We start from the raw sequence: 70,339 nt of genomic DNA on the forward strand, positions 1-70,339 counted from the left end.
TCGTTGCCGACTTAAGCTGATTGCTCCGTTAGCAGGGCATAGTGGTCAACCCGAGTTAAGTAAGAATGCAGGTCGACAATGAATAATTTGAGCGCTCTTGAAGTCTTCCCAGTGATGATATATTTCCCAGTTTACAGAGTACATTGTCGTCCCAATAGCTTTCGAAATACAGCTAGGGGTAAAACTTCCTAAGGTGTTCTATGTTCCATGAGTTCCCAATTTCTGTTCCGTCCATCTGAGTAAGACGATATGATCCCGGCCGAGTGACTTTTGCTACTATGAATGGTCCTTCCCATAGAGGTGACAATTTATGTCGTCCCTCCCCCGCTAGAATTCAGCGGAGGACGAGATCTCCCACTGCGAAGGATCAACGTCGTATGGCCTTATCATGATAGCGCCTCAGAGTTTGTTGGTATCGCGCTGATTGAATCACCATGTTCAGCCGTTCTTCTTCGAGTACATCAACATCTTCTAGCCTAGTAGCCTCAGCTTCTGCTATGTTCTCAAAGATCAACCTTGGCGCCCCAAACTTGAGATCAGCAGGTAGTACTGCCACTGAACCGTAGACCATGAAGAAAGGAGTATTTCCATGCAGGGCTCGACTAGGTTGAGTTCTAAGGCTCCAAACGACGTAGGGCAACTCCCTTATCCATTTTCCTGTGAACTTTTCATTTTTATCGAAGACTTTTTTCCTGAGGGCCTCCAATATCATCCTGTTAGCTCTTTCAACCTGCCCATTGGCTCTTGGGTGCGCCACCGAAGCATATTTGATCTGAATGCTCTTCTGCTCACAGAAATCAAAGAACTCTGAACTTGTGAAGTTGGATCCCAGGTCAGTTATGATGCTATTCGATATTCCAAATCTGAATATTATGTCTTGTATGAATTCCACTGCCTTAGCTGAATTTAAGGAAGCAATGGGTTTGAACTCTATCCATTTAGTGAACTTGTCGATAGCCACCAGTACATGAGTGTATCCTCCTTGAGCTTTCTTGAAAGGCCCAATCATATCCAATCCCCAGCACGCGAACAGCCAAGTTATGGGTATAGTCTTCAGCTGCTGTGCTGGTAGATGTTGCTGTTTTGACAGGTACTGGCAGGCTTCGCACCTCTGGACTAACTCGGCTATGTCACTCTTCGTTGTTGGCCAATAGAAACCTGACCTGAAGACCTTCCCAACCAGGGTCCTAGATGCTGCGTGTACTCCACATTGCCCAGCATGGACCTCATCCAGAAGTTGCTTTCCAGTAGCTGAGAGAATGTATTTCATGAGGACTCCTGATGCACCCCTTCTATATAGTGTTTCCCCAATGAGTGTATAGTGAGCTGATTGTCTTGCGATGCGCTCGGCTGTATTCTTGTTATCTGGCTCCTCCTCATTTTTTATATATTTGATGATCGGCCTCCTCCAGTCATCAGAATCTGACTCTGGTTGGCTCAAAGTATTACATTCTTCTGCCTGATCCGGTGAGATGCTTGGGTGTGATATTTCTTGAACGAAGACTCCAGGTGGGACCTGAGTTCGACTGGATCCTAGCTTGGACAACGCATCAGCTGCCGTGTTTCGATCTCTCTCTACATGGTGAAATTCTAGACCTTCAAATTTATCTTCTAATTTCCAGACGGCAGTGCAGTATTTTCCCATGGAATCGCTTGAACAATCCCATTCTTTGTTTATCTAACTTATGACTACCATAGAATCTCCATATACCATCGGTCTCTTGATGCCCAGTGATATAGCAATGTTCAGTCCGTGAATCAGAGCTTCATATTCTGCTGCATTGTTAGAGGCTGGAAATAACAACTGTAGGGCATATCTGAGGTGTTCGCCTCCAGGTGTAGTAAAGAGGATCCTTGCGCCTGCTCCCTGCAGCTTTAACGAGCCATCAAAATACATTCGCCATACTTCTGCAGTTTCTGGGTTATCTGGTACTTGTTGTTCGGTCCACTCCGATACAAAGTCAACCAGTGTTTGAGTTTTAATGGCAGTGCGAGGTCGAAATTCAATGTCGTGAGATCCCAGCTCGCAGGCCCATTTGGCTATTCTCCCGATGGCTTCTTTGTTGTGAAGAATATCTCCTATCGGAAATCCCGTGACTACTATGACTTTGTGGTCGTCGAAGTAGTGACGGAGCTTGCGTGCAGTTAGAAGTACTGCATATAATAGCTTCTGAACTTGAGGGTATTTTTTCTTCGAGGGACCCAGAACTTCACTGATGAAATAAACAGGATGTTGCACTGGATAGGCATGTCCTTCTTCTGCTCGCTTGACTACCAACGCGGTGCTCACCACGTGAGTCGTGCAAGAGATATATAGCAGCAAATCTTCAGCTGGTTGAGTCGACGTGGCCCGTCGTGGCGGTTTCAGCACCGGCGGTGTCGTCAATAACTTTTTCAATGCGTCTAGGGCTTCCTGTGCTTCTGAAGTCCACTGAAACTTGTCCACCTTATTGAGTAACTTATAAAATGGTAAGCCTTTTTCTCCCAGCCTGGATATGAATCTGCTCAGGGCTGCCATACATCCGGTAAGTCTTTGAACTTTCTTCTGTGATCGTGGTGCCTCCATCCTCATGATAGCTTCGATCTTTTCTGGATTAGCTTCAATTCCCCGGTGGCTGACAATAAACCTGAGTAATTTTCCTGCTGGTACCCCGAAAACACATTTTTCGGGATTAAGCTTCCATCTATATCGTCGTAGACTGTTGAAAACCAGCTGTAAATCTTCAATGAAATTTTCCGAATTTTATGTTTTGATCACCACATCGTCCACATAAGCTTCCACACGCTTGCCCCAGTGATCGGCTAAGCATGTTTGAATAGCTCTCTGATAAGTCGCTCTAGCGTTTTTGAGGCCGAACGGCATGGAGGTATAGCAGAAAGCACCGAATGGAGTGATGAACGCTGTTTTTTCCTCGTCTTCTTTTGCCAGGCTAATCTGATGATACCCAGAGTAGCAATCCAAGAAGGACAGCATAGAACATCCAGCGGTGGAATCTACCACCTGATCTATCCTAGGGAGCCCAAAGGGATCCTTTGGACAGTGTTTGTTGAGATCCATATAGTCGACGCACATGCGCCAATCCACCTTATTCTTTTTGAGTACAAGAGCAGGGTTAGCTAGCCACTCGGGATGTAACACCTCTCTAATAAATCCAGCCGCGACCAAGCGAGCCAGCTCAGCGCGAATGGCCTCTCTCTTGTCGGGCGTGAAACGACGTAATTTTTGCCGAATCGGCCTCACCTGGGGGTAGACCTTCAGTTTGTGCTCGGCCAGTTCTCTCGGGACTCCCGGCATATCCGCAGGTTGCCATGCGAATATGTCTCGGTTATCTTGTAGGAACTGGATGAGCGCTCCTTCCTATTTGTCATCCAGGCTGGAGCTGATGATGGCAGTCTTGCGTTCATCAGCGAACCTGAGGTTGATCCTTTTGGTTTCTTCAATCGGCCGCATAGAGGTCACAACTTGAGCCTCGTTCGCGGGTGCTGCGAGGTCTTCTTCAGGCTTAGAGTTTGCCTGCACAGAAGAAGTCACTGACGGTTTGGTGGTGAGGGCCGCCTGGATGGCCACTCGGAAACATTCTGCGGCGCCTTGAAAGTCAGCGCGCACAGTTATGATCCCTTGTGGTCCTGGCATCTTCAGTATCATGTATGTGTAATGTGGAATGGCCATGAATTTTGCCAGTCCAGGCCTCCCGATGATGGTGTTGTATCCGCAGTCGAAGTTCGCCACCTCGAACCTCAGGTACTTGGTTCTGTAGTTTTCCGGAGTCCCGAAGGTGACCAGCATGTAGATGTGGCCCAGCGGATACTCTCCTTCAGTCGGCACGATGCCGAAGAAGGGTGTGTCCGACTCATGGAGCTCTTTGAGGTGAACTCCCAATCCTTGGAGCGTCCGGGGGAAGGTGACGTTGATGCTGCTCCCCTCGTCCACTAATACCTTCTTCACCCTGCTCTCTCGGATCACCGGATCGACGAGGAGCGGGTATTTGCCTGGGTGATCGAAGTTAAGCCACTGATCTGCCCGAGTGAAGGTGATCGGGTGCTCCAACCATCGGTACGGAGCGGGAGGACCGGTGGTCGCCACCAATATTTGGCGATCGTTGAGCTTTTGTTGTCTTTTGTTCTCCTGCGATCCGTGTTCGCCAAAGATGACGTTGACCTCTCTGTCGACACGTGGGAAGGCTCCTCCTCCTCAATCCTCTTGTTGCTGGGGTTGTCGCGGTTCTCCTGGTCCTCCCCGCGGCGGAGGAGGGGGTAGAGGTTGGAAGGGTCGGCCGTGCCCGACGGAGTGCTTGAAGTCTCTGAAGTTCCGAAGGGTGTGGCGCATGTCTTTGTGGTACGGGCACTGGGCGTCGAGGATGTCGTCCAGCGTGCGTTCGCCTCCCTGGGGTCCTCCTCGGGCGCGAGAGGCGGGCGGTCCGGCGGCATGGACCTCTTCGCGAGGCCTCTTCTCCCAACGCTTGTCGGGCTGTTGGTTCGTGTCGCATCGCGGCGCTGCCGATGCCGGCTTCGTTCCTTCGATGAGGTCCCGAGCTCGCTCGTCGGCAGTGATATAGAGGTAGGCTTCCCGGAACAGCTGTTCGGAGGTAGTCGGTGCCTTCTGTAGTATGGTTCGGACGAAGGCTGAGTCATCGGATCCCCGGTAGAAGTCTTCGATCACCGCCGCTTCCACGACCTCAGGGATACGATTTCTCATGGTCTGGAATCTTTTGAGGTAAGACCGGAGAGTTTCATCCCCCCGGCGCTTGATGGATTTGAGGTCCCATGGTTGCGCTGGCTTGTCGAAGAGGGACTGGAAGTTGGCGATGAAACGTCGACTGAAATCACTCCAGTCGTCGATGCAGTGTCGTGGTAGGTGTCGCAGCCATTGCAGTGCATCTTGCCCGAGGACGATGGGCAAGTACGTGGTCATCATGTCCTCGGTTGCCCCGGTAGCTCGGGCAGCGGTGGTGTAGACGGCCAGCCAGCCTCCCGGATCCTGCTTAGGTTCATATTTGTCAACGTTGGATACCTTGAAGTTAGGGGGCCATTGAATGGCTCTAAGGCACGGAGTAAGTGCCGACACTCCACACGTGTCCTCTTGTCGTCGGGGGTGATGTCTGTCCCGGGGAGGGGAGTGGTTGTCGTGGTGCCTCGACCGTCCCCGGGTGGCGCCGCCAGTCGAAGTCGTTGCTGACTCGGTCCTAGTGGCCTGACTCCGGGATGGGATGTTGTGGTCCCTGTCGTATTCTTCCCGGTGACGGATCTCGCTCTCATGTCGTTGTTCGCGTGAAGCGTTGATGGAGCTCCGTGCGTCCCGCCGACTGTTGATGGCATGTCGTAGATCATTCGGCGGATGTGTGAGAGGTAGAAGATGGTTGGCTGCTCGAGTGAACAGTCGCTGGTAGCCCTCAGCATCGGGAGTCTGAGGGAGACCGTCGGCTATCCGAGCCAGCACTCCGCCGACTTCACTCGGCGTGTTCAAGGCTCGGGCGAAGTCGGGGTTCAGGTTGCGCCCGAAGAGTGGATTTTCCCGACGTTGCTTTGTTTCCTGTTCAGCATGTTCTTGAGCTCGTCGGCGATCGCGTCGTCGGGAATTCCTCCTTTCCCGGAAGACACGCTCTTCCGGGGTTTCTCCCATTTCCGAGACCTCGTCTCGCGACACAGGCGGCGCCGGGTCCCGCTCTCCGGCTTCGTGATGTCGCCGGATATTTCGGCGTCGATTCCTTCGTCGGCGGGATTCCCGCTGAGGAGGTTCCTCTCCGGGTGCAGTCGGCTCGTCGTCGGAGATGGGGGGCGACTCCACTCTCCCGATGAAGAGGACGTCGGGGTAGAATAGTGCAGTTGTCATGACGATCTTCTTTCTGTTCTCCTTTGAGGGCAGAGGCACAGAAAGAACAACTTGCTTCCTTCCGATTTTATTTGTTTCTTTCTTTCTTGTGATTTATGTCCATTCTTTCGTCGGAGAGGTAGGTAGTGGAGTTTTCTGGGTTGACGGACCCTGGGCCTCTGTCCTGCCAGAGGCGATCTTTTTTCGGAGCATTGGAGGTTGCGTCTTTTCCTGTCTTGCCCCAATTTTCCCGGAGATTTTTGAGGAAGATCTTCTCTCCGTCGGATCCACAATGCGATGCAGAGTTCCCTCCTCATCCGCTAAAGATGAGATGGTTCCGAAGCAGAATGTGGACCCAGGGCGGAAGACGGTCTTGTGCAGGAAGGTGACGGCCATTGAGCTAGCTTGGATCGACGACACACCCCCTACCTGGCGCGCCAGCTGTCAGTGTTTTGGGTCCGACCGCACACCCGGGGTTACCCCTCAAGGTGCTTTTAGAAGTAGGACGGTGTTATCGACTGTAGCTCAATGGTTCGTGCCGGTTGCACGAGAAACAGAAGACAATGGTTTACAGGTTCGGGCCGCTTTGAAATGCGTAACACCCTACGTCCTGGCGAGAGTGCTTTATGTGGTGGGTTACAAGGTAGTTCTCTGGTGTGAGGAACGTAGAGAGTTGGGGTGGATGGCTGAGTAGTGAGTTCGATCTGTTCTGAAGGAGTGCCCCCTAGGCCTTATATATTCGACCGTGGGGCAATACATGTAGATATGATAACCACGTGCACCTAAGAAATAGTGAACCGATTGAGTCTATCTTCCTATAGTTCCGCCGACCCATCCTCGCTTGGTTCCGTTGTACGGGGCTCCAGCGCGGGAAGATCGGGTCTCTGTTGTGATTACTTGCTCGAAGTCGTTGGGCCGTCTGGGCTTGCACCGATCCGGCCTTGTGTCGATCCGCTTCACTGGTCGTCTCTCCCATGCCCACCAGGAGATGACCTCACGAATTATGGAGCCCTTGGGCCCTTCGTGAGGTCTTTTATCCTTCTGGTGGACCCGGAGGATATATGTCCCCCACACCATTTCCTCTAATTACTCAGCTAAGGGCGTCCCACTCCACCCTCATGGTTGCACTGTTTTCCCGGGCGGTCATCCAACGAACAGGTCCTTACGGAGAGGCACTCGAGAAACCACTCGAGCCCCCTAGAGTATCACCAGTCCAACACCATAATAATAATGACAACATCGTATCATAAGTGTTCACATCATGTTCATTGATTAAAGTAAAGCAATAGCATGAATCTACCCATAGTAACCCAAAAGGTAATCAAGGACAAGATAAGTAGAAAGCTAGTCAATCCTTAGGTTGTTCATAGTATGCGGGACAGTGAATTATAAAGTAAATGGGACATAATGGGTCAGAGGACACTTGCCTTCACCAAACAGATGCTCAGGGTCTTCAACTTCGTGGAACTCGAAGAGCTAGATCGCTTGGTCGCCGAAGCTTGACCGTCGATTCCTCGAAGCTCGAAAATAGATCGCAGTCTATTCGCGACGCACAACGAATACAAATAGGCACAAATAAACAACCATATATATGCATAAGAACATTACACCATTCAAGATAAAATATTATTAAAACAAGCAGTATAAAAATAGAGAGCGCTTCTACGATTACGCGGGGATAAGAAACGCGACGGTCGAAGCTACGGTCGAGAAGTTATAACGTTTACGCTACGCTAGTAATAGTCAGGACATTTAATTCGACATTATAAAATATAAATTATAACTGCTATATAGTTTGATTCAACCTGCTACACTAACAGCTGTCAAATAAATAACTAATATAATTAGCACGAGAGATCCTAAGCGAGGCAAATTTACAAGAAACGAAACAATACGATATCATGCAGACGACACACGGACACGCGCGACATAGCACGCGAAAGACTCACGAGACAGTGCGTGCGACCGGGGCGAACGACGCGCGAACCAGCACGTTACCACGTGCAGAACAGCACGCGTGACAGGCGAGAAAACTAAATAGGTGACATGCTTACACTAAACAAATATTAAATAAATAAAAAGTATTTAAGTTAACATTAATCATGGTAATGTTTATTATCAATGCGCAAGTTGAAAACTATACATAATCAAATTGGAATATTAATCTAATCAACATTAGTCGAGCAAACATTAAATAAATTATTTAAAATATGTGACCCGACATATTAATGTTGTTAACATGAGTAATTACAAGCAAAAATAATTTATTATCACGAGCAGACGTTGTGCGACCCACGGGATAGACACGCGAACTAGACGCACGACACGAACGCGCGAAGGAATTGACGACGACACGCAAACAGCGCGTGAATGACATGCGAACAGCGTGCGAGTCAGCACTCGCGACACGCGAGAATCCATAACAGAGGTTGCGTTTATATTAAACAAGTGTTAATTTTAAAACATTTGAGTCGACAATAACACATTAATATATATTTATAAAAGCACCAAGTTAAAACCATAAATTAGTTCTAATTAAATTGCTATTTTAATAATCATTGAACAAACCAATAATTAATTAGTTAATTAAAACATGTGTTACAACAAAACAATGTACTAATACTCGGTTAACGTTATTAAGAAATTAACGCGACTGAAACGAAGATAGAATAAATCGGACATCTAACACAAAAGTTAACTTGTATTTGATAAACATTTTTATTGGATGGTTGCATTCATCGACGCTATCGTGCATGTGATGGGAGCTAACCGCATGCAGATTCCTTTTTTTCTCTCTTACACACACTCGCAGTTGCAGGTTCTCGATTTTTGGTGCATGCAACCACGAACGTAGAGGGGCATGGGCGGTTGCCTTCCTAGGCGCATGCACGAAGAAAGCTGGCACGCCGTGAGGGGGAGGGCTCGTCGACGGCCGGGCTGGGCCAGCAAGGATGTGGCGAGCAGCGAACATGCAGAGGCGTGGCACGGCTACGCACAGCAGCCGATGACGCGGGGCAGCACGGCGCGCTCGCAAGCCTTTGCCATGATGCGGTGGGGCGGGAGGCGGAGAGAGGCTTAGAGCGTGGCGCGGATCGGACAGCAGCACACAGCTTGGGGCGCATGGCAGTGCGGCAACGACACAGTGGGCTGGCCGGAGCAGCAGCCATGGCAGCCGGGCAAGGTGGCGATGCACAGCTAGACGGAGCAGGGACGTGCGCACACGGGCTATAGGCTCGCCGGCGCCACGGCGGAGCAGGCGCGCAGGGAGGTAATAGATTGCGAGAGGGAGGGGCAGACGAAGGGGAAGTGCTCACCTCAGGCAGCAGGGTCAGGGACGGTGGGTGTGGAAGGATGTCGGTCGGCGAACGGCGAAGACGGGCGGAGCGACGCCTGCGGACTGCGCGATGTAGGTGTTGCGACATTTGCGCCACTGACATGCATGGCGACCGGAGGAATGAAGTAGGGGAGGGAAGAGGATGCACATGCGCTTGGATTTCTCGACATCATGGGCACTGGCAGTTTTAGCGATGGAGAGGCGGCATGAGCACGACAAGACGAGAAAGAGATGGTTTGGGAAGATGAACATGGCTCTAGCGGCGGCTGGGCAACCTGCCCACGCGGGGACATGCGCGACGTGCTGCTAGCTAGGGCGAGGCAACGTGGGGGCATGGGCTGGGGGCGCTGGGCCGAACTGGCCTGGCGGCCTGGGCGTGTGGCGCTGGGTCGCCAACACTGGCTGAGCGCGCAGGCGCGGGAGTGGGCCGGGAAAGGTGGGCCGCACACGCTGCGAGGTGGGTCGGGGGACGCAGGGAAGCGGAGTTGGGCCGCTCGCGCTCGGTGGGCCGGCCAGGGCAGGCCGCGAAGCCAAGCTAGGCTAAGGGGAGGAGGGGCTGGGTATCTTTCTTTTTCTTTCCTATTTCTCCATGATGTTAAATAGAATTCCTTATTAAACAAATGCGCCACAAAATCACTCATCAAACAAAGTGAAAGTATGCTCCAGCATGATGCGACAATCAAAGCACTTATAGGATTTTAATTTACTAGGTTTACACGTAGATATAAAACAAAATAATTTCCCACTATTTAGGAAAAAGAGAAGGAAAGCAAAGAAATGAGAGAGTAACACCTGAATTTGGTGGATATTAGGAAAGAAAATTTTATACCCACAAATTCATGGTGTTACAAATCTAACCCCCTTAACAGAATCTCGCCCTCGAGATTCAAGAAGAGGCTAGCAAGAACGACTAGGTTGGTTCATAGGTTGTTCATGACTTCCTTAAGCTGACTTTGACTCTGCAAGCTTAACTTGGGGACTGGTTTGCTTTGACTTTCTGTCACACCCGGGTTTCGGAGCACCAAGACCCGGGCGCGAACATAAACACCAGGTGTGCCGGGACCAAGTCTCACACATATGATGCATAGTGGCACAGGATCGAATGTCACATCTTTACTATATATAACAGGAGTTCTGTACAAAAATAATTAAATAATTACATCATATGAGGAAACGATCTAGCAACCCAAAGTTGACTGAGGGACGACGACCTAGACCTCTCACGAACACATCGCAGCATCCTCCACGCGCCTCATCCTGTGGTACCTGTTCTTGACCTGTGGGGGTGTGAGACAGCAAGAGTGAGCTCACATACGTTCATCGCTCAACAAGTTGTGGGGAATAATGTGCATGAACTCGCCAAAGGTGGGAGTTCACGTGAAGTGTAAGGCTTACCAAAGAGGATGGTTAGAGCTGAGCATTGCTTTTAAAGTTGGTCAAAATTTTATTAGCAATTACTAAGTATAAGTAAATACCAACCCAATTAAATAGTAGAACAGAAGTAACAACATCACCTGCGATGCAATGCATATGACAAATTGAGTTTAAGTTCCATAATTTAATCATGTGAGTGTCCGAGCTGCTCATGATCGTGAGCACGGCTAGTATACCAGTTTTACACTCTGCAGAGGTTGCGCATCTTTACCCACAAGTCATGTTACCCATCTGCCAAGGGATCGCGACTTCCCATACACCTCTACCGAGGAGGCGAGGCAGGGTAACACTACGAGGCCTTTACAAAGTTCCACTAGCTTCAGAAAACCCGCTACAGTTTATAGGAAGCTCCAATGCAGGGTTCTTGGCTGACCGCCATCGCAGCAAAATCAACCAAGGACCTCCCTACACTGACCACTCCCCTACTGCCCTTGCCCCTTTCGGGTAAGGTAGTCCTCCACTAGCTTTCCTAATTAGTTAGCCAAGGGCGTCCATAAACCCTTGTGGTAGCACTGTTTTCCCGGGTGGTTCTCCATGTTCCAATTAACATAATGATCTTATCATGAACAGTAAATAACAACTGATAACAAAAGTGTAATCATGAATAATGTATCTCCATACCCAAAACCACATAAAGCACTAGCAAGTACTACCCAAAAAGTTCAGTGGTAAACAAGGTATAAAGATAATCAAACTAGGGTAACCTATTGAGTCCCATCAAAATTAACCTATGCAGATCATTATGATTAATTAGAACATGAGTGGGTAAAAGAAGTGATCAAGGGCACAACTTGCCTGGCACTTGAGATTCCAGTTACCAGGGTGATTCTTCAGATCCTCGTGACCTCACGCTAGTCGTAGCAATACAAACAAATATGGTATAGATAAAATTAACATCACACCAAACATAAGTACAAACTGAATAATAATGATCTACGCGAAGTTACGAGATCGCGGGACCAAGAACTACTAAGATCAGAGTTACGATTAAGGAGTTACGATCTTATAAAAGATCTATATGATTAAAATATTTAAGCTATATTATTATTTGGTTAATATAAATCATATGAGTGGTTATTCAACTTTAATCTAAGTTATAAATTGACCATAGATCATATTCTAGTAATCAATAGTGATAAGCAGTTTAACCAGACTAACTAACATCAGTTAACTACAGATCTAATTATAAAATAATGAGACAAGGCAAAATAAATATTGCTACTGCATGGTAACTATTTGTACGAGACTAACTCAACTTAAACGGATCAAATCGGAATCATAGATTTTAAGTTATGAATTTCTTATGATTTTATGTGTTTTGTACAAGATTAAATAGGATACAATTTTTAATGTGAATTTCATGTGAAAACAGTGGTACTAGATGATAAACCATAATGTTACCAAATTATAGGAGCTGGAATGGACTAAAAAGGATTAAATATGAATTTTCTATGATTTAAACGAGTTCTAGAATTATTTTTAAACCAAAAATCAATTCCTAAATTCATTTTTCCTCTTTTCTTTATTTCCTGGACTGCGCACAAGATTTAATTAAAACCAGGGGGCTCGGCATAAGAATTCCCAGACACCGCGCACAGTTATCGCGGACCGCGGGTTGGTTTATAAAGATTACCGGGTCTCTTTTGCATAACCGCACGGCCAAAAGGGTATCGCAAGATCTAGGCCGCCGGATCGAAAACGTGAGCACCAGATTAGATCGGCTACTATTAAACTCGCACTTTCTCTCTCAATCGTCAGATCCGAGATCCACGATCTACAGCTCCCACACGCTTACACGATAGCCAACGTCAGCCGCAAGATCTGATCGAACGGTCACCATCGCGAATGAGTGAAGCGGCATGCCCTCTAATCTAGATCGCCTGACCAAGTGTTGGCACTTGCTCTCAGTTGCAAGGGGATCCAACAAGGGTGAACAGTGACGTCAACAGGGCACACGCTCTAGATGGCAAAAGCTCTGTTAATCTGCCCTCTCACGGGCACTGTGCAGGGGTATTTATAGGTACCTGAGCACACAGCGCCTTGAGCTAAGGACGCATGTGCCCTCAGCTACCTAGGTTATCCCCAGAATATTCCCATAAAGTGGGGTTACAGACCGTAATTACAGGGATGCCTTTATAGATTAGGCTCGTAACGCACGGCGGCCACGCGGGGCCCGTTACGATGTGCCGGAACGCACGTGGGCCTCTGAGCTGGACGAGGCCGCACTGTGGGAAGCCCTTCGTCGCCAGTCTTCGTCTGGTGCGGTACACGCGAAGGGTGTCCCTGCCTGTTGTCTCTGTTAGCTCAGCTGCTGCAGCGAAGGCTTCGAGCGAAGGGTGGCGCCTTTGCCTTCGCCCCAACATTTGCCCTCCGAGGGACCAGTTCGACAAAGTCACCTGGTGCCAAAGACGTCGCTAGATGGCGGAGACGCTGCCCTCGCTCGAAGTGGTTCCGCGGGGGTTTTTGATATGACCGTTGATTGACGGCGTACTGTTGGATTGCGGGTTTCCCGAAGCGCCGCGCCCTGCCTATAAAAAGGGGGGCGGGGGTCGGCGCTTTTTGAACTTCACCTTCCGCGCTCCGCGAAAACCCTAGCCGCCCTTTCCGCCGTCTTGCTGCTCGTCTGCCCGCCGCGCTCTTGTTCGCCGGAGATCTGGCTCGAGTGAAGCAAACCGCCCGCCGCCGCCGACGGTACGTAGCGATGTCGTCCTCGTCTTCTTCCGCTGCCGCTTCACCGCCGGCCGCTCCCTCGCCGCCGGCCGTCGCCTCGTCTAAGGAGACGCTAAGTAGTTTAATGGCGGAGGAGTTGCGCGCCGGCGATTCTGTTGATTTTGGCGTATCGCGGATGTCGTCGGTCCGCGTGCAAGACATGCAGCGGTTGGGTTACTTCGGCGGCGGAGTTGCTCGAGTCCCGGGGACGGAGGAAGTCCCCGAGCCGGAGGGCGAGTTGGTTGTTTTCGAGGCGTTCTTCGCCGCCGGACTCCGCTTGCCTGCGCACCGATTTGTTGGCGAAGTCCTGCGCAAGTTCAACGTTCAAATACATCAGCTGACACCGAATGCCATAGTGGCTCTGTCGAAGTATGTCTGGGCGACGACTTCGTATGGCGGACAGCCATCGGTTGAAGTTTTTGCGAAGTATTATTGTTTGCACTGGCAGAAGAGGATGATTGGGGACGAAGTCGCTCAGTTTGGGTCCTGCACATTCACGCCGAAGACCGGCAAAACCACGATGCAGGTAGTTGAGTTGGTTCCTTGCGCCCGCAACAAGTGGGGCAACTGGAATGAATTTTGGTTTTACGTTGCTGAGGGCACCGTCGAAGGCCATGAGGGACTCCCCGTGTCCGAGATGTGTTCTCATTTTTACTCAGCGTACCCGCCCTTTGAAGTGGCGGAGGAGGATGTGGACGAAGGGGCCCTTCGGTGCGCCGCCGGCCTGAGCAGTGGGCGCGACTTGGTTGAAGAATTCGTGGCATACGGGGTATGGCCCTTGGCGCATGGCTGGGCGTTGGGCGAAGTGTGCCCTCGCCAGATGCCTTTCCATGGCGGTAGGGTGGTGCGGAGTCCCGCCTTCGCCCTGAATCTGCAAAACCGCGATCCGGCCGCCTTTGTGCGTGAGGCAGAGGATGGGGCGGTGCGGCTCGTTGGACGTTACGTGCCGAGGACAGAGGGCCAGCGCAGCTGGGATATCCGCTGGTCGGATGACCGTTTGAACAGGGTTTTTGAATTAAATCAACTGCCATATGACGGCTACCCTGGTCAAGACGATGTGGACCGCCGTGGGAAGAAACCGGCGGTGGAGACTGGAGACGACCCTGCGCCGGCGGCCGCCCCATCCTCTAAAAAGAGAAAATTAGGTACTGCTATGGGAGGACTTGGGGTTTCTAATGGTTTTGCTAGAGAGTTGATGAGGACGTGCGCGGCCCCGGGGGAAAGGATGTCTTCGCCCGAGCTCCGGGAGTCTTCGGCTCGGATGCTGAGGGTTACCGGGGGTTGTTGGCCTAGGAATGTTCCTATCCCCCGCGCGGCTGGCAGGGACTTTTTTACATCTCGCATGGTTCGTGAATGGAGGGTTTTTCCTTACGAGCGGAATATTGCTGCTGTTGTGTCAGCAGTGATGGACAAGGATCGCTAGGGGGCTGCACAGAAGCGCCAGGCGGCTGTCAGGCTCATTGAAGCCAGGCCGAAGAGGCAGCGGGGGGCTGCGAAGGCTGCGGCCCCCGGCGGAGGCCGGCCGCCGCAGGCGGCGAAGTCGGGCGTCCCTGCATCTAGCAAGGCGCCGGAGGCAACAGCAGGCGCCGGAGGCTCGAAATCGGCGAAGGCGGTGCCGCCGTCCGGCGGAGTGGCGGAGGTCGCGAAGGCGGCCCGAGCGTTGCCATTGTCGGGCAAACGTGTCGCCGACTTCGCCACCGATATTAGTGTGGAGGACTATCTTGGTGGTAAGTCGTTGGCTCTGTTTATTTATTGTTATATATTTTTTTCTTTTTTCTTCCTCTTTTTTTTTAAATTTATTCGTTGGTACGTCGCAGGGTCGGGCGAAGGCCAACTTGCTATGGTTGCGCCTGCCGCGGCGACCACGGCGGCTGCCGCAGCGCCGAAGGCGAAGGGCAGGGCTCTTAGCGCCGGAGGCGAGGTGTCGGCCCTCGCGGTTGTCATGGATGAGGCGGGCGCTGCGTCCCGCCGGCTGAGGGAGGCGACGGAGGCGCTAAGTCAGGTCCGTTGAGCTGGACTTCGTCCTCTTTTTTTATTTTTTTTATCGGTTTGCTGGGGCCGCGGTCTTACGAGTGCTCTGCAGGTGGCTGACTTCGCCAGCCGCACTGCGTCGGGGGCCCTCACGGCAGCTGTGGCTGCCGAAGTCGAGAGACTTCGGACACAACATGCTGACGCCGTCCGTGAGAAATCGGCCACCGACAGCAAGTGTCGCAAGCTGGCGGACAAGGTGGCCACGCTGGAGGGAGAGAAGGCTGACCTCTGGCGCCAGTTGGCGGGGGAGAGGAGGGAGACCAATGAGGCTCTTGTCAAGGCGCAGGCTGCGCAGGCGGAGGCTAACCTGGCACGGGCGGAGGGCAATCTTGCCAGGGAGCGCGCCGAGCAGCTGCAGGAGCGGCTCACCGCCCTGGAGAGCCGCGTGGAGAGGGCCGAGGCCATGTCGCGCGCGGAGGCGGAGCGGACGCGCCAGCTGCTTGTAGATACATACCGTGGGCTGGGCGCGGGGACCGGTGATTTCGAAGTGCCGGACCGAGAGCCCGGACTTTGCTGCCTGGAGTGGGTGCAGGAGGAGTTGCAAGCGCTCCCCACTGTCGTGGAGGGGTTTATGGCGTATGCCTCTCTGGTCACCTGCGAAGGGGCGATGAACGCGCTCTCCCGCGAAGGGTGCCGGCACTTCGAGGTCTTCGACCAAGCTGATGAAGATTTTGAGCGAGATATCTTTAAGGTTGAGGACCCCGTAGTGAAGGAATCCGCCGGAGCCCTCTACGACCGGATGTGGGGTCTGCACGGTCGCGAGGTGGTCAGGGAGCGGGCCGAAACGGCGAGGGTGCAGGTAACGTTTTCGTTTGTTTGGTGTTTGCTGGATGTGGGCTGTGTGTGTGTTTGCTGAATTTTGTGTGTTTTGTCTTAGGCGACGCGTGGCGAGAGGGTGGACGACTTCGGGGCGTTGAACAGCATGCTGTCTGACCCGGTGCCGACCCCGGCGGAGGCCGTTTCTGGGGTCGCCCTGGAGCCGACCCCGGAGACTACGGAAGACGCATCGGGTGCCCTCGCAGCTGCTGCGGCCGGCGAAGACCTGCCCCCGGGGGTCGCCGAAGGTGCGCCTGATGCCCTCGCAGCTGCTGCGCCGAGTGCTGAAGATCCCGCAGTGGTGGTAGCGGCAACGACGGCGGAAGCAACGGCGGAGCCAACGGCGGAGCCAACGACGGAGGTCCCGCAGCGTCAGGGCCGTCGCAGGTGGCGTAGTGGGTGTAGAGGGTTAGGGAAATTTGTATATGTTGTTGAATTTTGGTTGCTGCGCAGGTTCAAGATTTTGGGCCTGCGCACACAACCGCTACTACTAAATTTTTGGCGGCTTCGACCGCGAAAGATGGTAATGAATGTGGTGGATCTGCATCTGAGTTTTTTGATTGTGCTGACTCTGGGAGCTCGGTTGAGTGGACTGAGGAGTCGTCGGAGGAGGACTTGGACTATTTTGCGGCCTTGGATGTGGCTGCGGCGGAGGCTTCGCCGCACGTCGCGGGCGCAGGAGATGTGGCAGGTCCTAGCACCGGGCGACGACGACGAAGGGCGATTGCGAAACGTAGAGTTAGTGGGGCGGAGGGGGCTCGGCTTCGTGTGAGTGGGGCTGGCCGGCAGGAACTGTTGTCTTTGCCGGCCGCCGTGAATACAGGTGAAGGGGAACTGCGAAGTCTTTTTGCGGGTGAGGAGCTTAGGATAATGTTATTTAATTATAGGGAGATGGGAATTATTCCTAAGGTTGAGCCGATGTAGAGTGTGGTGCCCTCGCTTGTATATGTAGGGGCTTGTATGATGAAGTTGTGTGCCCTCGCTTGTGTGCGAAGGCGTTGTTTACTTTGTCTGGTTTGTCTTGTTGTGCTGTTGTGATTATAGTTGGTCTTGTCGCGGACGGTTTGATGTTGTCGTTTCTGCCTTTGTTGTGCTAGTCCGGTTGCACCCTTAGGTGTCTTCTGCGCGGACAGTCTTCGCGGTAGGCTTCGGTTTTTTCGCACTTGTTGTGCTAGTCCGGCTGCACCCTTAGGCGACTTCTGCGCGGATAGTCTTCGCGGTAGACTTTGATTTTTTCGCACTTGTTGTGCTAGTCCGGCTGCACCCTTGGGCGACTTCTGTGCGGATCGTCTTCGCGGTAGACTTTGATTTTTTCGCACTTGTTGTGCTAGTCCGGCTGCACCCTTGGGCGACTTCTGCGTGGATCGTCTTCGCGGTAGACTTTGATTTTTTCGCACTTGTTGTGCTAGTCCGGCTGCACCCTTGGGCGACTTCTGCGCGGATCGTCTTCGCGGTAGACTTTGATTTTTTTCGCACTTGTTGTGCTGGTCCGGCTGCACCCTTAGGCGACTTCTGCGCGGATTTGTCGCACGCGAGGGTGGCTAGCGCTTAGCCTCGTGGTGACCTCGTGTTGGTCGAATGTCGAAGACCGTCGTCGCGGTCTTCTTTCGACGCATGTTTTTGCGGGGGATTTTTCACACATATATTACATGGTTCTGCCTCGTTAAAAACCTCACCCCCCGGGAGGAAAAGAGTGCGGGCCGGTACAAGATTGTTTTTGCGAATTACAAGGGCGAAATCAGCCCTGAGGAGTCAAACAAAAAATTTACGGAGGTTGTCGATGTTGCAGGAGTGCTCCAGGTCCTCGCCGTTTGGCGTTGTGAGCCTGTAAGCACTGGGGGAAGCTTTAGTCTTGACTATAAAGGGGCCCTCCCACCTGGGCTCCAGCTTGCCCTTGGACTCCGTCCGAGCTGTTCGGACGAGTACGAGGTCCCCCTTGCTGAACTCCCTCGGGATGACTGAGTGGTCGCGCCATGCTTTGGTCTGGGCTTGGTATTTGTTTAGGGCCTGTAGGGCGAAGACTCGGTCTCCGTCAATGAGATCCTTTGAAGTTGGCTCGTCCACGTCGGGGATGGCTGACGGAACTGTTCGCGGGGACCCATGCTTTATTTCTTGTGGGGTCATGGCCTCCGATCCGTATAGAAGGCGGAAGGGAGTAAACCCGGTCGCCCTGCACTCAGTCGTGTTTAGTGCCCAGACTGCCTCAGGTAACAAATCGGTCCATCTGCCCTTCTTTTCATCAAGGAGCATTTTCTTGACAGCTGTGAAGATTTTCCCGTTGGCGCGTTCCACGACCCCGTTGGACTGCGGATGATAGACTGAGGCGAAGGCAAGCTTGGTGCCAATGGAGAAACAAAAATCCTTGAAGTCTTGATTGTCAAACTGCTTGCCATTGTCAACTGTTAGTTCGGACGGTACGCCGAAGCGGCAAACGATGTTCTGCCAGAAGAATTTTTGGGCAGTCTTTGATGTTATTGTAGAAACAGCCCGCGCCTCGATCCATTTGGTGAAGTACTCGACAGCGACGAAGGCGAACTTAAGGTTCCCCTGAGCGGTGGGCAGGGGCCCGACAATGTCTAGGCCCCAGCGCTGGAGAGGCCATGTATGGCGATCAGCTTTGTATACTGCGAGGGGCTGCCTGACCAAGGAGAAAACTTCTGGCAGGCTTCACAGGACCGTGTGACCCGATTTGCGGCGCAGATCATTGCGGGCCAGTAAAAACCCTGGCGGATCACCTTAGCAGCTAGGGCCCTTGGCCCTGCGTGTGAGCCGCACGTGCCACTGTGGACTTCACGTAGGATCTGCATGCCTTCGGCTTCGGTGACGCACTTAAGCATTGGCTGACTGACCCCTTTTTTGTAGAGTTGGCCTTCAATCAGTGCGAAGTCTCGGCTTCGATGTTTGAGGCGCTTGGCCTCACTGATGTCGGCTGGATGATAATACCCCTGTAGGAACAGGGTTATTGGTGCCCGCCAGTCTTCGGTCATGATAAGGTTGACTATGCGGTGGCCCTCGCTGTCATTGGTTATTTGGAGCCCTTCGGGGCTCCGGACGGCTGGCGTGCCGATGACATGAAAGAATACGTCGGAGGGCAGAGTTTCGCCCCTGGCGGCGGCCTTGGCCAATGCGTCGGCCTCTTCATTCTTGGCCCGATCCACATGCTGCAAGGTGAACCCCTTGAATTGCCTCTCGAGACTTCGGATGGCCGCGAGGTACTGCATGAGCGCGGGGTCCTTTGCTGCATAATCTTTCTCGACTTGGCCGGCAACTACCTTGGAGTCTGTTTTGATGATGCAGGTGGTGACTCCGAGGGCCCTTATCTTGCGGAGACCGAGGATGACTGCTTCGTATTCTGCTATATTATTTGTGCATCTGTCGGATTCCAGATTGAAGCTGAGTCGTGCTGCATATCTGTGCTTGACGCCGACTGGTGAGGTGATGACTGCAGCGACGCCTGCCCCCGCATGGCACCATGCGCCGTCGCAATGGATCGTCCAAACCTTCTCTGCGGATGGGTCTGGCTGTGTTGTTGGCCCAGTCCAGTCGACGACGAAGTCTGCCAGGACTTGAGACTTGATAGCTGTCCTGGGCTCGAAGCAGATGTGGTAGCCGGAGAGTTCGGCCGCCCACTTGGCAATCCTCACCGACGCCTCCGGGTTTCTGAATAATTCGCCGAGTCCCCTGTTTGAGGTGACTCGGACCTTGAATGCTTCAAAGTAATGGCGCAGTTTGTGCGACGACATGACGACTGCGTAGGCAATCTTCTCCAGCTCTGTCATGTTGCACTTGGACGGTGTCAGCACTTCGGAGACATAGTATACGGGGCACTGCCGGACCATGCCCTCGACAATCTGCTCCTGCACTAGTGCCGCGCTGACTGCATGTGGCGAAGCCGCGACGTAGAGCAGCAGGGGGAGCGAGGGGTCGGGGCTGGTAAGGACGGCCAACTCCGTCAGGTACTGTTTTAGTGAGGCGAAGGCCGCCGCCTGCTCTGGTCCCCAGGCGAAGTCTTTTGCACCACAGAGTGTCTTGAGGAAGGGGAGACTTCGCTCGGCGGACCTGGAGATGAATCTGTTGAGAGCGGCCAATCTGCCTGTCAGGCGCTAGACGTCCCTGACGGACTGCGGAGGCGTCATGTCTAAGATGGCCTGAATCTTGGTTGGGTTGGCCTCGATGCCGCGGTGTGATACCAGGTAGCCCAATATTTTGCCTTGGCGAACGCCGAAGACGCACTTGTCCGGGTTTAGGCGGAGTTGTGCGTCTCGCATGTTCGCGAATGTTTCGGCGAGGTCGGCGAGGTGGTCCTCCTTGCTCTTGCTGGCGACGACAATGTCGTCTACATATGTGAATATGTTTCTGCCAACTTGCCCTTCGAGCACTGTTTTGGTAAGCCTGGAGAAGGTGGACCCGGCGTTCTTGAGTCCCTCCGGCATTCTGATGAAGCAATATGTGCCGAAGGGTGTTATAAAGCTGGTGCTAGCCTTGTCTTCTTCCTTCATGTATATCTGGTGGTAACCGGAGAAGCAATCGAGGAGGGACATGACCTCGCATCCAGCCGCGCTATCGACTATTTTGTCGATCCGCGGCAACGGGAAATTGTCCTTTGGGCAGGCTTTATTGAGACTGGTGAAGTCGATGCACATTCGCCACTTCCCGCTCTTTTTCTGCACCATCACGACATTGGAGAGCCATGTGGGGTAAGCCATCGGCTCGATGAATTTGGCTTCCAGGAGGCGGTGCACTTCTGCCTTGGCGGCCTCCGTCTTCTCGTCGGACATCTTGCGAAGCCGCTGCTTTTTCGGCCGTACCGAAGGGTCGATTCCCAGACTGTGCTCAATTATTGAACGGCTGACCCCGACCAGATCGAGGGCCGACCAGGCGAAGACATCTTTGTTCTTGGACAGGCAGGAGAGGAGCTTCTCTTCTTCATGCGAAGTAAGGTCTTCGCTGATAATGAATGTCTGCTTGGGCGTGGCCTGGTCGAGGGGGACAGTCTTGGTCTCGTCGTTGCTCTGCAGCTGTGCCTTGTCGTGCTGCTTATTGGTTGGGCTGGCGGGCGCAGGGACCTCGCGTTGGGCCGTGAGGCAGTGCACGTTTCTTTGACCGAGCACGAAGTCCCGCTCTATGTTGCGCGCAGTCTGTTGATTGCCGAAGACTGTGATGACGCCTAACGGACCTGGTATCTTCATACATAGATACAGTCCGTGAATGGCTGCTTCGAACTTATTGATGGAGCCCCGGCCCATGATGGCATTGTAAGGATATACCATGTCCACAATGTCAAAGGTTATTTGCTCGCTTCGGGCATTGGGTGCTACACCGAAGGAGAGAGGCAGCTCTATTTTGCCGACGGGGAAGGTGCCCTTGCCGCCGAAGCCATACAACGGGTTGTCCGAAGGCTTAAGCAGGCTGTGGCTTATGCCCATGCGATCGAAGGCGTGGAGGAAGATGATGTCCGCCTGACTGCCGTTGTCAACTAGGACTTTGTGCAGGTCCCAGCCTGCCACGCTGCAATTGATAACCATGGCGTCGCAGTGGGGGGCGCTGCGCAGGTCGACGTCCCGTGCGTCGAAGGTTAACGGTATGTGGGACCACTTTGTCTGCACGACTGGGCCCGTGACGGCGACATGGTTGATGCTGCGGTAGTGGTCCCGCTTCTGCCGCTTGGTGTCGAAGTCAGTGCTGGACCCCCCAGTTATCATGTGGATGACTCCGCGATATGGTTGATCGGCGAAGTCTTCCTGCTTTGGGGCATGAGGGATGTTTTGATGTTGCTGGTGTGGTGGTGGGGGTGGAGGAGGTACGATTTGTACTTCCTGATGGTGTTGGTAAGCGTGGTGCGGCGGATGCGGAGCGGGAGCGTGGATATATGGTGGAGGGGGTTGCTGGTAATTGTGCGCGACAATTCTGGGGTTGTCGGCTGGCTGCGCCCGTGCCATTCTGTCTCTGGTAGCCTTCGTTTCGGGGCAGTCTTTGGTTTGGTGGGCGCAGTCTTCGCCATGGAAGAGGCAGTAGAATCGGCGCGGCGGCTGCGCACGCCCTCGGCCCCTACCACGAGTGCCATTTCCGCGGCCCTGGGGGGGATATTCCTGGCGGCGAGGGGGGTCAGCAGCGAGATGCTGGTTGGCGATGTTGTGCACTTGCTGCTGATTGCGGCCGTCTCGACCGGAGTCTGGCTGCGGAGTCCTTGTCCACGTGCGGCTAGACTGTGGAGCATCTTTTGGCTTCCTCTGGGACTCGATCTTGCGCTGGTGGAGCTCTTCGGATCTGGCGTACTTTTCAAACAACTGATATAACTCCTGGAGGTTCTTTGGCGGAACTCTGATACAATGGCTGTAAAGGACGCCGGCGCGAAGGCCACTGATAGCATAGTGGATGGCAATCTGGTCATCGACTGAGAGCAGCTGTGATTTGAGTGTTAAAAATTTGCGGTAATACTCCCTCAGAGTCTCCTTTTCCAGCTGCTTACAGAGCGAGAGCTCGGCCAGGGCATCGGTGTCTGGGCGGTACCCTTGGAAGTTGAGCAGGAACTTGTCCCGGAGACTTCTCCAGGAATCAATGGACAGCGGAGGCAACCTGGTGAACCAGGTGAGTGTCGGGCCCTCGAGGGCGATGATGAAAGACTTCGCCATAGTGGTGTCGTCCCCTCCGGAAGATGCAACGGCGACCTGATAGCTCATTATGTATTGGGCCGGGTCGGTGCTGCCGTTGTACTTGGGATAGGTCCCTGCCCGGAAGTTAGCTGGCCAAGGCGTCACTTGCAGGTGTGGCGCCAGGGGACTTCGCTCATCGAGATAGTTGACCCCTTGGAATGGCGCGGCGTGCGGGAAGGTGTGGTCGCGCCGGGGGAAACGCGGGTCCTCCGGTTGCGCGCGGTGTTGCGGGGGTGGCCCATGCTGCAGGCCGAGGTGGCCTTCGCGCGTGTCTTCGAGTTGTGCGCGCTGCTGGAGGGGTGCCTCGTGCTGTAGGCCGAGGTGGCCTTCGCGCTGCATCAGCGCAATCTCCCGCTCGAGTTCCTGGGCCTTGTGCTCTTCGTCACGTATCATTTGCCGCACTTTGGCTAGTGCGGACACACGCTGGCGCTTGGCCTCCAGTATCTCCTTCTGCCTCTGGAGATTGCGGTTCTTGAGGCGCAGGGCGCGCAGCTGTAGCTGTTCTTCTGCTGAGATGCCGAGGACTTCACCGTCCTCGGTGAGGTCCGCGCCCTCCGGTGGTGCGAAGCCTGAGGATGGCTGCGGTTGTCCCTCAGGGTCGCAGGTGCGGAGGGTGTCGTCTTCGCAGGCACGAGGAACATCGTCTTCAGTGGCCTCTTGGTGGGTGGAGTGGGTGAGGGCGAGGGCCTTGCCCTTTCTTGCGGCGAGCAGTGCTGCCTTCGCAGCCTCGTCAGCCTTCGGGTTAGTTCTCTTGGGTGCCATCGCGGGTGGTTTTCTCGTAGCACGAACGGTGGGCGCCAAATGTTGGCACTTGCTCTCAGTTGCAAGGGGATCCAACAAGGGTGAACAGTGACGTCAACAGGGCACACGCTCTAGATGGCAAAAGCTCTGTTAATCTGCCCTCTCACGGGCACTGTGCAGGGGTATTTATAGCGGGTGTTTGGTTCGGTTTCTGGCGGGATTCTGGCCGCCAGAACCTGAAGCTCCTCCCAAACGCGCCGCTTTGCCTCCCGCTTTTCCCTGACGCGCGTCGCTGAGAAGTCGGCCGACTACGCGAAGACAGAAGCTGCCTCAGGGCCGCTTCCGCAGACAGCCGCATCATTTCGGTAGGGTTCGCACCCCGCTGTCCCTCAGCTCTCTCGTCCCCATCGCTACTCCCATCGCCGCCGCAGCTCTCCTCCCATCGCATCTCCCGCCGCCGCGTGGGGTCGTCTTCGCAGGTAAGCCCTCTCATCCATGCCGCCCTTTCTCGTCCGCCGCCGCAGTCGTTTTGATGGCTCCGTAACCCTTCACAGCGCTAGGGTTTTGACCGCGGAGCCGGAACTCTGTCGGGAACTCCCTCTGATGTCGTCAACCTGTGGACTCCTCCCCCCTTTCCCATCTCGGCGTCTACGCAGGTACCATCTTCGTCTCCCCCATCGCTACTCCTATTCGCTTTTCCGGATCCGTTGCATCCCCATGTCTTGATTAGGGTTTAGGTTGCATCTACGTCCTTGGTTAAGATGTTATGCCCCCTGTATTGACTCGTACCAACGTGATGCACAGATGCTATTGAACGATTGTTGGTTACGGTTTAGGGGAATCCATTCAAAGGTGTTTATGTTTGTTAGCAGCCGACCCAATAATACATTTCAATAAGTGCATTCTAGTAGATTCAAACCATGTCAAGTTTTTCAGTACATCAGAACGGATTACCATCGACGTACTAACGTTTATATGTTCTTCAGATTTCCCCATCAACTCGGATTATTCGTCTCTGGATCCAAGATCGAATTCAGCCAAGGTATAGCCCTATTATTTGGTCATGCTTTCTTTCAACGCTTGTCCATGTACTGATTAGGGATTATGTTAACGTTTTTGGGTAATCCATGCACAGTGCGTTAGTACTATTAGTAGTACACACTTGCCTATTAAATTGTGGTAATTGTACCCTACTTGTTAGCAGCCTAGGCACAGGAAATGTGACTACACCAAATTTTTTTAGATACTCCCCATGTCTGGTATACTAACGACCTAATAAATCCACATCAGATGGATTCAGCAGACTCCATAGCCGACAAGGAAATTGGAAGGATGCAAGAGATTTCGGACAAGATATTTTCCGTAGCGAGGGAAACAATCCGTCCTGGACACGGGTTGACCTCATTTGATGCTACCAAACTTCGTGTAGCTTTGGAGGAGATAGCTTGCATGCTGGAGCAAGACTCTCTGGTGTTGCAAGAGCATTTGGACATCGTGAACAACGTAAACATCCCGGTTGACAGCAGCTATGAACCTTCTAACTTGTCGTCACCACCGCCTTCTGACGACGACCTAACTCCACACTGGGACTTTGCGGAGCACTTCCAAAACTTCTGGGGTGTTGAATATGACTCGGATCAGATGCCTTCGTTTAGTGACAATGATGTTTAAGGTAGAAGGGAGTGAACCTTGGAGTTAGGTGTTTGCATAACAGGGATGAATTCCCTGTGCTTTTGTGTACTAAGGTCTTAGGGAAACAGGGAATAAGTTTGCTCTTTTGGTTAATGGCCTGCTGTAAATGTGTTCTCTGTCCTTTTCTGTCCAGTACCAGTTTATTTAAGGTTGTCGTTGTGTAATTAAGCAAATCGGAATGTTAGTACTTATGGTATTACCTGATGTTAATATGGCCAGTATAGTGTTCATCTTTTTGTTCTTCTTACTCCGAGAGCACTACTACGTATGTTGAAAACTATATACTTGTTATGCACTAGATGGACAAGTCTGGCAAAGTGATTGCAAAGTGGGATAGCAGATCAACAAAAATTTACACAGAAATTTGTGTAGAAGAGGTCAATGCTCGGAACAGGCCACAACAATTTCTAAATGCAGAAGGGTATGCTAACCTCATAAGGAAGTTTAAGGAACGCACTGGTCGCACTTACACGAGGGATCAAATGAAGAATAGATGGGACGCCTTAAAGCGAATGTTCACACAGTGGAAAACTCTTAATGAAAGGGCTACAGGTCTTGGTCGAGACCCTCATACTGGTTCAATCAGTGCGCCAGATGAGTGGTGGGCCAAGCAAAATGAAGTAAGTAGATCTTTTTTTCCTAGACTAACTATAGTATTGGACATCTAAAACTAGGAACTACCATTTTGGTGCAGGCAATGCTAGGTTGTATTATGTTCAAAACAGCCCCCCTAGAGAATGAGGACGCGCTAAAGGTTATGTTTGGACCCATTGTCTGCACAAATGAAAGAACCTTGGTACCTGGCGTCGAGGATGCTAATTCATCTTCTGATGATCATTTGGAAGACATTTTAGGTGGGGGTGAAAACAGCACTCCTGACCCCTGCACAAATGCTACTGGGAAGCGTAAGATGCGTCATGATTCTCCTAAACCAAAGAAGAAAAAAGATTCGAGGGAAGACTACATGAAAAGACTAGTGGAGGCTTTTGAGTCCCGCTCAATGACCACTAACAAGTCCATTACCTCTGCTGACAATGACCCAGTTCGCCTTGAGCTAAAAAAAGCAGTTGCAACAAGTAATGGATGATGGATCACCAGAAGGGAGCGAACTACATTTGCTTGCCACTCATCTTTTGATTCAGAAGAAGTATAGAGATGTTTTTGCAACCTTGCAGACAAAAGAAGGAAGAATCGCTTGGCTTCGCAATGCTTACGAGTTAGAAACTAAAAAGAGCACTTAGCTGCTGGACGTCCGACAACACAGGCCTACATGTTCACTATTATCGTTGTTTATGTATTTTCAACAGTGATGTCGTTTTATTGTTGTGAGGATTAAACTTGTCGTTCGCTTAATGTTCCCTTTGAAACAGTTTTCCAGATATTTGAGTTGAACTTGTATTTGAATAATCAGAGTTGTGCGAGTGTGAACTATGTTTGTCTGTGAACTTTGTGTATTTCGGTCAGAACTGAATAATAATAAATGTTGCTTGTAAACTGTGGTTGTACAGTTTTAGTAATTTACAAACTCTGCTTACATATGAATATGTCTGTGTTATCTGTGTGCATGCAGATGTCTGACACTTCTGCAGACACATATGTTAATGAATTGGATGAGACATATGTTAATGAATTGGATGACACAGATGCAGAATTTGTCGTTGCTGTATGTGCTGTAGACGTTTGGGGCAGGACTTTCAGTCAGGTTCCTAGAAGAGCATTAGTGGAAACTGGTATTCAATGGGTGGAGAGAACGTTGCAGAATAGTAACGACTGCTTCGATATGTTTCGCATGCGAAGAACTGTGTTTATACGATTGCATGCCACATTGGTGGACAATTATGGTCTAGTTCCAAGCCGGGGTGTCAGTACAACGGAAGCACTTGGCATTTTCTTGTGGGCATGTGGGGTCCACAGTCATTTAGGCAGTTAAGGAATAAGTTTGGTCACTCGTTGGAAACAATTAGTCGCAAGTATACTGAAGTCCTTGATGCACTGTTTAAGATGTCATCTGACATCATTAAGCCCAAAGACCCATATTTCACGGAGATTCATCCGCGTTTGCGAGAGGCGAGATTTTGGCCACATTTCAAGGACTGCATAGGAGCAATTGATGGTAGTCACTTTCCAGCGGCAGTCCCGGCCTCAGAGCAAGCCAAATATATTGGACGGCACGGTTACACTTCGCAGAATGTAATGGCCGTTTGTGACTTCGATATGAGGTTCACTTTTGTTGTCATAGGATGGCCTGGATCCGTACATGACACTAGAGTACTGCAAGATACTTTGATAACTTATGCGGACAGGTTCCCCCACCCACCAGAAGGTATTCAATTATATATCTGGTTTTTATGACATATGCTATTAATTACTTGGTTACGTATTGAACTTATGTATTTCATGTTTGTGCAGGTAAATACTATCTTGTCGATTCCGGTTATCCGAATAGAAAGGGCTACCTTGCACCTTATAAGGGTCAGAAATACCACATTTCCGAATGGCAAAATGCGAGGCAACCTGTTGGCAGCAAAGAAGTTTTTAACTATGCACACTCTTCGCTACGCAATGTTATAGAGCGATCGTTTGGGGTTCTTAAAATGAAGTGGAGAGTTCTATTAAGTCTCCCTTCATTTTCGCTTGCCAAACAATCGAAGATAATTATTGCTTGTATGACATTGCATAACTTCATTAGAGAGAGTGCTCTACACGATAGAGACTTTGATGAAGTAGGACCTAGTAGCAGCAGTCATGATGTACCTTTAGGTGAGAGTAGTAGTACCACATCTGATGAGTTAGACATGAGTGCTTTTCGAGATGCAATTGCTAATGCTTTAGTGCCGTAGTTAAGTATGACAATGTTACGGGACTAATGATGTAATCTACTGCTCTAATTATTCTGTAATGACCTTTTCATCGTTATGGGTTTCATTTTATCGTTTCTTCGAACAGAATCTGCACTTTCACAATCTGATTATCCAAACACGTAGATTCTCACGAACAACTTTTCTGCACAGCCGGCGAACCAAACACCTAAATTCTAACCACCAGCTTTTCCTAACAGCCAGCTTTTCCCCACAGCCAGCTTTTCAGAAAACCTATTCAGAAAAAAGCCGAACCAAACACGCCCATAGGTACGTGAGCGCGCAGCGCCTTGAGCTAAGGACGCATGTGCCCTCAGCTACCTAGGTTATCCCCAGAATATTCCCATAAAGTGGGGTTACAGACCGTAATTACAGGGATGCCTTTACAGATTAGGCCCGTAACGCACGGCGGCCACGCGGGGCCCGTTACGATGGGCCGGAACGCACGTGGGCCTCTGAGCTGGACGAGGCCGCACTGTGGGAAGCCCTTCGTCGCCAGTCTTCGTCTGGTGCGATACACGCGAAGGGTGTCCCTGCCTGTTGTCTCTGTTAGCTCAGCTGCTGCAGCGAAGGCTTCGAGCGAAGGATGGCGCCTTTGCTTTCGCCCCAACACCAAGATCGGACGATAGAAATCTCTCCCCCGCCCGCGGCTGTTCAGCCCACCGGCGGCGCGCGCAAACGCGGCAGCGGCATCGCCGGCGCCGAGTCAATCCCCGGAACGTGCTACGCGAAGGTAGGAACAAGGCAAGGCGGTCGAGGGGGTTTCTCACCAGCTAGCTTGTTTCGGCCGCAACACTTCCTGCAAACGCGCGTACTCCGTCGTCGATTATTCCCTCAACCGCCGAGAGGCAGTCGCCGTGAAGCCCTGACGTTGACGACCGACCCACACCACGGTGCAGTCTTCATGAGCTAGCTTCTGCTCTACGTCTCGCCAATGTGGAAAGAGTATCCACGTGATCAGATTACTCACGAGAGAAAGGGTTTAAGTCTGTTTTATCTGCGGTCAAGGAAGCTAGCGCCGAGATATAGCAGCCCTCGGCCGGCTGTTACGCCGAGGTGGTTACGGGCGGCATGCATGGGTTTGTTACGGAGTTGTGGCAGCCGCAGCCCCACATGTCGGTGTCTAGGTGCAATACATGGAAAGAGTTAGATGACATCATCAATGGCGTCATGGTGACATAAGCTACGGCAAGAGGAATAAAAAAAATAAAAAAAGAAACGTGTGCTGTTTGGGGAGGCAGGTTGGGCCGCATAGTGTGAGGATGGGCTAGCCGAGTGGGCGAGTGGCCATGGGCCACGGTCTTCTCTTTTTTTGTTATCTTTTCTAATTCATGTTTTTCCTTCTCTATTTCATTTCTATTTTCTCTATTCCCTTTTTGATTTACAAAATTCAAATTCCAATCCAAGATAAAGTTTCAAAATTTAGTCCTCAATTTTCAACACTCAAGTATAATTTGAGATATTTGAATTTGCTATTTTATTTCTTCATATATTTTTTTCTTATACAAATTTTGGGCCTTACAAATCCTACCCCCCTTAACAGAAATCTCGTCCTCGAGATTTGTAAGGAAAGGGTGTATACTCATATTATCTCAACACATATGCACAACCAAAAATCTCAGCATGATGGATAATTTATTAGCAACACATAGGGTCAATTAGACCTTATTATTCCTCCTAAAACAGTATTATATCAACTAGTAACATTTAGGTCTTACAAATAGTAATAATATATATATTTATGTAGCTTGGTGGAGCCGGTGGTTAGGAAAGCATGGGTGTATGTGCACTTGATTATGTAGGATATAAGATGCCTTTAAAGCATAGATAGGTTTGGGCAAGAAAGGGTGGGGTAAGGAAATACTCCATCCAAGATTGTGGATCTTGACTCCTTTGAAGATCTGGCTTGAACCTTATCCTTCCTTGATTTGATGAGGTCGATCATCTTCGATCTTCGTTCTTGAAGTTGTTATCCGAATTCGGGACATGTAGTTAAGGCAGATTCTTAGGTAAACAAAATAGGTTGGTAGGTGGTTATGAGTTAAATAAGTTTAAGCATAGTTTGTCTTGTTGTTTTGCTTCTAGATTGGTTGGATAAGTTATGTAACCTGTTATATCAATCAAGTTGGTGTTATCATCAAGGATAATGGTTATTGGTGTTACCATAACTAGGGACATAGTTGAGATAGGTGTGGGTACATGGGGTAGGTAGATTGAACATAGTTTTTTTTCTTTGCTTGTAAGATAAATGGGTTGGGCAACCTATAACATAGGCTGGGTCGTGGTTTCTCGGACAAGTTGGTCCTAGACACAAGTTTAGGTTTAGAATCCATTTATAGGAATGTGGTTTAATTAATACTTGAGGTAGATCAGAATTTTCCGTTTAAATTAAAACAGAGGAGTTATGCAACCATCGGATGGTTAAGGTAGTTGCATAAGGCCGAGTTGGTCGGTTACTCTTAATTTAGTGCCGAGTGAATCACGTTAGAACAGGTGGATAGGGTCTAATCCATGTTACAAGTATTAACTAACCTGTTTGAGTGGGTCACATTGGGTTAGTTCTGATTAGATGGAAACTAGATTAGTTTAGTATGACTAGATTTGACTAAATTAATTTTGGATCAGTTTAGGTTGAATGGGGTCCAGGTATGACCAGATTAATCTAGATAAGATCTAAAATATAGTTATATGACTGGTTTAGTCTAGATAAGATCCAATTAATTGGATTTAAATCATGGTTGTTATCCCGTAATGAGATAAGCAAAGTGGTTGGGATAAGTATACATACTAGGACAAGATGAATTTATAAGAATAAGATAGAATCTTTTGAGGTCAGATAGATTTATTAGGGTGACATAAGATCTTTTCAAGATAAGAGGAGTATCTTTTAAGATAAGATGGATCTATGAGTATAGGATAGAATCTTTTTGAGATAAAATGGATCTATTAAGGTAAGAAAGAATCTTTTAAGATTAGATAGGCCCGTTAGGATATGAGAGAATCTTTTAAGATAAGATGACTCTGTTAAAATAAGAAAGAATCTTGTCAGATAAGATGGATCTATTTGGATAGGATAGATTCCTTTAGGTCAAGAGGGATCCATTATGGTAAGAGAGAGTCTTTTGAAATAGGAGGGATCTATATAAAATAGATACACTTTGATGGAGGATAATCTAAGTTGTTTAGTTATCTCATGAATTTTATTTATTTATATTCATGCCTATATGTATATGTAGATTTAATTGTGGACATTACTCCACAACTCATCACACTCAATCAAAGATCCAAATCAAACAAGTATCATAAGAACAAGCACTCAAGCGTATAGATACCTATAAAAATAGTTTTGTTTTTTTCCTAAGAGTAGGTCTCCTATTCCTAAAGGTCACTTTAGATATGGGATTTCAAAGTGTGAAATCCACATTTGTCTTTAGACTGAAAGGTAAGAATAATCAGAGTGAAGCGGAAATAGATGAGAAAAGATTAAGGAAAGTTTAGAAAGGATCAGAGTAGCAAAGGTAAGTAAGTATTGGTTGTCCAGTTCTATCTAGGTTTCGTCCTACAGTCAACATTCCTCTGATACCACTTCTGTCACACCCGGGTTTCGGAGCACCAAGACCCGGGCGCGAACATAAACACCAGGTGTGCTGGGACCAAGTCTCACACATATGATGCATAGTGGCACAGGATCGAATGTCACATCTTTACTATATATAACAGGAGTTCTATACAAAAATAATTAAATAATTACATCATATGAGGAAACGATCCAGCAACCCAAAGTTGACTGGGGGACGACGACCTAGACCTCTCACGAACACATCGCAGCATCCTCCACGTGCCTCATCCTATGGTACCTGTTCTTGACCTGTGGGGGGTGTGAGACAGCAAGAGTGAGCTCACATACGTTCATCGCTCAACAAGTTGTGGGGAATAATGTGCATGAACTCGCCAAAGGTGGGAGTTCACGTGAAGTGTAAGGCTTACCAAAGAGGATGGTTAGAGCTGAGCATTGCTTTTAAAGTTGGTCAAAATTTTATTAGCAATTACTAAGTATAAGTAAATACCAACCCAATTAAATAGTAGAACAGAAGTAACAACATCACCTGCGATGCAATGCATATGACAAATTGAGTTTAAGTTCCATAATTTAATCATGTGAGTGTCCGAGCTGCTCATGACCGTGAGCACGGCTAGTATACCAGTTTTACACTCTGCAGAGGTTGCGCATCTTTACCCACAAGTCATGTTACCCATCTGCCAAGGGATCGCGACTTCCCATACACCTCTACCGAGGAGGCGAGGTAGGGTAACACTACGAGGCCTTTACAAAGTTCCACTAGCTTCAGAAAACCCGCTACAGTTTATAGGAAGCTCCAATGCAGGGTTCTTGGCTGACCGCCATCGCAGCAAAATCAACCAAGGACCTCCCTACACTGACCACTCCCCTACTGCCCTTGCCCCTTTCGGGTAAGGTAGTCCTCCACTAGCTTTCCTAATTAGTTAGCCAAGGGCGTCCATAAACCCTTATGGTAGCACTGTTTTCCCGGGTGGTTCTCCATGTTCCAATTAACATAATGATCTTATCATGAACAGTAAATAACAACTGATAACAAAAGTGTAATCATGAATAATGTATCTCCATACCCAAAACCACATAAAGCACTAGCAAGTACTACCCAAAAAGTTCAGTGGTAAACAAGGTATAAAGATAATCAAACTAGGGTAACCTATTGGGTCCCATCAAAATTAACCTATGCAGATCATTATGATTAATTAGAACATGAGTGGGTAAAAGAAGTGATCAAGGGCACAACTTGCCTGGCACTTGAGATTCCAGTTACCAGGGTGATTCTTCAGATCCTCGTGACCTCACGCTAGTCGTAGCAATACAAACAAATATGGTATAGATAAAATTAACATCACACCAAACATAAGTACAAACTGAATAATAATGATCTACGCGAAGTTACGAGATCGCGGGACCGAGAACTACTAAGATCAGAGTTACGATTAAGGAGTTACGATCTTATAAAAGATCTATGTGATTAAAATATTTAAGCTACATTATTATTTGGTTAATATAAATCATATGAGTGGTTATTCAACTTTAATCTAAGTTATAAATTGACCATAGATCATATTCTAGTAATCAATAGTGATAAGCAGTTTAACCAGACTAACTAACATCAGTTAACTACAGATCTAATTATAAAATAATGAGACAAGGCAAAATAAATATTGCTACTGCATGGTAACTATTTGTACGAGACTAACGCAACTTAAACGGATCAAATCGGAATCATAGATTTTAAGTTATGAATTTCTTATGATTTTATGTGTTTTGTACAAGATTAAATAGGATACAATTTTTAATGTGAATTTCATGTGAAAACAGTGGTACTAGATGATAAACCATAATATTACCAAATTATAGGAGCTGGAATGGACTAAAAAGGATTAAATATGAATTTTCTATGATTTAAACGAGTTCTAGAATTATTTTTAAACCAAAAATCAATTCCTAAATTCATTTTTCCTCTTTTCTTTATTTCCTGGACTGCGCACAAGATTTAATCAAAACCAGGGGGCTCGGCATAAGAATTCCCAGACACCGCGCACAGTTATCGCGGACCGCGGGTTGGTTTATAAAGATTACCGGGTCTCTTTTGCATAACCGCACGGTCAAAAGGGTATCGCAAGATCTAGGCCGCCGGATCGAAAACGTGAGCACCAGATTAGATCGGCTACTATTAAACTCGCACTTTCTCTCTCAATCGTCAGATCCGGGATCCACGATCTACAGCTCCCACACGCTTACGCGATAGCCAACGCCAGCCGCAAGATCTGATCGAACGGTCACCATCGCGAATGAGTGAAGCGGCATGCCCTCTAATCTAGATCGCCTGACCAAGATCGGACGATAGAAATCTCTCCCCCGCCCGCGGCTGTTCAGCCCACCGGCGGCGCGCGCAAACGCGGCAGCGGCATCGCCGGCGCCGAGTCAATCCCCGGAACGTGCTACGCGAAGGTAGGAACAAGGCGAGGCGGTCGAGGGGGTTTCTCACCAGCTAGCTTGTTTCGGCCGCAACACTTCCTGCAAACGCGCGTACTCCGTCGTCGATTATTCCCTCAACCGCCGAGAGGCAGTCGCCGTGAAGCCCTGACGTTGACGACCGACCCACACCACGGTGCAGTCTTCATGAGCTAGCTTCTGCTCTACGTCTCGCCAATGTGGAAAGAGTATCCACGTGATCAGATTACTCACGAGAGAAAGGGTTTAAGTCTGTTTTATCTAGTCCTGAAAGATTGGCCGTGCCGTGCTGGCCCGGCACGAGCCCGTCGTGCTTCGGGATTCAAAGTGTCGGGCCGGGCTGGCACGAATTACTTTCGGGCTGGGCCTTATCGTGCCTATAGACTAAAATAGAGGCCCAGCACGGCACTAAAGCCCGTCGTACTTGGTCCGGGCCGTGCTTTTTTAGGCCCGGCCCGAAATTAAAAATAAACAGCAGAATTGAGCTCAGTAAAACAACAGGAACAAGACAACTTGTTATTAACACAGAGACACTCAGAAGAATCAAATACATAGATTTTATCACTCACGCACATCATAAACCATACAACAGGAACAAGAAGTTCTCTCACTCCGTCGTCCGCTCCAATTCCGGGAGGGAGCAATTCGGCGCATTCGTCGAGCAGTTCAACCGCGGGGCCGCGCTCTGGCAGAAGGGCTCCGCCTCGGGGTTCAAGCTCTATGGCCTCAACATGGAGCCAGGGACGAGGTTGTCCACATCGTCCCTTCCGACGACGGGCTCGTTCTGCGCCCAGCTCAAGCCCAAGCCCAAGGACATGTCATCTTCAGACGCCAAGCCGGGGCAGCACGAAAGGCAGTCAGCGATCGCCCGTCGTCGCAAGAGGCATCGGCGAGGCAGGAGGACGATGCCAAGGCTGCAAACGGAAAGAAAGGAATCGGCAAAATCAGCGTGGCCGTACCTCGGGTACCAGCGGTTCAGAGCGTGGAGGTTGAGAGCCTGGGAGCACTCGAGTTCTCCTTCCACCCCGACGAGCAGAGCCTGAAGCTGCAGAGAGCGTGCTCAAGCCCTGCCCCGTCCCCGCTCCCACGGCTGGATCTGGAGCGGCGGCGGACCGCGGACGAGGGAGGCGAGCGAGAGATACGAGAGGTCGGGACTCGGGAGAGGAAGTAACTCGCGTAACCCTAACGCCACGCCGGTCGGGCTTCATTTCGTGCCGGGCCGACCCGGGCACGGCCCAAGCTCCCGTGCCGGGTCATGTGGGCCGTCGGGCCGAAAGCCAAAGCACGGCCCAGCACGATGAACGTGTCGTGCTGGCCCGACTATTTTTCTTTCGTGCTGGGCCGGGCTTCGTGCTTTTACAAACGTGTCGGGCTCGTGCTGGCCCAATAGACACGGCCCAGACTTACAGGACTAGTTTTATCTGCGGTCAAGGAAGCTAGCGCCGAGATATAGCAGCCCTCGGCCGGCTGTTACGCCGAGGTGGTTACGGGCGGCATGCATGGGTTTGTTACGGAGTTGTGGCAGCCGCAGCCCCACATGTCGGTGTCTAGGTGCAATACGTGGAAAGAGTTAGATGACATCATCAATGGCGTCATGGTGACATAAGCTACGGCAAGAGGAATAAAAAAATAAAAAAAGAAACGTGTGCTGTTTGGGGAGGCAGGTTGGGCCGCATAGTGTGAGGATGGGCTAGCCGAGTGGGCGAGTGGCCATGGGCCACGGTCTTCTATTTTTTTGTTATCTTTTCTAATTCATGTTTTTCCTTCTCTATTTCATTTCTATTTTCTCTATTCCCTTTTTGATTTACAAAATTCAAATTCCAATCCAAGATAAAGTTTCAAAATTTAGTCCTCAATTTTCAACACTCAAGTATAATTTGAGATATTTGAATTTGCTATTTTATTTCTTCATATATTTTTTTCTTATACAAATTTTGGGCCTTACACTTTCAGATGCTTGAGACCGATTGATGCAATTCTTGACGATCTCTTGGACCTGTGGGTTGGACCCACACACGCTTTCGCTGCGCCACTCTGATCTTGTTGGTTGATGTTGATTGCATTGTCTTCATTGGGGTTAACGGCTAACCCCCTTAATAGGAGCATTGATATACACTCGGTGAAGATGCCAACGACTCTGATCTTGACTGATTAAGAGAGGTTGTAGGATGCCAACCGGACATGTGCAAGAGGAAAGGGTATAGATAGAAAAAGTAAGCATAGACGGATTAGAGAGAGCAGGGGGGAGAACCCAATTACTTAACTATATGGCACTCACCTAGTAAACTGATGTCGTTGCGGACTAAGGGCCACAACTCATCAACACTCATCACAAAGAAGCAAATCAGTCATAACACAAGGACAAACATCGCAAGCATACAACAACAAACATCTCGTTGCTATACATTCCTTTTAATTAAATGGTGGTCTTTCCTTAAAAAGGGAAACTACTCTAAGGCCAACAAAAGGCAAGGGGAATAATAAGACATGGAGGGTAGGGGTATGAGCATAATAAAGGATGGAGCTAAAGCAATGATTGTAACCGACAAGGGAGAGAATGCAACCAAGGTCAGGATAGGTAAAACACCCTTCTCAAATCGAGATGGGAAAGATGATAATTCAAAAGGTAGGCATAAGATAAGCATCATGGAAAGATCCAGTGATGACAAAGGTAAAGGAGGTAATAGGCAAAGGGACACCAAAGGATTGAGTTAAGACAAGAGTTGCAACGAGATAGAAGAATAGGGAACGAACAAGAGCGGGGAGGGGTAAGGCAACACTCTTGAAATGAAATGGGAGAGGCAGCTTTAAAATGTAGGTGCAAGATAAGCATCATGGTAAAGTTCAAGGGATGACAAGGGTTAAGGTGATAACAGACAAACACAACCAAGGAGGTATTTTAGACAAAACCTGCAAGGTATCAAAGAATGGGAAGCAATCAATGGTGAAGTAGGTGAGGCATTATCCTCAAACAGCGATGAAAAAGAGGTGGCTTTAAAGGGTAGGTTCAAAGTAAGCATGAGGGCAAGGGCATAGATATCACAAGGGTTTAAAGGTGATAACGGACAAGGATGTAGGAGAGGAGGTAAATGCGCATAACAACCAAGGATATAAGTACCACAAAGGATGGAGTTAAGACAAGACCTGCAGATGAAAAAGAAGGAAGTATGTCAAGGGCCAGATAGGTAAACAGCCACTCTCCAATTGAGGTGGAAGAGAGAAGATTTTAAAGAGCTAGAATAAAGATGAGTATCAAGGCAAGATCGATGGATGACAAGGATGTGGTGATAGCAAATAAAACACATAGCAAAGGATGGAATTGGAACAAAACTTGTAAGGCGACAAGAAGTGAAAAGAAATCAAGGGATAGATAGATAACTCATAGCTCTCAAACTGGATTGGAAGAAAGGGAAGGCTTTTAAAGGATAAGTTCAAGGTAAACATTTAGGCAGAAGACAAAAAATATCACAAGGGCCAAAGGCGATAACAGACAAGGGTGTAAGAGAAAAGATAAAGGCATAGAAGAGCAAGTGGTACGAATACAATAACGAATGGATTAAGTCTAGGCCTACACGCGGTAAAGAAGAGGATATAGTCAAGGGTGAGATAAGTAAAACATAGCTCTCGAATTGAGATAGAAAAGAGGGGATTTCAGCAAGCAGACCTAAGATAAGTATCAAGGCAAGATCTACAGATTACAAAGGTAAGGATGATATCAAACAAAAGCTCAACAAAGGATGAAGTTAAGGTAAGACAAGACTTGCAAAGCGACAAAGGGAAAGGAAACGAACAAGAGCGGGATAGGGAAAACAACACTCTCGGATTGAAATGGAATAAGTGAGGCTAAGAAAATAGGTAAACATCATGATAAATATGGAGAGAGGTCAAGGGTCAAAGGTGATAATAGGCAAGGATATAAAGGAAGAGGTAAATGTGCATAAAAAACCAGGAATCTAGGTACAATCAAGAATAGAGATAAGATAAGTCTTGCAAGAGGTAAAGTATAGGATATAACCACGGGTGAGATAAGTAAGAGACCACGCTTGAACTAAGGTGGGAGATTGGAGGTTTTAGATAACGAACATAGTGTAATCACCAAGGTAAGATTGAGAGATGAGAAGGGTAAAGGCAATAAGAAGCAAAAGGACAACAAAGGATGAGGTTACAAACTCGCGAGCCAAAGAAGAGGATACAACCAAGAGAAAGAAGGTATGAGACGGAAGAGGGGCGATTTTAAAGGGCAGGTATGAGACAAACATCAATGTAGGATATAGAGGTGTCAAGGGTGCCTATGATGATAATTAAAAAGCATAACAAAGGATATAGTTAAGACAAGACTCGCGAAACGACAAAGTGGAGAAAACAATCAAGGGTAAGATCGGTAAGGTTCCAACAGAAGGGTTGAAGTAAAGATTCATTACTGAGTGGAGTTACAAGGAAACAACGAGATTACCATAGGTGTGCAAAATAAAATGATCACTCATGGATCATTAAGAAACTAGGGTGGTCAAGGGCATGTTAACTGAAATATTTCAAACAGATATTGGGATATAAAGGTAAGCATATATAAAAATAAGAGTATGCAAGATTCCAATGGTACGAGCATACCAAGACCAAGAAAGTATAAATTGCCAAAAAGATAGCGACTTAACAATAAAATAGGAAAGGGTCTCAAAAGACAGTAAGATCATGGACATATAAACTGAAATGTTTAAATAGGCAGTAGAGGTACAAGGGTAAGTGCTTTAGATTAAGGGATAAGGGTATTAAAAATGCAAGGATACGAGTATGTCAATAACAAAATGGAATAGAGATGGTCAAATAGTAGCAATTTAATAATGGATGAGGAAAGAGTCCCAAAAGACTAAAGGCTATGGTCAGGGGGCATCTACAAAGATGGCGCAAGCACAAGATGAGATCAGATCTAATAGATTGAGAGAAGTATAGACCATACTAGAATAAAATACTTTTTGGCAAGGGGGCATATAGGAGCACAACATAGAATTAGTCGAGGTGACTAATATTTTGAAACAGAATCAAGGATGAGATGAAGTAATAATCAATAAGTCCTTAAAACGGCCAATGCTACTCTAGGTCAGCGGTCCTACAGTCAGCACAGCTTTGATACCACTTATGTCACACCCGGTTTTGAAGGTAAACCGAATGTGAACAATGTACGTGCCAGGATCAGTAATTCACGTACACAGCGATTACATAAATGACTCATCATAGCACAATGCTTCGAATTACAATAAAGAGTAAGTAATAGTATTACAGACTAGAGCCATTTACATAATATAAATCAAAGTACACAGAATCGAAACGTAGCCAACGTAAACAAACCCACCACAGGCAGCTGACTGGGGGAGGACGCTAGCCTAATCCTCGAACTCGTCGAAGTCCTGGAACTCCTGGAGATCCATCTCGACACCTTCTTCTTTACGTGAGCATAGATTGCACCAAGGGCAACCTGGTGTTTTGTGAAAGCAAGGGTGAGTACACATCAACGTACTCAGCAAATGTCCCGTTTGGCTGAAGTGGACTAGCTTTATGTGGGGTTTAGACGAGCAGTTGCTTTTAGTTGGTCAGGTTCTTATTACTAGTAGAAAGCCAGGTTTTAGCATTAACCCAAGTTATTAACCCAAAGTACCCTTTCCAAACGGAAAAAGTACCACTTACCATTACCATAAGCATAATCATAACCATCCTCCTCGTCATCATCTGTAAACAAACCATCTCTGATGAAGTATCTCTAATCAATGGAGCTCCCTTGGCCGCTCATAACCGCGAGCACGGCTGACATATCAGTTTCATAACACTCTGCAGAGGTTGCACACTTTACCCACAAGTCGTGATTCCCTCTTGCCTCGGGCCGATCAAACCCTTAAACACTACCAAGGTGAGTAGGCAGGGTCTCACTACGTAGCCTTTACAAAGATTCCCTGGGGCTGTAGCCGCCCGTTAGGTTTCCTAAATGCACCGCACTCCTCCCCAAGGGGCGAACCAACCTTGGCAGAGCGAGCCGCATACACCGAGCCCCATTAACGGCACGACGGCGAAGCGAACTACACCCTAGTTCCTCTAATTACTCAGCTAAGGGCGTCCCACTCCACCCTCATGGTTGCACTGTTTTCCCGGGCGGCCATCCAACGAACAGGTCCTTACGGAGAGGCACTCGAGAAACCGCTCGAGCCCCCTAGAGTATCACCAGTCCAATACCATAATAATAATGACAACATCGTATCATAAGTGTTCACATCATGTTCATTGATTAAAGTAAAGCAATAGCATGAATCTAGCCATAGTAACCCAAAAGGTAATCAAGGACAAGATAAGTAGAAAGCTAGTCAATCCTTAGGTTGTTCATAGTATGCGGGACAGTGAATTATAAAGTAAATTGGACATAATGGGTCAGAGGACACTTGCCTTCACCAAACAGATGCTCAGGGTCTTCAACTTCGTGGAACTCGAAGAGCTAGATCGCTTGGTCGCCGAAGCTTGACCGTCGATTCCTCGAAGCTCAAAAATGGATCGCAGTCTATTCGCGACGCACAACGAATACAAATAGGCACAAACAAACAACCATATATATATATATATGCATAAGAACATTACACCATTCAAGATAAAATATTATCAAAACAAGCAGTATAAAAATAGAGAGCGCTTCTACGATTACGCGGGGATAAGAAACGCGACGGTCGAAGCTACGGTCGAGAAGTTATAACGTTTACGCTACGCTAGTAATAGTCAGGACATTTAATTCGACATTATAAAATATAAATTATAACTGCCATGTAGTTTGATTCAACCTGCTACACTAACAGCTGTCAAATAAATAACTAATATAATTAGCACGAGAGATCCTAAGCGAGGCAAATTTACAAGAAACAAAACAATACGACATCATGCAGACGATGCAAAGACACGCGCGACATAGCACGCGAAAGACGCACGAGACAGTGCGTATGACCGGGGCGAACGACGCGCGAACCAGCACGTTACCACGTGCGGAACAGCACGCGTGACGGGTGAGAAAACTAAATAGGTGGCATGCTTACACTAAAAAAATATTAAATAAATAAAAAGTATTTAAGTTAACATTAATCATGGTAATGTTTATTATCAATGCGCAAGTTAAAAACTATACATAATCAAATTGGAATATTAATCTAATCAACATTAGTCGAGCAAACATTAAATAAATTATTTAAAATATGTGACCCGACATATTAATGTTGTTAACATGAGTAATTACAAGCGAAAACAATTTATTATCACGAGCAGACGCTGTGCGACCCACGGGATAGACACGCGAACCAGACGCGCGACACGAACGCGCGAAGGAATCGACGACGACGCGCAAACAGCACGCGAATGACATGCGAACTAACGTGCGAACAGCGTGCGAGTCAGCACTCGCGATACGCGAGAATCCATAACAGAGGTTGTGTTTATATTAAACAAGTGTTAATTTAAAAACATTTGAGTTGACAATAACACATTAATATATATTTATAAAAGCACCAAGTTAAAACCATAAATTAGTTCTAATTAAATTGCTATTTTAATAATCATCGAACAAACCAATAATTAATTAGTTAATTAAAACATGTGTTACAACAAAACAATGTACTAATACTCGGTTAACGTTATTAAGAAATTAACGCGACTGAAACGAAGATAGAATAAATCGGACATCTAATACAAAAGTTAACTTGTATTTGATAAACATTCTTATTGGATGGCTGCATGCATCGAGGCTATCGTGCATGTGCTGGGAGCTAACCGCATGCAGATTCCTTTTTTTCTCTCTTACACGCACTCGCAGTTGCAGGTTCTCGATTTTTGGTGCATGCAACCAGGAACGTAGAGGGGCATGGGCGGTTGCCTTCCTAGGCGCATGCACGAAGAAATCTGGCACGCCGTGAGGGGGAGGGCTCGTCGGCGGCCGGGCTGGGCCAGCAAGGATGTGGCGAGCAGCGAACATGCAGAGGCGTGGCACGGCTACGCACAGCAGCCGATGACGCGGGGCAGCACGGCGCGCTCGCAGGCCTTTGCCATGGTGTGGTGGGGTGGGAGGCGGAGAGGGGCTTAGAGTGTGGCGCGGATCGGACAGCAGCACACAGCTTGGGGCGCATGGCAGTGCGGCAACGGCACAGTGGGCTGGCCGGAGCAGCAGCCATGGCAGCGGGGCAAGGTGGCGATGCACAGCTAGACGGAGCAGTGGCGCGCGCACACGGGCTATAGGCTAGCCGGCGCCACGCCGGAGCAGGCGCGCAAGGAGGTAATAGATTGCGAGAGGGAGGGGCAGACGAAGGGGAAGTGCTCACCTCAGGCGGCAGGGTCAAGAAAAATTGGGTGTGGATGGATGCCGGTCTGCGAACGGCGAAGACGGGCGGAGCGACGCCTGCGGACTGCGCGATGGAGGTGCTGCGACATTTGCGCCACTGGCATGCATGGCGACAGGAGGAATGAAGTAGGGGAGGGAAGAGGATGCGCAGGCGCTTGGATTTCTCAACATCATGGGCACTGGCAGTTTTAGCGATAGAGAGGCGGCATGAGCACGGCAAGACGAGAAAGAGATGGTTTGGGAAGATGAACAGGGCTCTAGCGGCGGCTGGGCAACCTGCCCACGCGAGGACGTGCGCGACATGCTGCTAGGGCGAGGCAACGTGGGGGCATGGGCTGGGGGCGCTGGGCCGAACTGGCCTGGCGGCCTGGGCGTGTGGCGCTGGGCCGCCAACACTGGCTGAGCGTGCAGGCCCGGGAGTGGGCCGGGAAAGGTGGGTCGCGCGCGCTGCGAGGTGGGCCGGGGGACGCGGGGAAGCGGAGTTGGGCCGCTCGCGCTCGGTGGGCCGGCCAGGGCAGGCCGCGAGGCCAAGCTAGGCTAAGGGGAGGAGGGGCTGGGTATCTTTCTTTTTCTTTCCTATTTCTCCATGATGTTAAATCGAATTCCTTATTAAACAAATGCGCCACAAAATCACTCATCAAACAAAGTGAAAGTATGCTCCAGCATGATGCGACAATCAAAGCACTTATAGGGTTTTAATTTACTAGGTTTACACGTAAATATAAAACAAAATAATTTCCCACTATTTAGGAAAAAGAGAAGGAAAGCAAAGAAATGAGAGAGTAACACCTGAATTTGGTGGATATTAGGAAAGAAAATTTTATACCCCCAAATTCAGGGTGTTACAGCTCCCGAGGTTGCGCACTTGGTTCACCAAGGTCTTTAGCCGGTTGTACATGGCTTGTGGATCCTCCCCTTGGTGAAGCATGAAGCGACCGAGCTCCCCCTCGATCGTCTCCCGCTTGGTGATCTTGGTCACCTCGTCTCCTTCGTGCGCGGTCTTGAGCACGTCCCAAATTTCCTTTGCGCTCTTCAACCCTTGCACCTTATTATACTCCTCTCGACTTAGAGAGGCGAGGAGTATAGTAGTGGCTTGGGAGTTGAAGTGTTGGATTTGGGCTACTTCGTCCGAATCATAGTCCTCATCCCCTATGGAAGGTACCTGTACACCAACCTCAACAACGTTCCAAATTCTAGTGTGGAGTGAGGTTAGGTGATGCCTCATTTTGTCACTCCACATGTTATAATATTCACCGTCAAAAACCGGTGGTTTGCCTAATGGAACAGAAAGTAATGGAGTACGTTTGGAAATGTGAGGGTAGTGTAGGGGAATCTTACTAAACTTCTTGCGCTCATGGCGCTTAGAAGTTATGGACGGCGCGTCGGAGCCGGAGGTGGATGGCGATGAAGAGTCGGTCTCGTAGTAGACCACCTTCCTCATCTTCTTTTTCTTTTCGCCACTCCGATGCGACTTGAGAGAAGATGATTCCTTCTCCTTCCCTTTGTTGCGGGACTCTCCCAATGGAGCCTTCCCGTGGCTTGTAGCGGGCTTGTCGCCGGTCACCATCTCCTTCTTGGCGTGATCTCCCGACATCACTTCGAGCGGTTAGGCTCTAATGAAGAACCGGGCTCTGATACCAATTGAAAGTCGCCTAAAGGGGGGGTGAATAGGGCGAATCTGAAATTTATAAACTTAAGCACAACTACAAGCCGGGTTAGCGTTAGAAATATGAACGAGTCTGAGAGAGAGGGCGAAAAACAAATCGTGAGCAAATAGGAAGTAAGACACGATGATTTGTTTTACCGAGGTTCGGTTCTTTCAAACCTACTCCCCGTTGAGGTGGTCACAAAGACCGGGTCTCTTTCAACCCTTTCTGAAGCGCCCCAATCCTCTGGGACTCAAATGTGATACAATTACTAGTCCCAGGAGGCTAGTAAACACATTTATACAACAGATGATTCCAGATCTGCTTGAACGAGACAAACCTATAAAGGTGGCGATCAACTTTAAGAGTTGGTCCACAACTCGGGACATATCATCAGAGTGGGGCTAAAGTAGCCCGATATACGCAGCAAAGCAAATCAGCGGTCCAACAGCCACAGGCAAGGTTGGGAACAGTCGTAACTCTTACCCGATCTCCTTTTTCTGAAAAAATAAATAAATAAGCAAGGGTGAGTACAAACGTACTCAGCAGCCCACCTTCACCCGCGGAATGGGGAAATCAGATATAATGCATGGAATATGTGGAGCTCAGGATATTTTGCAGAAATAGCAATATTTTATGCAGGGTTGTTTTGAAAAACATTTTGTATTTTGCAAAGCGCATCCTCTCCAAAAGGAGTAGGAAGTTTATCAATATTAGAACAAAATCCCCTGAACTAAACCATCCAGGTATCTCAGCAGTTTCCCACTGGTTTTCATTTTCAAAAACAGCTACTGGACTTCCCGTCTAACATAGCTCACGGCTCAACCGCCGGACCTTTTAAAAACCACTTTTCTCAAACGCACCTCTTTTTTTGAAAACAAAACACTTATTGCCATACCACACCAGACTCGTCCATTCCTGTGGACACAGACTATTCGAATAGGTTTTCAAACTCTGCGCAGAGGGGTACACTTTACCCACTAGTCCGGCTCTGCGATCTCATGATCAATGAGATCCGAATCCGAATCTTTTTCTTTCCTCGCACGTCCTAATCTTAACGGTTATACCGGAAGGAGTCAGGCCACCGCCATGTCCAAACCGGACAAAACATTCCCCCTCCTTATCCTCCCGGTGCTCCCCAGCCTTCATAACCCTGGGGTTGGACCGTATGAGTTCAGATTGAGTGACTGCCCACACAGTCTCGAGTGGTTGTACTTATCATGAGTATAGGTAGCGAAAGATGACAAACCGGTCCTTATAAGAGGGGACAATCCTTCTGCTCACGCCTAAACCAGCTGAGCCATCACCTTAGGCCCTTCCCTAAACCAGGGAGTCCCTGATCATCCCTACTCAAAGGTGATAAGGGTGAAAACCCTTCATCATACACATTTTGAAAAGCATTTTCTTTTGAAAACTCACACCTTTCCTCAAATCATTTGTAACAAATATATCAGGGATTGATTGCGGCAAGTGGCTGGGTGGCCATAATAACTTGTCTTAAAATCATATCATGCATAAAATAACAATCTGAGGGTTGTGGTTGTAAAACATAGGTAATTTATGCATCAAAGGGATCCAGTGAGCTTGCCGTGCTTATCCGGCGAAGGGGGAAGGGGAGCTCGCGGAACTGGCTTCTAGCTCCACTGTCTGGCGTAGACTTGCAGATCTGGCCTCCACGAGACGGTACAAACGCTCCGATAACTATGCAACATGAACAAGCAAACATACAAACAAGTAAGTATACCAACAAATATTTAGTATAGTGGTCAGAATAGCGATATATGGATGGGTAGAGTCTTGAGTAGAATCTGTGTCATGTGGTGTTGAGATACTACTAGTGGTGGAGCGGAGGTGCTTACGAGGAGGGTGAACTGGAGGCAAAGCGACACTATGCGTGTAGCCGGCAGAGCAGAGTAACTGAGTGGGTGGGGTGTTTGCCTTGGCTGAGGGTGTTGAGTGTGTGTGGAGAGGGAGAGGGTAGCTGGGTGTATTTATAGCTGGGTGTATGTGGTGTAGCACAGTGAAGTTCACTGTTGGTGAGAATAGTGACGAATGAATCATCTGACTTGGTATGAACAGGAGAGTTATAGGCAGAATATGGGACAAGAGTATTTTGGGATTTTTCTGGAACATGAACCATGCTTAAGGGATGGCATGGTTGGATAGGGAATAGTTTGATAAGAATTTAGAAACGAGAATTATTGGAATCTGAGTTTGGAAGCCTGGTTCGAAGGAATCTCAAGTTAAGCGTGCTCAACTTGGAGAAACCTAGGATGGGTGACCAGATGGGAAGTTCCCACTGGAAGGAAAATCACAGTCACCGGAGTTTTATAACTGGAATATGGGTCTGGCTGGTCTTAGGTGGACTGGACAGCATGATGGATGAGTAGTTGAAATTTGGGGTGATCGGATGATCGATGAGTTGTAACGGTAAAAAGTAACGATAAATAGTAACGGTAAAAAGTAACGGTAAAAAGTAATCGATAAATAGTAACGGTAAAAAGTAACGGTAAAAAGTAATCGGTAAATAGTAACGGTAAAAAGTAACGGTAAATAGTAACGGTAAAAAGTAACGGTAAAAGGTAACGGTAAATAGTAACGGTAAATAGTGACGGTAAATAGTGATGGTAAATAGTGACGATGAACGAACGATGAACGATGAATAGGAACTATGAACGAACGATGAACGATCGAATGATCGAACGAGCGAACGATCGGAATTTTGGCAGCATAACGACAGGAAAAGGATTATTTGGACGAACGAACGAACGAACGATCGAACGATCGGACGAACGGACGAACGAACCATGAACGATCGGACGAACGATCAAACGATCGGACGAACGAACGATCAGAATTTCGGCAGCATAACGGCAGGAAAAAGATTATTTGGACGAACGAACGGACGAACGATCGAACGATCAGACGAACGGACGAACGAACCATGGACGATCGGACGAACGATCCAACGATCAGACGAACGAACGATCGGAATTTCGGCAACATAACTGCAGGAAAAAGATTATTTGGACGAACGAACGGACGAACGATCGAACGATCGGACGAACGGACGAACGAACAAGAACAGGGGGACGAACAATTGAAGAACGATCGAACGATCCTTGTGCTAGTGTGTGCTTGTGTGGGAGGTGGAGTGGGAGTGGGAGTGGGCGTGTGGGTGTGGGGGCACTACAACCTTTTAGGCCTTCTATGACATAATGATTATGTCACTAACTAGTGTTTATTTGTCACAAATTATGTTTTGGTGACGTCATTGTGACGAAAAAGCCATCGTCACAGAAGGTGCGTGTTAAATAGCCTACAATGACGATGATCAAAAAATCGTCATAGATTCTATGACACATACCATCTTCGTCACTAAATCTGTGACACTCCATTTCGTCATAAGTGCCCCTGAAAATGTCACAAATCGTATGACATGCATTGCCACGTGGCTAATGGTGATGACGTGGCAAAATCTTTATGACGAAAATATTTATCATAGATTCAATTATGTGGCAAGCCACGTGGCAAATGACGTGGCAAAATTTGTTGTGACAAAGAATTTCGTCACAAATTGGAAGGTGGTGGCCGCTTATGTGGCAATGCATTTGTGACAAAAAAATTCGTCATAAAATATGATGATGTGGCAAGTGATGTGTCAAAGCATTTGTGACAAATACAATTGTCATCGGAAGGAACACATCATATGCATTCATATCGTCATAGAATATTACACATCACAACCAAAATATCATATGAATTTATTCAACACAAATATTTAATCCAGTAGAGAATAATATAACTTCAAAACTTATATCTACAAATCCTTTAACTTAAAATCCAAAACAAATCCAATAACTTCAACTCAAAGCAAACATTAAGCATAATTGAAAATGATCCTATAACTTCAAATCTAGAGCAACTGTAACTAGCCACTATTGCATCCAGAAGGCTACAGGTCCTATTGTGGTCAACCAGACTTAAGATGGAGGCACTTGGCCTCAATTGAAGCTTAACATATGACGAAGGAGGTTGTTATTTCCTTTCATCGACCTCTTCATACTATCAATGGTCCCCTGAGATGCTTGTGCTTGAGCCTTCAGGGTTTCCACTTCTTCATGAAGACCATCTTTTTCTTGCTTCTTGGTCTCTAGTTCATCCTGAAGTTGTTGAACCTTTGCAGAAACTGTCATTGTGGATCTTTTCTTGGAGGCGGACTAAAGACCAACATTGTGTAGGAACACACTGGAGCCCGGTAGCACATTAGAAAACACTTCTATAGGAGATTTTAGTTGTTGTCCATCTTGAACTGGTGTTGCTACCATTTCTTCCTTGTCAACCTAATATAAAGTTTAAAGGTCACAAGTTGCAAGTTGTGAGTACAAATATGAAAGGAAAATAAGCACGTACAATAGCTTTCTGAACATTTTCACTAAAACCTTCCTTCTTGTTGCAATGCATCTCCTTGAAAAGATCTATTGCACTAGGTTCAGCATCCTTATATTTTTCTTTCTTCTAAAATGATATAAAATGAGTCCGGTCAGAATGGAGGTCTTGAAATAAGGTACAAGTAGGATTTCAAAATAACAATTTAAAATTAATTTTAGATTTGAACAATGCTAAAGCATTTAAATAAAACAGTAGATGAAGCAGTCAAGAACAACTATATGAGCAAACAGGGATGTTGAATTGTTCTTTGGTATACAGAAACAGAGATGTTAGAGTCGATTACTGCATGTGTAAATGCTTTAGCAAGCTATACATATATTTAAATGCTAAAGAGATGTTAGTCGATTACAGAAACATAGATGTTAGAGATGTTAGAGTCGAATACAGAAAAAGAAAAACAGCAAGCTATATATTCTCTGTTATTATTGTTCAGTCTATTCAGTACTTGGTGAATATGTAAATAGAATTTTTGGAGAAAGAGCATGAGGAGCTGCACAAAAGTAAGGAGGATCAGGATACTTGTAAGTAACGTAGCTACAGCCTAAAACATTATAGTTTGGTGGATCAACTGTTAATCAACTATTAACACTACAATAAAAATGATTTAGGAGACATGCACTCTGATTCTATTGGCAATATTACACATTCACATATCATTCAACTATGTAGATAAGTAAACAATGGTTATTTTCTTACCAATATAAAAACCTTTGAAATGTAGGACTGAGCGATTAGGTTTGTTCTTCACACAACTATCCTGTGTATCAAATAAGCATGTAAAAATAATATAGACTTAGAATAAGTAGCTAGAGTAAGAAAAAACAAACATATGATGTGGCAACAAACTAAGCAATCATGTCAGACACAAGATTATGCAGAAGCTACCATTCTATACCATGCCAGATGCTACAAACGTGAATACCACCCAGATACTTAGTAGCTTTCTTTGAGAACCACCAAGAGGAATGTATAAGTACATGTAACAAGAGTGGTCGATCAAACAAAGCAACACAGACTAACCTTTATCTGTATATTAGCTACAAATGTAGATTAGTATAGAAATGTTCCACTCTATGTATTAAGCGCTCTTTAAGTTAACTCTCCAGCTGATATAGCAATATTACAAAATCTTGCTTGGAGAATTTTGCATGTGAACATGTATCATGATAATGGTATTGATGGTGGTGTAAACCAGGGCTATGCTGATCATCATAAACGAGAGAGACATGGCAAACAAAACAGATGTTGGAGCAAGCTCAGCAGGGTCTCTCACCCTACACACTCCCTACAATAGAGAACAAACAACATATGAGAGAGACAAGTTTTTGGTGCTGCTCAGCATTTGCTGTTGTATATTCATATAGAGAAAACAAATCACTGAGATACACCAATGCCACGATCACAGTCGTGTCCATCCCCACGGTCCACATGACACCCAGTTCTCCGTGAGACTCGCTCAGCACAGGTAAATTCTGGCACGAGCTAACTGACTACTCTAACACCTAACTGAACAATAACTGAAACTAACTGAATAACCTGACAATGACTGAAAACACAAATAACAAGGGACTATTGGGACTAGCAAGAGTTATCTAACAACGGACCACCAGAGGTGTCTGGTGCCTGTGCAGGGAGGCATGGTTGTAGGGAGCCAGAAATGCTATCATCCATGTGCAGTAGGGAGAACATCTGACGGGCTGTGAAAGGGTGGGGGCACATAGTAGCGATGCTGATATCACTGGAAAAGGCATGTTTAGCATGTATAGACTAACATTTTAGCAAAAATAGGCACATGTCACATTGTATTTCCCTTCCATTATTTTTGGCTAACCAAACAAAACTGCCGCCCATGCAATGCTTATTTAACTATGCCCATGCAGTGATCATTGTTTTTAATTGTTGAAGGCCTAGCCGTTGAAATAATTGATTGTTCTTCATTAGATTCACATCTCTCATTTTCTCATTTTCAGTAGAAGGGCCTTCTGTACATTTGAAGTAGAGATTAATAAATGAAAAATAGGTTCCAAACACAATAAAGAAGATATTGTAATGCATCTAATATATTCGACACTTTATATCTTTTGTCAATTTCTTGCCTAGTCTAGAAAGTTTTATATAGATGGATAAAGTTGCACGGCCAATGTTATAAACTTATAAACTTTGATTAACACCACCCAATGTTATATAAGCATCCTGCCTGATTTCATAAAGGATTCACTAGGTAAATAAATTTGTATGGGCATTTGAAGTTGATATCACTACTGATATGCTCATTACAGCATAACATCTTGTTCATGTTAGCAATCATTCATGAAAATTCAGACTACCGTAAATGGCAAATAGTGGCAGAAACCAATGAATAAAATTGACATAGCTAGTACGACTCACCCAGACTTCCCAATTGAAAAAATTGTATTTTCAAATAGTGAGCATTTGCAATTGGCGATACAGGGAAATGCAGGGGAGAACAAGAGGGGAGATGTTTTCTTATGATCCAAATTGAAAATATCATAAGATACGATCATTTGCAATTGGCGATACAGGAAAATATAATGATGTATGTGTATCTAGCCTGTCCGATAGAAAATATCATACAAGTAACCTTATTAGCATGAAATGTAGGGAAAAGTAGCCACACAAGCAACATCTTACTTGTCATACCATGGTAGCAGGCTAGCAGCTAGAAATGTTACTAAACAGATTGACCAATAGTATTGGCCCCTTGGGCGGCTTTAAAAGCTACAATAGTTGTATCTTATTATGTCCCTAATGAACACAATAATTGTGAATACCAGTAGTGTTGCTGAATGCTACTAGCTCATACCAGTACGAGTAAATGATTATTGACTAGTATATAGCTATAGCAGCAAGGGGGGCCAGAGGCAGTAACAAAATCAATTGTACCCATGTCTCGAGTCGGCAAGCCCAAGCCAGCATCAGCGCACACAACCATAACGAGCATTCCTGGGAGGCCGTAGGGGAAGGGAGCAATGAGAGCTCGTGCGGGTGGCTAGTCGCTGGCTCTAGAATCGGAAGCGATTGAGAGAAGCAAGCGCGGGGCGCTCGCGAGTCATACGCACGGCGCCGCGTTGGCAAGGACGAGACAATTACCAGAGAAGACGAGGAGGTGGGGGCATGGAGACATGGACAAGGCACGATGGCTACCGAAGCGGTGATGCGGTGGGCGGCCGTCGGCTATGACTTGCGGCCTCCAGAGGTGTGGCAGGGGCATCAAGGATTGAGGAGGGGGTGCATCGGCCCAACAAGATTGCGCGCTGCCTTTCAAACCTAGATCCAGTGGGTGACGAACAAAGATGCACAATTAAGCTAAATTACCTTTGGATTTCTGTGATAGCCATGTGGATCTCTTCCTTGGAGGCATCTCTGATGGAACTGCCGTGGGGAGGTCGCTGGATCTCGCAGCCGGCTGGTACGAGGTTGGGGAAGAGAGGGAACTGCCGTGTGCGACGTCCTGAGATATCGGAGAAGGAAATACATATCCCTCCCTTATATTATTTTTTGGCGGTATCAAATTTTTATTTTTGATACATGGCGCTATCAGAGGTCCAGGCGTCCGGTCCACCCCACTGGCCACTACCACTTCGGCACGGCAGTTCCCTAGGCCCCAGCGATAACATATGCCCAATAGGCAACAACAACACTCCTTCAGGCTTCGCCATTGAGCGATTCAGATTTCAGAGAACCAGAGTAGAGAGAAGAAGAACAAACAAAGATTTCAAAAGAACAGAACAAACTTCGTTCTAGTGGTATGTTATCTATCTCTACCTTACGACCAGTAGTAACTAATCAGTTGCATATATGTTTTAGTGACCATTCTAATTAATTAGTCTACGACCAGTAATAACAATCTGATAATTAGTTGCTGCGGCTGGTATGCAGTTGAGTCTTCCAAATCTAGCTTTTAAATTGTGGTCTGCTTGTGAGATGCTTGATTTATCATTTCATATGGAACATGTCAACACCACGTGTTTATTTGTAGTTGTTTATTGTAAATAATGACATATAACACTAGCTTCACCTTCGGTTGGGCGTCATCAGCAACAAAAGGAAGTGTGGTGGAACTACTTCCATCCTGGCCAAAAAGATGAAATTGCTCGAAGCTGAAAATAAGAGGCTTAGCAACTTTGTTGATATCCTATGGAATGTACATGACAAAGAGTTGACTGTGAGGTTGGGCAAGCTTGAGCAGATGCTAAAGAATGATAGTGCAAGGATTGACACCCTTATTCGCTACAAGACCTGTGTGGCAAGATGAACCTGTTCAAGGCCTTTTGTATGGCAAGATATACCTCTTCAACACCCTTTCCGTACATTCCCTTTGGAGTAGAAGGCCAGGGTAGTGTGGCCGTGTTGAAGTAGTAATAAACTAATGTACATGCTTAGGTTAGGTGAAAGTAGTAACTAAGAATGTATTTGAATGCACTAGAACTAATAGTTAGCTGCTAAAATTAGCCAAGACATCCAAATAGTCTAGCTAATAGTTCAGTTATTAGCTACTTTTAACAAATTAGGTAATATTTAGCTAGCTATTTTGTTAGCTAGCTAATTTCATTATTAATTTTTAGACAACTAATTATCTCTAGTGCATTCAAACACCACCTAAAATATCTTGCTGGAATTATGGTTTTCTGGACATATAATGCCACGTTAGTCACATGTGTTGTGGACGAGCAAATTAGTATATTATATGTTGTTATGCAAAATTGGTTCCCTTTGCGCTGGAATGACCTCACGTGTATTATGTTCAAATTTCATTCACCGTATTTCCTGGTACTAATTAAATTTGGAATGAGGCTTGGTGTCCTATGTCCCGTAACGTCTTCATGTTCTATACTTTTATGAAGCAGAACAAAGAATGAATGGTGAACAAACTACTCTACCCTTCTGTCAGCTATATTTGATAGTGTAGCGGTGGAGGGCATTATTGCTGTCCAACACATCATGGGTTCTCTAGTCTCCTAATTGTTTACATTTTGAAAAGATAACATATTTTTATATCAAACAATATTTACCTCTATAGCACATCATAGTAGCGTTTTTATTTGATTATGAGGTCTTGACCAATTTTTTTACAACCCAATAAAACTTGTTGGTGGCATATTTTTATATCAAAAATTATTTACCTCTATGGCACAACCGTAGTAGAGCTTTTATTTGATTATTAGGTCTTGACTAATTTTTTTAGTAAATTTTGTTGGTGACAAATTTTTTAACAACTCAATTTTACTACAATGAAGGATGCAAGTTTTTCATGATCTCCAACAAATAAAGGTTGGAAATGGTTCCAACATGAATTATGTATCATTTCTTTTTAAAAAGCTACATTAGATATTTATGACGACATGTATCGTCGTGCAATGTCATAATGTATGATGTAAGTAATTTATGACGATTCCCTCATGTGACACGTTCATATTGTCATAGCATATCGTCATAAACATGATGGCACACCAAGTTATGACATTTTTTATGACGGGGCTTAACTTTTCGTCACTAAATTGTTTTGGTTCCTAGAAATTGTCATAAACATATTCATCTAGTGATGGATTTTATTATTGTCATTGAGCATTTGTCATAAAAGGCCATAAGTGTTGTAGTGGGGGGAGAGGGAGTTGCCATGAAATGGCTTGGGGTGGGATGAGAGGAGGCCCTTGCCCCTCTATTTATAGCCATGGTGGGGGGATTAGGGGGAGGGATGAGGGGATTAGTGGGAGGATGAGAGGATTAGTGGGAGATTAGCATGGATTTGTCTTATATGAGTGTAATTAGCTTGTAGAGCTCACCGTATGACACTGGAGGCATACGTATACGTATGAGCATGAAGAAAGTTATGAAGAAAATATTTGTAGGGACTTGAAAATGATTCTGAAGGTATTTCTCAAGAGGAAAATACTTGGACATATATCGGTGGAATATTTGGGCAGTATTTCTGAAAGAGTTTGAGGGTGATCACTGGGAAATATTTGTAGGATATTTTGAGGAGGATTTTAGAGAGAATATAGACCACTATATTTTATTTGTTGATATCAACTTGCAAACAAACATTTTGAAACGAAATTTGAAATTCATTTTGAATTTAGGGCAAGTTTGAGAAAATTTCAGAATTTGAATTTTTGGGATGCTACAAATCTACCCCACTTAAAAGGAATCTCGTCCTCGAGATTCGGCTTAGAAGGGTTATGGGTATAGCTTTACTTCAGCTACATATCTTCACTTTGCAGACTCTTCGAGGAGATAGAGCTTCAACAAAATCTGGCCTTTGAGGAGCATCTGGTTGTCGATTGCAAACGCTGATTCTGGCTACTCAAAGAATCATCTTCAGGCTTCTAGGTTTCGCTTGGCAGCTAGCTTATTGAAGAAGCATCGATGCCGACACGCAAACCTTCCTCTTGCGAACTTCCACAAGCTTGCTACAGGCCTTCTTCTTTTTCTCCATAGCAGGAACCTTACTAGAATACTACCCCACTTAAAAAGAATGAGGTAGAACTCTTGAATCTTGGGGATTTGAACTCCTTGAAGTACCACATAACAAGGGTGTTATGGGACCTTCTTCTCCTATTGCTGCTTGACCAGGCTGCAGAGAGATGACTGACACAGGGTTGATTCTGGGAGAACCTTCTTCTTATCTTCTCTTCGCTTTTTCTTTTCTCTTCTCACTTTTCACTGCCTCTTTCTTTCTCTTTGCTCTTCCCACTGGAGGATTCTATCAAAGAGTATTACCATCATACAGAGGTGGAAACCAAAGACTATGAACCATGTACAACAGTCTTCAACCCAAGAATCACCAAGCATTGTGATCTTAGGGGCGAGGGAGTGGAAAATGGAGTTGCTTGCGATTTGGCAGAGGGAATTTTATCGGGACTGTTTTGCTTTGAGCGAGATGGGGATTGAGGGAGCTGGTGGGGGGATTTTATAGGCGAGCGGTATGCAAGGGTGTGGAGTGGTGGTGATGGAGCAGGTGCTACGTGGAAGCAAGCGCGATGGAGGGGGGACTTGGTGTTGCCGGCGATGATGGCGGCAGTGGGTGCGCTGCAAAAGGGGGCGTGGGTGGCGGTAGTGCGCTACAAAAGGGGGCGTGGGGCAGTGGTAATGCACATGGAGGCGGGCACGCGTGCGGGGGTACGAGTGAGTGGTGGGGTCGATGACCCTGATGTTTGTGGTCTCTGGTTCCAAGAATCTTTGCCTCTCTGTATGGTAATAACTCCTTCTGTCCTCTTTTTCTGCTCACTTTGACTCAGGGGCAGTGCTTTGATTCTCACGGTCTGTCTTTTTGACTGAGCGGCTGGATAGGTTTCTTCTGTAGCTTATTCTAGGCTTCAAGGGTAAGCTTCCCGGTATCTTCTTGGGTAAGGCACTTTTCTCTTGAGATGGGTTAAGATGAGAATGGAAGCATAAGGTGAGGATTGGATCTAATTTGTTATCTATGTTTTTAGAGAAAACCTTTCTTAAAAAGAAAGAAAACACACAAGCTAAGCAATGATCAGCACAAACAAATCAAATGTTTTGAATAAGGGAAGAATAGAGTTTTCCAAAGCATGGACTACTCAGATTCGGGGGCTAAGCATAACTACTATTGCTTGGCTCCTGAATTGAGAACTATGCTAAATGCAACTTATGAGCACTAACGTTAAAGCATCACATATGCACTCCAAAGGGGAGAAAACATCAAGCAAAATTCATTTTGAAATGCCCTAGGGGGCCACACAATTAGAGTTTTTCGAAACACGAGACTACACGATTACCTCTCATACATGCAGGGCTCTAGCCGAAGTGAAGAAAAACTTCACTACCCAATGCATGCAGAGGACTGGGCATAACTAACTCAGATCTGGCAGCTTCTCTTCTGGCAAGGCTTGCACACAACTTCAATCTGAGACATCTCCTGGATGGGTCAAGAGAGAGCTGATGTTGATGACTTCTTCTGGCGGCGACTGAGATGGCAACACGAGGTCGAACTCTTCTTCAAGCTGGACTGGCTCTTGTAGTTCCTCAGAGGGCGGTGGTGCTGGCGGGGTGCTTGCGGCTTCTTCCTTGACTTCAAGGGATGGTGCTAGAATCTTCTTCATGGTGAGGGGCTCAAACAACTCCGGCGGGGGATCTTGGGAGGACTCGAGGTGCTCTTGCTTATTCATAGCCTGAGGGAAGACTGGAATTCCTTCCAAGACTATGGCTCCTTCCGGTAGTTCCCAAGCCTTCTTCTCTCCTCTGATAGAGACCGGGTGACCTTCAAGAATCTGGGGGTCTTCAGCTCTGATGGGTTGAACTGGGTTGGATGGAGCGGGCTCTTGGATCCGCAGCCCTCTACGTTGGTTATGGGTTACCAAGTAGGCCTCCATCAGCTTCTGGACATGCTCATCCTTGGCTTGCTTTAGGGCTTCAATAGCAATGGCTTCATGACTTTCCAAGGCAATTGCACGGGCTTGAGCTGTGGTGAGATCCACATGGAGCTTACGGTTGAGCTTCTCTGCATCTTCTGCTCGGGCAATCATCTAACGGTGGTGCCAAGCCAAGAAATCATACTGTGCATCCAGGGTGAGCAGGTATGCAGTGAGGTACACGACTGTGGGGTCATCCTCAAGCAGCTGCTGCTCTTCCAATGCACGCATCCTGGCCATCCAAACTGGACGGTCTCTCTAAAAGGGCGGAAAGAATCTGAGCGGGGTGTCGGCCACTTCTTCTTCATAGATCTGACACAGGGCCCTCAATGCCTTGTGAGCGACGACTTGGCAGGTGTCTCTGAATCTGTGCCCAGCAGCAGTGACACTCCATTCCACATGGTGTGGACTGGATCCAATGTATACAGTCACAACACACTTCTCCGTGCCATGCTTGATGAATTCACGACCATCATACTCTGGTTGGCTCCTGATTCCGAGGCGAACTGTGCATGCTCTCAGCAACTTTGGGAAACCATCTTCATTCTGGCAAAAGCTGGTTTGGCAGCGAACCTCCATCTGACTTCTGAGAGAAGGAAAGGGGAAAACATTTTTGAAATGAAGGGATGAGAGCAAGATTTTTTTTTTGAAAATAGTTTTAACTCAAAAACTTTTGGATCAGGCTAAGGGTTACGTCCTGCGGCCAACCTAACAGCTCTGATACCACCTGAAGCGCCCCAATCCTCTGGGACTCAAATGTGATACAATTACTAGTCCCAGGAGGCTAGTAAACACATTTATACAACAGATGATTCCATATCTGCTTGAACGAGACAAACCTATAAAGGTGGCGATCAACTTTAAGAGTTGGTCCACAACTCGGGACATATCATCAGAGTGGGGCTAAAGTAGCCCAATATACGCAGCGAAGCAAATCAGCGGTCCAACAGCCACAGGCAAGGTTGGGAACAGTCGTAACTCTTACCCGATCTCCTTTTTCTGAAAAATAAATAAGCAAGGGTGAGTACAAACGTACTCAGCAGCCCACCTTCACCCGCGGAATGGGGAAATCAGATATAATGCATGGAATATGTGGAGCTCAGGATATTTTGCAGAAACAGCAATATTTTATGCAGGGTTGTTTTGAAAAACATTTTGTATTTTGCAAAGCGCATCCTCTCCAAAAGGAGCAGGAAGTTTTTCAATATTAGAACAAAATCCCCTGGACTAAACCATCTAGGTATCTCAGCAGTTTCCCACTGGTTTTCATTTTCAAAAACAGCTACTGGACTTCTCGTCCACCATAGCTCACGGCTCAACCGCTGGACCTTTTAAAAACCACTTTTCTCAAACGCACCTCTTTTTTTGAAAATAAAACACTAATTGCCATACCACACCAGACTCGTCCATTCCTGTGGACACAGACTATTCGAATAGGTTTTCAAACTCTGCGCAGAGGGGTACACTTTACCCACTAGTCCGGCTCTGCGATCTCATGATCAATGAGATCCGAATTCGAATCTCTTTCTTTCCTCGCACGTCCTAACCTTAACGGTTATACAGGAAGGAGTCAGGCCACCGCCATGTCCAAACCGGACAAAACATTCCCCCTCCTTATCCTCCCGGTGCTCCCCAGCCTTCATAACCCTGGGGTTGGACTGTATGAGTTCAGATTGAGTGACTGCCCACACAGTCTCGAGTGGTTGTACTTATCATGAGTATAGGTAGCGAAAGATGACAAACCGGTCCTTATAAGAGGGGACAATCCTTCTGCTCATGCCTAAACCAGCTGAGCCATCACCTTAGGCCCTCCCCTAAACCAGGGAGTCCCTGATCATCCCTACTCAAAGGTGATAAGGGTGAAAACCCTTCATCATACACATTTTGAAAAGCATTTTCTTTTGAAAACTCACACCTTTCCTCAAATCATTTGTAACAAATATATCAGGGATTGATTGCGGCAAGCGGCTGGGTGGCCATAATAACTTGTCTTAAAATCATATCATGCATAAAATAACAGGCTGAGGGTTGTGGTTGTAAAACATAGGTAATTTATGCATCAAAGGGATCCAGTGAGCTTGCCGTGCTTATCCGGCGAAGGGGGAAGGGGAGCTCGCGGAACTGGCTTCTAGCTCCACTGTCTGGCGTAGACTTGCAGATCTGGCCTCCACGAGACGGTACAAACGCTCCGATAACTATGCAACATGAACAAGCAAACATACAAACAAGTAAGTATACCAACAAATATTTAGTATAGTGGTCAGAATAGCGATATATGGATGGGTAGAGTCTTGAGTAGAATCTGTGTCATGTGGTGTTGAGATACTACTAGTGATGGAGCGGAGGTGCTTACCAGGAGGGTGAACTGGAGGCGAAGCGACACTATGCGTGTAGCCGGCAGAGCAGAGTAACTGAGTGGGTGGGGTGTTTGCCTTGGCTGAGGGTGTTGAGTGTGTGTGGAGAGGGAGAGGGTAGCTGGGTGTATTTATAGCTGGGTGTATGTGGTGTAGCACAGTGAAGTTCACTGTTGGTGAGAATAGTGACGAATGAATCATCTGACTTGGTATGAACAGGAGAGTTATAGGCAGAATATGGGACAAGAGTATTTTGGGATTTTTCTGGAACATTAACCATGCTTAAGGGATGGCATGGTTGGATAGGGAATAGTTTGATAAGAATTTAGAAACGAGAATTATTGGAATCTGAGTTTGGAAGCCTGGTTCGAAGGAATCTCAAGTTAAGTGTGCTCAACTTGGAGAAACCTAGGATGGGTGACCAGATGGGAAGTTCCCACTGGAAGGAAAATCACAGTCACCGGAGTTTGTATAACTGGAATATGGGTCTGGCTGGTCTTAGGTGGACTGGACAGCATGATGGATGAGTAGTTGAAATTTGGGGTGATCGGATGATCGATGAATAGTAACGGTAAAAAGTAACGGTAAAAAGTAATGGTAAAAAGTAAACGTAAATAGTAACGGTAAATAGTAACGGTAAAAAGTAACGGTAAAAAGTAATCGGTAAATAGTAACGGTAAAAAGTAACGGTAAAAAGTAACGGTAAATAGTAACGGTAAATAGTAACGGTAAAAAGTAACGGTAAATAGTAACGGTAAAAAGTAACGGTAAAAGGTAACGGTAATAGTAACGGTAAATAGTAACGGTAAAAAGTAATGGTAAATAGTGATGGTAAATAGTGACGATGAACGAACGATGAACGATGAATAGGAACTATGAACGAACGATGAACGATCGAATGATCGAACAAGCGAACGATCGGAATTTTGGCAGCATAACGACAGGAAAAGGATTATTTGGACGAACGAACGGACGAACGATCGAACGAACGGACGAACGAACCATGAACGATCGGACGAACGATCAAACGATCGGACGAACGAACGATCGGAATTTCGGCAGCATAACGGCAGGAAAAAGATTATTTGGACGAACGAACGGACGAACGATCGAACGATCGGACGAACGGACGAACGAACCATGAACGATCGGACGAACGAGCAAACGATCGGACGAACGAACGATCGGAATTTCGGCAGCATAACTGCAGGAAAAAGATTATTTGGACGAACGAACGATCGAACGATCGGACGAACGGACGAACGAACCAAGAACAGGGGGACGAACGATCGAAGAACGATCGAACGATCCTTGTGCTAGTGTGTGCTTGTGTGGGAGGTGGAGTGGGAGTGGGAGTGGGCGTGTGGGTGTGCGGGGGGGAGAGGGAGTTGCCATGAAATGGCTTGGGGTGGGATGATAGGAGGCCCTTGCCCCTCTATTTATAGCCATGGTGGGGGGATTAGGGGGAGGGATGAGGGGATTAGTGGGAGGATGAGAGGATTAGTGGGAGATTAGCATGGATTTGTCTTATATGAGTGTAATTAGCTTGTAGAGCTCACCGTATGACACTGGAGGCATACGTATACGTATGAGCATGAAGAAAGTTATGAAGAAAATATTTGTAGGGACTTGAAAAATGACTCTGAAGGTATTTCTCAAGAGGAAAATACTTGGACATATATCGGTGGAATATTTGGGCAGTATTTCTGAAAGAGTTTGAGGGTGATCACTGGGGAAATATTTGTAGGATATTTTGAGGAGGATTTTAGAGAGAATATAGACCACTATATTTTATTTGTTGATATCAACTTGCAAACAAACATTTTGAAACGAAATTTGAAATTCATTTTGAATTTAGGGCAAGTTTGAGAAAATTTCAGAATTTGAATTTTTGGGATGCTACACTTTCCCTCTCTCAAACGGTCACTTAGACCGAGTGAGCTTCTCTTCTCAATCAAACAGGACACTAAGTCCCCGCAAGGACCACCACACAATTGGTGTCTCTTGCCTCGGTTACAATTGAGTTGATCACAAGAAAGAATGAGAAAGAAAAGAAGCAATCCAAGCGCAAGAGCTCAAATGAACACAAGTCACTCTCTCACTAGTCACTATTTGATTTGAATGATCTTTGGACTTGGGAGAGGATTTGATCTCTTTGGTGTGTCTTGTATTGAATGCTATAGCTCTTGTAAGGTGTAGGAAGTCTGAAAACTTGGATGCAATGAATGGTGGGGTGGTTGGGGTATTTATAGCCCCACCCACCAAACAAGCCGTTTGGTGGAGGCTGCTGTCGAATGGCGCACCGGACAGTCCGGTGCGCCACCGGACACTGTCCAGTGCGCCAGCCACGTCACCCGACCATTAGGGTTCGACCGTTGGAGCTTCTGTATTCTGGGTCACCGGACAGTCCGGTGGTGCACCGGACAGTCACTGTACACTGTCCGGTGCGTCTTCTGACGCTGCTCTGACTCTGGCGCGCACTGTAGTGCATTGAATGCGTTCTGCAGTCGACCGTTGGCGCGAAGTAGCTGTTGCTCCGCTGGCACACCGGACAGTCTGGTGTTACACCGGACAGTCCGATGAATTATAGCGGAGCGGCCTCCAGAATTCCCGAGACTGACATGTTTGGAATTGGATTTCCTGGTGCACCAAACACTGTCCGGTGGCACACCGGACAGTCCGGTGCGCCAGACCAGGGCTGCCTTTGGTTTAACTTTGCTCCCTTTGTTTGAACCCTTTCTTTTGACTTGTATTGGTTTGTTGTGAACCTTTGGCACTTGTAGAACATATTTTCTAGAGCAAACTAGTTAGTCCAATAATTTGTGTTGGGCAATTCAACCACCAAAATTCTTATTAGAAAAGGTTTGACCTTATTTCCCTTTCAGGTTACAACTGTCTTTTTATGGATATAGGTGTTACTGTCTTTAGAAGAAGTGATGATTCAATAGCATTTAAGGGAGTATTAGAGGGTCAGCTATACTTAGTTGAGTTTAATAGAGCTAAACTCGATACTTGCTTAATTGTTAAGACTAACATGGGTTGGCTCTGGCATCGCCGACTAGCCCACGTTGGGATGAAGAATCTTCATAAGCTTCTAAAGGGAGAACACATTTTGGGACTAACAAATGTTCATTTTGAGAAAGACAGGGTTTGTAGCGCATGTCAAGCAGGGAAGCAAGTTGGTGCCCATCATCCACACAAGAACATCATGACGACCGACAGGCCGCTTGAGCTACTCCACATGGATTTATTTGGCCCGATAGCTTATATAAGCATCGGTGGGAGTAAGTATTGTCTTGTAATTGTGGATGACTATTCTCGCTTCACTTGGGTATTCTTTTTGCAGGATAAATCACAAACCCAAGAGACCTTAAAGGGATTCTTGAGATGGGCTCAAAATGAGTTCGGCTTAAGGATCAAAAAGATTAGAAGCGACAATGAGACGGAGTTCAAGAACTCTCAAATTGAAGGCTTCCTTGAGGAGGAGGGCATCAAGCATGAGTTCTCTTCTCCCTACACACCACAACAAAATGGTGTAGTGGAGAGGAAGAATAGATCTCTACTTGACATAGCGAGGACCATGCTTGATGAGTACAAGACTTCAGACCGGTTTTGGGCGGAAGCAATCAACACCGCTTGCTACGCCATCAACCTTCTCTACCTTCACCGAATCCTCAAGAAGACATCATATGAACTCCTCACCGGTAAAAAGCCTAATGTTTCATATTTTAGAGTCTTTGGTAGTAAATGTTTTATTCTTGTTAAAAGAGGTAGAAAATCTAAATTTGCTCCTAAGGCTGTAGAAGGCTTTTTACTTGGTTATGACTCAAACACAAGGCATATAGAGTCTTTAACAAGTCCACTGGACTAGTTGAAGTTTCTTGTGACATTGTGTTTGATGAGACTAACGGCTCTCAAGTAGAGCAAGTTGATCTTGATGAGCTAGATGATGAAGAGGCTCCGTGCGTCGTGCTAAGGAACATGTCCATTGGAGATGTGTGTCCTAAGGAATCCGAAGAGCCTCCACAAGCACAAGATCAACCATCATCTTCCATACAAGCATCTCCACCAACTCAAGATGAGGAACAGGCTCAAGATGATGAAGGAGAAGATCAAGAAGATGAGCCACCTCAAGAGGAGGGCAATGATCAAGGGGGAGATGACAATGAACAAGACAAGGAAGATGAACAAGGTCAAAGACCGCCACACCCAAGAGTCCACTAGGCGATTCAAAGAGATCACCCCGTGAACACCATCCTCGGTGATATTCATAAGGGGGTAACCACTCGATCTCGAGTCGCTCATTTTTGTGAACATTACTCTTTTGTTTCCTCTATTGAGCCACACAGGGTAGAGGATGCACTTAGAGATTCGGATTGGGTGCTGGCAATGCAAGAGGAGCTCATCAACTTCACGAGGAATGAGGTATGGCATTTGGTTCCACGTCCTAACCAAAATGTTGTAGGAACCAAGTGGGTTTTCCGCAACAAGCAAGATGAGCATGGTGTGGTGACAAGGAACAAAGCCCGACTTGTGGCCAAGGGCTATTCACAAGTCGAAGGTTTGGATTTTGGTGAAACCTATGCACCCGTAGCTAGGCTTGAGTCAATTCGTATATTACTTGTCGATGCTACTTACCATGGCTTTAAGCTATATCAAATGGACGTGAAGAGTGCCTTCCTCAATGGACCAATCAAGGAAGAGTTCTATGTTAAGCAACCTCCCGGTTTTGAAGATAGTGAGTACCCTAACCATGTGTATAAACTCTCTAAGGCGCTTTATGGGCTCAAGCAATCCCGAGCATGGTATGAATGCCTAAGAGATTTTCTTATCACTAATGGCTTCAAAGTCGGCAAAGCCGATCCTACTCTCTTTACTAAAACTATTGCAAAAGATTTGTTTGTATGCCAAATTTATGTTGATGATATCATATTTGGGTCTACTAACAAATCTACTTGTGAAGAGTTTAGTAGGATCATGGTACAAAAATTCGAGATGTCTATGATGGGGGAGTTGAAGTATTTTCTAGGATTTCAAGTCAAGCAACTCCAAGAGGGCACCTTCATCAGCCAAACAAAGTACATTCAAGACATACTCACGAAGTTTGGAATCAAGGATGCCAAACCCATCAAGACACCCATGGGAACTAATGGGCATCTCGACCTCGACACAGGAGGTAAATCCGTAGATCAAAAGGTATACCGGTCGATGATAGGATCTTTACTCTACTTATGTGCATCTCGACCGGATATTATGCTTTCCGTATGCATGTGTGCAAGGTTCTAAGCCGATCCTAAGGAAGTTCACTTTAGGGTCGTGAAAAGAATCTTGAAATATTTAGTTTATACTCCTAAGTTTGGCCTTTGGTACCCCAAGGGGTCCTCTTTTGATTTATTAGGATATTCAGATGCTGATTGGGCAGGGTGCAAAATTGATAGGAAGAGCACATCAGGGACTTGTCAGTTTCTGGGGAGATCCCTGGTGTCTTAGGCTTCAAAGAAACAAAACTCGGTAGCTCTCTCTACCGCCGAAGCCGAGTATATTGCCACAGGCCATTGTTGCGTGCAATTGCTTTGGATGAGGCAAACCCTCAGGGACTGTGGCTACAAATTTAGCAAAGTCCCTCTCCTATGTGATAATGAGAGTGCAATCTGCATGGCGGATAATCCCGTTGAACACAGCCGCACTAAGCACATAGCCATTCGGTATCACTTTTTGAGAGATCACCAACAAAGGGGGATATCGAGATAGCCTATATTAACACCAAAGAACAACTTGCCGATATCTTTACCAAACCACTAGATGAGAAAACCTTTACCAAACTTAGGAATGAGCTAAACATTCTTGATTCTCGGAACTTTGATTGATACTTTGCACATATAGCTCATTTATATACCTTTGATCATATCTCTTTTATGTCTATGACTAATGTGTTTTCAAGTATATTATCATGCTTAGTCATAGAATTGAATGGGAAATGGAGTATTCGGCAAAGACGACGCTTCCACTCAACTCCATCGGTATTATCTACTCTTTGCCGGTATTCCGCCATCTCTCCACATTGGTATAATCTTCACTCATATTTATTTGTTTGCCATTGGGGAGAAAGTAAAAGGGCTCATATTTCACTCAAAGTATCGGTTTTTAGCGATTCATGCCAAAGGGGGAGAAAGTATTAGCCCAAAGCAAAAGGACCGCACCACCACGCCAATTTCAAAATTTTTCGAAACAAGTTTAAGTTTTTAAATGTTTTTCAATTGGTATCTTTGAAATTAGCATTCCTCTAAGAAATTCTATCTCAATTGGTAAAACCCTCTTGAACACTAAGAGGAGAATTTCGTTAAGGGGGAGTTTTGTTTAGTCAAAGGAAAAGCATTTGAAACAGGGGGAGAAAATTTCAAATCTTGAAAATGCTTCTCAAAATCTTACTCATATACCTTTGACTATTTGCAAAAAGACTTTGAAAAGAACTTCCAAAAGAATTTGCAAAAACAAAACAAGTGGTGCAAATGTGGTTCAAAATGTTAAAAGAAATAAAGCAATCCATGCATATCTTATGAAAGTTTAGATTGGTTTAATTCCAAGCAACCGTTGCACTTACCTTATGCAAACTAGTTCAATTCTGCACTTATATATTTGCTTTGGTTTGTGTTGGCATCAATCACCAAAAAGGGGGAGATTGAAAGGGAAATAGGCTCAAACCTTTTCCTATATGATTTTGGTGGTTGAATTGTCTAACACAAACAATTGGACTAACTAGTTTGCTCTAGATTATATGTTCTACAGGTGCCATAGGTTCAACACAAACCAATAAAAAGAACAAGTTAGGGTTCAAAAAGAAAGGAGCAAAAGAAACCGAAGGCTGCCCTGGTCTGGCGCACCGGACTGTCCGGTGTGCCACCGGACAGTGTTCGGTGCACCAGGGTGGATCAACTCCAACTCGCTACCTTCGGGTTTGTGGAAATGCCACTCCGCTATAATTCACCGGACTGTCCGGTGTAGCACCGGACTGTCCGGTGTGCCAGCGGAGCAATGGCTACAGCGCAGCGATCGACTCCAACGGAAACCTGAAAAGCGCTACAGTGCGCGGACAGTTCGCGCAGAGTCAGAGCAGGCGCCAGAAGACGCACCGGACAGTGAACAGCAACTGTTCTGTGCACCACCAGACTGTCTGGTGGCCCAGTTTGTCAAAGCTCCAACTATCAAACCCTAACGGTTGGGTGACGTGGCTAGCGCACCGGACTGTCCGGTGCACCCGTCGACAGCAGCCATCCCCAACGGCCATTTTGGTGGATGGGGCTATAAATACCCCCCCAACCACCACACTTCAAGGCATCCAAGTTTTCAGCCAACACATTCAATACAAGAGCTAGTGCATTCAATACAAGACACAAAAAGATTGAATCAAAATCTCTCTAAGTCCCAATTCCACTCAAAGCAATTAGTGACTAGAAGAGAGAGTTTTGTCGTGTTCTTTTGAGCTCTTGCGCTTGGATCGCTTTTCTTCTTCCCCATTTCTTGTTACCAAGACATTTGTAATCAAAGCAAGAGACACCAATTGTGTGGTGGTCCTTGTGGGGACTAAGTGTCCCAATTGATTGAGAAGAGAAGCCCACTCGGTCTAAGTGACCGTTTGAGAGAGGGAAAGGGTTGAAAGAGACCCAGTCTTTGTGACCACCTCAACGGGGAGTAGGTTTGCAAGAACCGAACCTCGGTAAAACAAATCACTATGTCACACTCTTCATTTGCTTGTGATTTGTTTTCGCCCTCTCTTTCGGACTCGATTTTAATTCTAATGCTAACCCCAACTTGTAGTGTGTGCTTAAGTTTATAATTTTCAGATTCCACCTATTCACCTCCCCTGTAAGCAACTTGCGCTCATGGCGCTTAGAAGCGATGGATGACTCAGAGCTTGATGTGGAGGGCGACGATGAGTCGGTCTCATAGTAGACCACTTTCTTCATCTTCTTCTTTTTGTTGCCTCTCCGATGGGACTTGATGGAGGAAGAGGATTCCTCCTTGTGCTTGTTGCCGGACTCCCTTGAAAGAGTCCTCCCCGAGCTTGCGGGCTTGTCACCGGTCACGATCTCCCTCTTGGCGTGATCTCCGACATCACTTCGAGTTGCTAGACTCTAATGAAGCACCGGGCTCCGATACCAATTGAAAGTTGCCTAGAGGGGGGTGAATAGGCGAAACCTGAAATTTATAACTTAACACACACACTACAAGCCGGGGTTAGTGTTAGAGTTAAAACTTAAGTCTGAAAGAGAGGAAAAACAAATCAACCAAGAAATAAGGCAAGTGCACACAGTGATTTGTTTTACCGAGGTTTGGTTCTAAAGAACCTAGGTACCGTTTGGTTCACATATTTATAATGTAATGGGTAAGTGATAACGTTAAATCATGTTTGTTTTAGTTCAACCATAATCAGATACCATACTAAAAATTGATACCGGACTATTCAAACTTGTTACCGATAGTAATCGAGTGTAAACCATTACCATTACCCTTTGTGTTACATTTCGTGAACCAAACAGCACCCTAGTCCCTGTTGAGGAGGTCACAAAGACCGGGTCTATTTCAACCCTTTCCCTCTCTCAAACGGTCACTTAGATCGAGTGAGCCTTTTCCTTAATCTCTCGGGTCACTTAGACCCCGCAAGGACCACCACACACTTAGGTGTCTCTTGCTTCGATTACAAATCACTTGAGAAGAGAAATGAGGAAGGAAGAAGGCAATCCAAGCAACAAGAGTGCAAAAGAACACAAAATCTCTCTCTCACAAGTCACTAAGTGTTTGAGATGAATTTGGGACTTGGAGAGGCTTTGATCTTTTGAATTGTGTCTTGGATTGAATGCACTAGCTCTTGTATTGAATGTGAACTTCAGAAAACTTGGATGCTTGGAGTTGTGGTGGTTGGTGGTATTTATAGCCCTAAACCACCAAGGTAGCCGTTAGGGAGGCTGCTGTCGATGGGCGTACCGGACAGGTCCAGTTCACTGTCCGGTGAGCCGCCATGTCACCCAACCATTAGGGTTCAGAGCTCGGTCGACCGTTGGAGCTCTGTCTTCTTGTGGCATCGGACAGTCCGGTGCCCCTCTAAATTCCTACTTTGACTTCTACGTGGCATTGTAGCTACACTGTTCACTTTTGCAGAGTCGACCGTTGCACGCTGGATAGTCGTTGCCCACTGACTCACCGGATAGTCCGATGGCACACCGGATAGTCCGGTGAATTATAGCGGAGCGCGCCTGCGTTTTCCCGAGAGTGTCTGGTTGGACCCCTGTACGGTCATGGTGCACCGTACACTGTCCGGTAGCACACCGGATTGTCCGGTGCGCCAGACCACAGCACACTCAAATCCTTTTTGCTCCTTTTGAATTGGGTCCCTAACTTGAATATTTATTGGTTTGTGTTGAACCTTATGCACCTGTAATACACGAGTTCTAGAGCAAACTAGTTAGTCCATATATTTGTGTTGGACATTCAACCACCAAAATTAATTATAGGAAAAGGTTAACCCTATTTCCCTTTCAGCCGCCGTGCGCCGTGAATCAACCAGGGAACCACGTAACCAAAGGTGATAACCTCCCCTTCCTGCTTTATCTCGCTCTACCCATCGTATAGCGCCTTGAGGATCTGGTGACCATGCACCAGTGCTTTGTATCACCTATCACCGGCGATGGCGCCACCGTCGGGCGTATGCGCCGCCACGCGGTGGCTCGAGATAGGATAAGACATGCCAGTCGTCAGATGTAGAAACTGTGGCTAGGATTAGATCTGGGGGGTAAACATATTGTGTCGTCGATATGGTATTGTGCGGCTGTGATTAGAATGCGTATACCCCTTCGCGTGAGTCGATCCAAACCGTAGGATGTCTGGTGAATGCATAGGATTAGATCTGGGAGATTTTGAATCATGGCCGCTGATTTTGGATTTGGTGGTCACCAGTAGATACCGGTTTGGCAAATAAATGGATTTAATCCCCGCCGTGAATCTGTAATCCAACGGCCAGGACCTCTGCGTACCCCTTCGGCTAACACATTTGCTAAAGAGCCCCTACTCTATATAGTAATCAACCCGCGGTCCAGTCCTGAGTCTTGGAACTATTTGCGTAGTAGACCATGTGCCCTCTGGAATTCACAACCGCAGTCCAGTCAGTTATTAAATAAGAGAAAACATAATCAAAATGAATTTCTTATATAAAAACAATTCCAGAATCTTGTTAAATCTATAGAAAGTTCATATTAAGTCCAAATTGACACATTCCGGTTCCTATAATTCTGTTTTAATATTATTCATTACTAAGTAATATTGTTTTAGCATGAAACCCATGATGAAATTTAGCTCTTAATTAATTTCGTACTAAACACATAAAACCTTTAGAAATTCATAACTTAAAATCCATAAGTCCAAATTGATTCATTCCAGTGGCATTAATTTTGTTTAAATATTGTTTATTACCTAGTACCTTTGTCTAACCATGAAACTTGATTTAAAATTATTCACATGAATAACTATATTCTAGGTATTAAATAACTTCATAAATTCATAACTTAATAATTGTAGCTTCGAATTTAGTGGTTCTTGTTTCTACGATCTCGTTACGTCGCGTAGAATATTATTATGCAGTTTATTCTTATGTTTGGTGTGATGCTAATTTTGCCTATACCATGTTTGTTTGTATTGCTACGTTTAGCAGTGAGGACACGTGTCAACTGAAGAGCAAGTTGGTACCTAAAATCTCAAGTCCTAGGCAAGTTGTGCCCTTGATCACTTCTTTTTACCCAGTCATGTTCTGATTAATCATAATGATCTGCATAGGTTAATTTTGATGGGACCCAATAGGTTACCCTAGTTTGACTATCTTTATACCTTGTTTACCACTGAACCTTTGGGTAGTACCTGCTATTGCTTTTATGTGGTTTTGGGTATAGAGATACATTTTATTCATGATTATACTTTATTATCAGTTGTTATTTACTGTTCATGTTAAGATCATTATGTTAATTCGAACATGGAGAACC

At 46.8% G+C, this 70,339-nt stretch overlaps 1 long non-coding RNA gene and 1 pseudogene across 1 annotated transcript; both read right to left on the bottom strand.

Annotated features, from left to right (window-relative positions):
- Positions 1 to 34,591: 34,591 nt before the first annotated feature.
- LOC103634903 (uncharacterized) lies at positions 34,592 to 35,407 on the bottom strand. The gene is made up of 2 exons (XR_556988.4): positions 35,071 to 35,407; positions 34,592 to 34,933 (listed from the first exon to the last, which is right to left on the bottom strand). It is a non-coding gene; the product is annotated as an uncharacterized lncRNA (long non-coding RNA).
- Positions 35,408 to 47,945: 12,538 nt separating this feature from the next.
- Positions 47,946 to 48,574, bottom strand: LOC118473196 (uncharacterized; annotated as a pseudogene).
- Between the last annotated feature and the right edge of the window lie 21,765 nt (positions 48,575 to 70,339).

The sequence above is a fragment of the Zea mays genome, chromosome 8, assembly GCF_902167145.1.
Source record: "Zea mays cultivar B73 chromosome 8, Zm-B73-REFERENCE-NAM-5.0, whole genome shotgun sequence".
Taxonomy (NCBI): domain Eukaryota; kingdom Viridiplantae; phylum Streptophyta; class Magnoliopsida; order Poales; family Poaceae; genus Zea; species Zea mays.